The sequence below is a fragment of the Lycorma delicatula genome, chromosome 8 (assembly GCF_047948215.1).
Source record: "Lycorma delicatula isolate Av1 chromosome 8, ASM4794821v1, whole genome shotgun sequence".
In the NCBI taxonomy this organism is placed as follows: domain Eukaryota; kingdom Metazoa; phylum Arthropoda; class Insecta; order Hemiptera; family Fulgoridae; genus Lycorma; species Lycorma delicatula.
Window position 1 is genome coordinate 14,092,183 of NC_134462.1, and position 72,089 is coordinate 14,164,271.

The 72,089-nt window shown below is 29.5% G+C and overlaps 3 protein-coding genes across 12 annotated transcripts in view; 1 reads left to right on the forward strand and 2 right to left on the reverse strand.

Annotated features, from left to right (window-relative positions):
- Positions 1–3,636: 3,636 nt before the first annotated feature.
- Positions 3,637–49,644, reverse strand: LOC142328854 (mediator of RNA polymerase II transcription subunit 27-like). Of its 3 annotated transcripts, XM_075372960.1 has the most exons (8): positions 49,468–49,644; positions 43,894–44,079; positions 39,519–39,663; positions 38,209–38,333; positions 37,087–37,180; positions 31,132–31,338; positions 27,726–27,887; positions 3,637–4,219 (listed from the first exon to the last, which is right to left on the reverse strand). In XM_075372960.1, the coding sequence occupies exons 1-7, from the start codon at positions 49,473–49,475 to the stop codon at positions 27,753–27,755; spliced, it is 900 nt and encodes a 299-aa protein (XP_075229075.1). In that variant the 5' UTR covers positions 49,476–49,644; the 3' UTR covers positions 3,637–4,219; positions 27,726–27,752. The 3 variants fall into 3 exon arrangements, with proteins under 3 accessions (XP_075229075.1, XP_075229074.1, XP_075229076.1); XM_075372959.1 differs by lacking the exon at positions 3,637–4,219 and having other exon boundaries at positions 27,545–27,887; XM_075372961.1 differs by lacking the exons at positions 3,637–4,219; positions 49,468–49,644 and adding an exon at positions 49,041–49,369 and having other exon boundaries at positions 27,545–27,887.
- Positions 15,886–26,803, forward strand: LOC142328855 (uncharacterized). The gene is made up of 3 exons (XM_075372963.1): positions 15,886–16,181; positions 17,465–17,648; positions 26,631–26,803. Exons 1-3 carry the CDS (start codon positions 15,893–15,895, stop codon positions 26,644–26,646), a joined length of 489 nt encoding a protein of 162 aa, XP_075229078.1. The 5' UTR covers positions 15,886–15,892; the 3' UTR covers positions 26,647–26,803.
- Positions 49,645–61,483: 11,839 nt separating the features above from the next.
- The window catches only part of MEP-1 (zinc finger protein MEP-1), a 195,546-nt gene continuing 184,940 nt past the window's right edge, over positions 61,484–72,089 (reverse strand). For all 8 annotated transcript variants that reach the window (XM_075373124.1, XM_075373125.1, XM_075373128.1 and 5 more), the window contains 2 exons: positions 67,663–67,824; positions 61,484–63,559 (listed from right to left, as the gene is read on the reverse strand). In XM_075373124.1, coding sequence (XP_075229239.1) covers positions 63,554–63,559; positions 67,663–67,824 — 168 coding nt within the window. In that variant the 3' untranslated portion in view covers positions 61,484–63,553. The remainder of the gene's footprint in view (positions 63,560–67,662; positions 67,825–72,089) is intronic.

Sequence of the window (72,089 nt, forward strand, 5' to 3'; positions counted from 1 at the left end):
CACTGGCCATAAGTTAGTAATTTATGCATTTGAAGAGAAAATAAACTAGCCCCAATCCCTAATACTTCAGTTTAATTAGTTATAATTATTACTGCTTACTTACAATTTATTATTTAACAACTCAACTTTAATTGTGAGATAAGAAATTATTTATTTTAACTCATACAAAACTCAAAAAGGTAATGAAGAACAATAACCAAATGTTCTAAGAAGCTGATTTCTTATGACTAAAATTTCGCTTGGTGTAAAATCAGACATAAGCAAATAAATATATATATAGCATAACCTATCAGATAAATTGATAAAGCTTAGGCAATTAAAAATAATAGTATTGAGCAAAAGCAAACTTGATACTTGTATGCATACAATTTCAGCAATACATTGACAATTTTGTTTATGTATAAAAACCAAGTAGACAGGATGATGCAATTGAAATTACATATTTCATAAATAAATTATTTATGCTCAGATAGTAGGCTTAACTATTTTATTTTTACTTTTCCTTTGTCTTCAAATTCTCTGTTTCAGCCATAAAAATCATAAACCATGTTGATTAGAAAATTTCAACCCATTTTACCCAAAATATTTTATTATTAATAAGTTATATCAATATCAATGAATATATTTATTTGTAAAATATGTGGTAAATATAATTTTATTAAACATGTTATTTATTGTGTTGCAATTAACAATAATTACCAAAAATAATCTATGAATACAGCAAGATATTACGATTAAAATATCTCATTATTGTAATGTACACTATTTTAAACCATTTGTTAATAGGATAATTATTTTTAATATAATGAATCATTTGTCCTAAATTCTTTTTCATGTAATCTGATAAAACGGTTGGTGATATAATTCTCATTATTATAGTCCTGGATATTTTATTTTGTTAATTTTATATGCGTATTATGTACATAGTTCACTGGGCTGTCTAGTGGTTAACTCATCTCAAGTTAGTTACTTAACACATGATTTTTCAAAGTCGAAGGTTCTGAGGTTTAAATCCTAGCAAAAGCTACTTGCTTTTATAAAGATTTGAATACTAGACAGTGGATACTGGTGTACTGCGATGGTTGGGGTTAATTAACCACACATATCAGGAATGGTTCACCTGAGTCTGTACAAGTCTACACCTCAATTACATGTCATTCATATCATCCTCATCTCACTAGGTTGTGCGGGGGTTCCTTATTGTTCACTAGTTGAACAGATTGCAACATACACATTAGGGATAAAAATATATATTATGTGTGATATAATTTTTTATTACATTACATGATTTTATTGTTAGAATATTAATGACTAAATCAATTTTAGTCATTTTAATTATAATTATGTACTTTGCTATCAATATTTATTGAATGTTTAAAATAATTTTACTTTTAGATTAATAATTTTACAATCTATTTCTGTTAAAAATTGATAACAAAGAACAAATATTTGATTTGAAGTTAGTTGAATCAGCATTAATGTGTACTTATATACTTAGAAAAATATATTTACAAATATAAACATACACTTATGAATGAACAGATAAATTCTGAACATGATGAATTATTAAAATTAGTTCACCTGTTTAACAGCTAGCTTAACTGCAACTGATAAATTCAGTAGATCATGACAACTTTCAATTTTGACATGTAACAATGGTAATGTACTTTATAGAAATTGCTTTAATTTATTCCAGCAATGATCATAGATGATTTTTGTTAATAATTATAGAATGTAGAGTGTTATTAACAGTTCAAAATAGAAAAATGAAATTTAGCAAAAGCTCTTCTCTCAAAATGATCTGTTGTTTGGTATGAAATACTGCAACCAAAACTCAACTCAAAAATGTTAAATGGTAAAGGTTGGGTAGTGACACACTTTTTAAAAGATACTGAAAAACAAAAATTCTTATGTAAAAAAAATTCAGGCTGCAACAGTCCTAATGAAAATTGTGACCATTTAGTATTTGTCACAGCTGGTCTTAAAAGTGGCTGATGGTAAACCCAACTTTTATTGTACAGAAAAACAAATTTATTTTGAAGTAAAAGACTACAGAATTTTGTTTTTTTAACTGTTGAACAATTATTTAATATCCTTTTTCTGTAAATTTGCAGTTATTTATTATAGACCCTTTTGAAACTAGCTGTGAAACATATTAAATGCTGCTAAATTTTTTGGTTAGGGTTATCATAGCTCAAAGTATTTTATGTCAAAATTTTTATTTTTAATTTTTTAATACCTTTTAAATGATGTCACAACTCTATCCTTTCCATTTAAAGTTCTTGAGTTAATCTCATGGGTGCTTGGGGTGTGGTGGTCTCATACTAAAAAATAAACTTGTTTTGAGATTTCTAGCTCAGAATTTTATGCTCCTGCTCTTTAGGAACTGCTTCTGAATTTGCTAAATATCATTTTTCTATATTTAATGGCAAATTAATTAATTTCTAACAGCAATGAATCAGTCTTTGTAAAAACTTCATTTTCAAAATACAAGTTATTTTACTTCCTGCTGTTGTGGACAAATGGCTTGGGTTTTAAATCTGTCTTGATGAAAATTATTTTTTCATTTTTATTGGTAACATCAGGGTGCTCGAGAGTGCTGTTTTATATTATAAGTGCTCTTATAATATATCCGCGACCACTTGTCTAATTTTCATGATTCAAATGGGGTATGTGTTAATAAGTTTGAAGGCTAACTGTTACATGCATCAGGTATATCTTGATCAACCAGTTCTCAGTTACCCAAAAATTAAATTTTAACTTGATCGTTTAGTTTTTTCATGTTTGTTAGTTGCACTACAGTTCTAGTACAAATTTGGACTCTGATTACTTGTTAATTGCACCGAACACCATGCTGCAGTACTAACAGTGTCTTATGAGGATATATCAAAAATGAGTTTCACATGGTATTACTAAAGAACACAATGAAAATAACACAAATATGGTTTGATTGTGCAGTACAAAATGTTTTTAATTCGATCATTTACATCTTCTGTACATTTGCGTTTGCAGTTGTCCCAGAACCGACATATGGTTTTTTGCCTTCGATTTGTTAGTTACAACTGTGAATATGTGCAGTTGCACTGGTAAGGGGTTAAAGGTCAAATTTATCTTAAAACCGATATAATCATACTGCTTATTCTTAACACCAAACCTCAAAAATCTAATTTTATTTAAATTTAACCTATCCTTTGTCTGTTTTATACTATTTAGTTTGCCAGTCAACATCTAAAATTTGATGAAAGATGTTAACATTCTCATATTACTCCTGATGACTTTCTTTTTAGCAGTTTCCAAATGGACTATCTTACCTTTGCAATGTATTACCCAAGAGGATGAGGTAAACGATTCATTCTTCTTCCATTAAATACAGGGAATATTAACAACAAACAGGGAATATTAATAGAAAATAGTATTTATTTATTTTAATAAAGTTATTTCTCAAATAGTTTTTCCAATTACACAAGACTCATAGTTTAATAATTCAGAGTAAAATACAACATCAATGACTTAATTGAGTCAACTGAATTTTTTAACATAAACTATTCAAACAACAGAATAGAATAAAATTCATCCAAGTAAAACAATACTATGAATTTTACTTACATATTTTTAATGTTAGACAGAAAAAACTTACAACTTAAACATCATAACTAGATAATTTGTAGAGATACGTAGAAATATTGCATTTAAGGTTAGTGAAAAACATTACAAAAAGGCATGCTTTTAAATAGGCCACCAAAAGAACATTTTTTTTTTAACAACGGAAAGTTATTTGAAATAATTTTTAATTTATGCTGAACCATATTTTAACAATGTTTTGTAGCTTGCACTTTACTTTATCAGAAAACGTTGTATCAGATACAAATCAGATACTGGTGGAAAGTTAAACAAATTTAACTAAAAAATTTAAGTTAAAATTTAATTTAATTTAATGCAGTGAAAGATTCATCATAAGTAGGCCTAGTATTAATTTCAACTTTGTCACAATCATTCTCACCAGAATAAGTTACTTTTAGAGATTTAATAATTTTATCCTTATTTAAAAATGGGAACCCATATTATGGGTTATGGAACCCATAACTCATGTCAGTATCATTTTTTATGTATTTCTTTGCATCTTCCTTACCAACACAATTTTTTAACCCAGGACTAAATGAAAATTAATATTAATCACCATCATTATTAATTTAGGTATGAGCAATTCGTTGCGTTTCATCTGCAAAAGATCAATTTTTTTTCCATGAAATTAAAAAAGTAATCATAGTAAGATAAAAAAATTAAGATAATGGGTTATTAAAATTTAATAATAACTTCACTTTTCAGGGTTGTTTCTTAAGGAATCCACAGTTACATATGTAATAAAAAATACCATTAAGTATTAATAAACAGACTGTACTAACTGTTCAGGTTTTTCTTTATTACTTATGTCTAATAAAGTCTATTTATATATAACTAAATTTAAATATTAAAATTTAAATAACATACAATACAAATAAAGTAGGTGAAGAGCAATACAAAATTACACAATTCTAAAATCATCACCAACTTAAATTTGCTGCTAGTCATTCTAAGAAATAAATATATGTATATACTGCTTTTAATCTTGTATACTTAACTGGAACAAAATGAAGGAGCTTAATGGCCTTATCATTCTGTTTGTAAAACAAAATACCAAAATAAAACTTTTCTATCTTCTAAACATTATTTACAGGAAGAAACAAATATCTTTTACTGAACACAGTTAAAAACTTAAAAAACAACTTAAAAAATTAAAACATGAAAAGTTGGTCAATAAAATAGGGCATATTCTTGGTTTGTTATTGCTCACCTATTAATGACGTTATATGGATCAATTTAAATCTAAAATCTTTCTCACAGTTTAAAATACAAACACAGTACACAAGAATTATTCAAATTACCCACTGGTTTCTAAGTTTAAAGTGAACATCAGTACGTGCATACCTATTAGTATATATGTGGAATTAGTACACACTCTTACAAACAAAACTGCCAAAATGCTCTCTATATACATAACAAACAACAACAAATATAAACCATTAAATGAACTGATAAAAAACAAATTAATAAATTTTAATATCACATATAAATTTTTCTTATAAAGGAAAAATCTACTAATAATATTATCCAACATAGTGAAAAATGGAAATCCATAGACAGATAACCATAAAAAAAATAATACAGTTCAAAGAACATTAGTTAAAAATATTTTGTTTCTGTTTTTCACCAAAAATTAATAGTTTTGTTTCATTTTAACTCTTGAAAATTTTATAAATTTTTTTTTTTAGAATGATAGGCAAAATTAAAAATATGTAACTACTTATGTGAATCATAAAATCAATTACTTTTATTATGTTTTTTTTTTTCAGTGTGAAAGGACTGGTACACCCGAATGTTGTGAAAATTTAGTTTGTGAGCATCCATGGGATTCTGAAGAAACTGAATGCATGTTACTTACACTTTAACATGGTTACATTCTACAAATAAAAAATATTTTATAAGATGGATGCAAAATATAAAAAAGCTATTTTATAATGTAATACAACTCATTGAATAACTATGTTATAAAATAAATTGAGTAAAATGTTCATAAGTATTACCTATTTAAAATTTCTATTTCAACAAATCCTATTTTTACAAAGTGCAGTTAATTTATTACTCATAATGCACTGAATTTTTACTACCTAATAATCTATAGAGTGCATAGATTACATATGCATTTATAAAATTTTGTTTAAGATTTGAAATTAACATTAAGCAAATGTGATTCAAACCAGAATTTATATTGATAACTGATTTTTATATTACTCGCTAAACAGTATCAGCAGATGTTAGATATTATTAGCCTCATAAACACTATAGTTTAGTGTTATACAAAGCTTGTACACCAATAAAACATTTGCTAAACCAAAATTTACAAAGAAATGATCAGTTACCATCAAGATGTATATCTAAGCGATGAAACTACATAAGTTTAGTAATTAACATCTATAAATCACATATACAATATTAAGTAATTCTAGGTGTAGATTTTTAATCATCCCTCAGACAGTACAAACTAGAGACTAGCTACTATTAATACTTTTATAACGATAAAGATCTGGCTGACTACCCAGCACTTTGAAATCAGTGAACTCATGAATAGGATTAATAACTGGAGCGTTGGGAGGAAAGGTCTTTGATGAAGGTTGGTTTAAGTTAATGTTATGGTAATATAAATCCCTAAATCTGAGTCATTACTGTATATACATACAGTTGAACCTCTGCATAACAAAATCAAGGATCACAGGAAAACATTTGTTCAATAGAGGTTTTCATTAGGGGTAACAAGAATTCCTAGTCTAATTTTTTTTATAAACATTTTATGATGAATTAAAATTAAGTACAATTATTTTTCTTAATAGCACTATAGAAAAAAAAAATGTAAACGTATTTTTTTATGTCATGCGTTACATACCTAATACATTATACGTACTGTATAAAAAATACGTATCTAGGTATACATACTTACCACGCACTTAGAATGGATGTAGGCTATACTTAAAGGCTTATTGTACTCAGTTGTTGGTTAACACAACTTATTATTATTTCTAGTACATAACTTTTTCACAATGATACACAAAAAATGAATACACTAACTTTTTTAAATCTATTAAAAACCACTAACTCTAATGCATTCTTTAGTTTTTGATAGGTAATAGTTATAGCATATAATTTTTAATACAGTATTAATTTATTACTTGAAAAAGTGGGTAATTTTCTGTGTTTGAATAAGATACATTCAAAAAAAGTTTCATCTTTTTTTAAAATACTGTCAGGTATTTCATCCTTGACCTGTAGTCCAAGCCTAATTGTTTTAAATGACTGTAAAACCTCATTGTTGGTAGGTTTCTCTCCTGCTGGTCTTTGTAATTTTCATCATCATCTACTTCTTCTACCAGTTAAGAGGACTCACTAGCACTATGAAGTATGTAGTCATCATCTGGAAAATCAGAAACAGTAACTAATTCATCAGCAGTGATGAAATCTTTCAGTGTAACTTTATTACTTACATTTGCAGTTGTTTGGAGGAAATTCCAGTGACGTTTTAACTGTACTAGTGTCATATCATCTTCTTCATTCCATTCTGTCGTAGTGGTACTGAAACCAGCTTTACAAAAACAATGGAATATTGTTTCATTGCTAACATCATCAGTTCATACTTTTGATAATTCAGAAATGCACTCCTCAATGCCAACAATATTAACAGGGGCATTCTAGTTTTCTATAATGGTTACAACTTTTTTCAAGATTCTTTTTTGGTAGTGCAATTTAAGATATTTAATTATCCCCTGATCCATTTGTTGTATAACTGATATTAAATTTGGTGGGGAAAATACGACTTTTACATTATTTAATACAGCATTAATGTCTTGAGGATGTACTGTACAATTTTTCTTTTTTGTCTGATAATCTGTTTGTCTAGCTTTTTTTAGCTTATCTGTAAAAATGTCGGTAGTCATCCAAACCTTTATGTTAAATGTATAGTCTACCTCTAGACATTAACCACCTTGAAAACAACGCAGAGTTTTACTTTTGCCGATTGCCATCATTTTAAGTATTTCAGTCCCTGGCATGTTTGTAGCCACTAACAGTGTAATTCTTAATTTACTTTGTTTACCATCAAAACACAGATCATTTTTAAAAGTTAATGTTTGTTGGGTAAACATTTGAAAAATAGATCCGTCTCATCCGTGTTGAAAATGTATTTTTGCAGATATCCTTCTAAAATTGGTTTCAACACAGTCTGCTTCCAAGTTTCAGAGTCACTTACGCTGGCACTTGCACTTTCTTCAGGAATTACTTTATGAACAACACAATGTATTTTTTTAAACTTCTCTAACCACCCATTGCTGGCCTGGAAATCTTTGTGTCCTAATGCAGCTCCAGATTCCAGAGCTTTTTCTCTAATTAATGTCCCAGATAACAGAAGCTTTTTTCACGCACCACTGTCATCCATTTTAAAATGGCTTTGTCAATATTATATCTGCCACCTTTTCATTTTTTCTCACTAGATTTTCTTTATGGTGGTCTTGTTCTTGTAGTATCACATCCCGATTATTTAAATTTGTAGACAATGATCTCAGTGTGATTCCAAATTTTTGCATGACATCTTTTTTTTAACACCTTTGTCAATTTTGTGTATAATGCTAATTTTTTCCGAAAAATTAAGGCACTTCTGTTTTTACACTGTATACAGCCACTATAGAAATAGTACACTACTGTATAATGTGAGTAACGTAATCCAAAGACAAAGACCGACTGAACTAATCCCAGGAAAAATTATTGCTGAACTGTAACTGTAATAGAGGGAGTATGTGTTAATAAATGTTTAGGATTTCAGGAATTTCCACTACTTCAATGTATATGCATAAAGTAACTGCAGAACACATGTTTAAAGATTTTTTAGAATTTTATTGTTAATGGGTTACAAGAGGTTATGGGTTAATTTGTAAATATTACTACATGCTACTTCATACTGTAACATGTTAATATCCAGTATGTCACCATTTTCATATTGTCAGATTGTTTACCTTAATTTTCCAAACTGGGCAAAATAACTGACTACTGATATGAAACAATTAAAAATACCTAAAAACATCCATATAAATACTTTCATCTTTGTTATTTTGATGTCAAAAAGTAAAAATTTTACCTGAACTGCTGGAAAATGCAATTAATAAGTATTAATAACAAGGTAGAAAGAGAAAAGACAGTTTGCTGCTTAATAATGTAGTAGCAAAACACAATCAATGACGTGCAAGTAAATTTTGATTTTCTTAATACTAATTAACAAACTTAAAAGAAATAAAATATAAATGGCACATAAGTTTCTTAATTTCATTACATTATTTTAACAACAGATAAAAGTAAAAGTAATAAAAATACAACAAGTAAATCAAATGTTAGAAATTTATAATTAATCTAATTAACACTTTTTTAAAAATTTATCTGTAAAGAAACTATGATATTTATACACAAAAAATAAATGAAACTGGAATATTATCTACCACCAAAAACATCCTGTTTAAGTTTAAAACATAAATAAATACTTATAAAACAAAGGCACAAAATCTGGGATCACAAAAATCTAGAACATAAACAGACCATTCTTCAAATTTAAGTATAGTAAAAAAAAGACATCTTATCTTTATCAGACACAAGATTAAAGTGGAAAATAATTTTCCTAGCTTCATAACATTCCTCTGTTTCATTTAATGAAGTTCTTTCTAAGAGATCAAAAAGGAATTTAGAATCTCACACATCAGTCTGGAAACTCTTATCAACCAACTGTGAGTAAAAATATGATATGAACTTTTATCCAGCAATCATCCTGATATAAAATTATATTAACCATAGAGGAAGCAAAGACAGTGATGCCTAACAATGTTAATTTCAAATATTTTTATACCATTAGAAAAAGATAATATAATTAATTTTTATTTCATTTTTTTCCAGCAGGTAAGGAAAATGAATTATTACAACAATTCAAATAAAACTGGAGTCATTTACTAACAAAATAATATACTAAAATATCAATAATCCCTTATTAGTTCAACTCTGAATTCCTAACCAGCTGGTTTTATAGTATAGGTAGCAATTTATTTCTAGATGGAAAAAAATGATGCACCATTGCTGGTGGGACCTTAAAAAAAATGATGTAAAAGTTGTATTTGTTTGGTTTTTCACAAATAATTGATATGTAATACTGTATTACTGTAATAATACAAAGCAACTTGTATTTAAAAAAAAAAATAACAAAGGCCAAACTTCCATATTTAAAAAAGAATAAATTTAATAATATTATTGTTACCAGCACAAATTTTCTTTCATTTTATTTTATTCAGCAATTGTTTTAAATAATTCTTCTCGGACTGAGTTGATAAGAGTATTTTCATAAAACGTAATGAGTTAGTTATTTTAATAATTCATAACACAATAAAGATAATTTGTACAAATAGTTTGTTGCAGTGTATAGTGATTAATTTTCTACTAATGATGTACGACTTCATTAAAAAAAATTTTTAAATCTTTAATAACAATGCAAGCAGTAAATTACATAATATTTAGTATTTTGTAATCCTCAAATTACCTAAATTCTTTTCCAGCTAATTTGTGAAATTCACAAGCAAAATGAATAGTAAAATTATTAATTCATGACTTACACCAGTGATTCCCAGACTGTACACTGTACTCCCTGGGGCACCACTGCCTCTTCACAGGGGCACCACAAAATATTGTAAAAGCTTTATAATAAATTGAACCAAGACATTTATAATTATTGATTTTATGTTAACAAAGTAAAAAAAAAAATAATGAAAACACATGAGTTTTATTTATTTTTATCTCTTATGAGTAGACATACTTTTACTTAAGGTAGGGTACCACGGAAAACTTTTAATTGAAAAAGGGTGCTGTTACTCGGAAAAGTTTGGGAAACACTGACTTACACAGTAAGTAATTTTAAATTCATATTTGGTAAATCTTTAAAAAAATAAAAATATTGTACAGTCCAACAAATATAGGAATTCATTAATAAATTAAAGATTCCTTTGCAAATTTAATCTGAATTAATAGTAATAAAATTGGACCCTTCCTTAACAGTCTGCTTGCATCACACCACGCAATCTAACAATTAATAGTAACAGTTAATAAGACAATTAATATTAACAATACAACAGTCTTAATGACCAACTTACTATAATATGCAAAAGAATTCCAAATCGGTTTTCCTAGGGCAGGGGTCAGGGATTTTATTTTCCTTGGACCTACAGATATTAGTGAAGTCTGACACAATAAAATCATTGAATTCAAATAAGAGTCCTGGAATAAATGGTGTCTCAGCATTTTTACTTAAATTATCTGCAAGTATAAGTTTAACTTATTAATTTTAGTTCTGAAAAAAGGTGAATTTTTCCAATCATTGAAGGCAGCAGTTGCGATTCCATTATTAAAGAAAGGTGAAGCAACAGATATAAATAACTATAGGGCAATCTCATAACTTTCATGCTTTTCAAAAATTATAGAAAAATTTGTAAAGAAACATATACTATATTAATTTTTTTAAAAAACCAATATGGCTTTATTGAAAGAAAATCTACAGAAAATTCTGATAAATTTTTTTCCAACGTCTTTGATGGATTAAATTCATGTTCAACTGTTGCTGAAATTTTTGTGGACATCACAAAAGCATTAGATTGTGTTGATCATAATATAATGCTGCAAAAACTTGAGGATTCTGGTATTAGGGGTCTAGCACAGGACTGGTTTAGAAGCTACATATCAGGCAGCGCCGTGTGTAAGGGTGAAAAATTATTTGAGTTGATGTTCAGCTATTTCAGTTGGTATGCCACAAGGTTTAGTGCTCGGTTCAATTATGTTTATAATGTATATATAAATGATCTTTGTTCAGGAAATTTATTTGGACTTTTGTCATGTTTTGCTGATGATACAGTGTTGTATTATTCAGCTAGAAATATCGATGAACTTAGATTCAGAATGTTGAGTAATTTAAATCATCTAACACTATGGTTTGCGCCTAATAGGATGGCACTGAGTACAAAAACTAAATTTATTCATTTTAATTTTAGAAACAAACAGGAACCTTCTTACAATATTTATTTTAATGGTAAAATAAGTAATAATGTAATTTAAGTCTAAAATTGTCTTCAGAGAGGGGTTTCATTTGTATCTAACGCGTAAGTATACAAAAGCTTTCTATTATTAAATATCTGGGTGTTTAAGTTGATGGGAACTGTAGTTGGAAACAGCATATCAATTTGGTTAGGATGCATGTATACAAGGTTTTCTGTAAAATATATTTTTTAAAGTTTTTTGTGTTTTTTAAGTTTATTTGCTCTGTTTTGAAATTAGTATATTACACTTTGATAAATAGTAACATGCAATATGGGATAAGTGAGTAGGATGGCACCTATTGCTCAACAATAAAACAAACTGTTATAGCTAAAAAAAAAAAATAATTTGGTAGATCTGTAGAGAGAGGAGATCTGATATACTTTTCCCCTGTTTAAAGACCTGGGTATGCTTCCACTTAGGCATCTTTTCATTTTCCGCGTTATGCATACCTTCTTCATTAGGGAAAGGCAGACAATTGTAAATTGTGTATTCAGCCAGATTGCAATCAAGGAATATGGAAGTTGTGTCATAAGCAAATTTTGAGGCAAAAATCAATTGTCATAAGCAAAAACCTTATAAAAGATTTTTTACATATGCCGCATTGAGCATTTTCAGTAAACTGCCCCTGTACATTGCAAGTTTAACTAATTTGAAGGAGCTTAAAGTTTGACTTTTTCTATTTGATAATGAAGATTTCTTGTGGCAGGCTTGAGTTGAATTTATTCAGGAATGTGGGAAATATATTGTGTGATCAGGAACTGAATTTTGTAATAAATTATGGAGTAATACTCACGTTATTACTGATATCTTTTTGAATTTTTTTTTACCTGCCATCTACTTGCTCTCTGAATTGTTCTGAAGGTGCTTCAACACAATTTTCTTAATTAATGACATACCTAGCCACTTTTTTCACTAATATGTCCAACTAAAAGTTGTTTTTTGTATTTAATTGTAAATTTTTATTTATAAATACTAGTTATAGAATAATGAATAATAATTGTACATGTGAATTTTAGTTAAAAGAAGAATTTTAATTTTGAATACCACCTCCTAAAACCTAATTCAAAACAAAATCTTTTTTAATCAACCTATTTCATGAATAACTTAATCAATCAACTTGATCCCCTTCCCAAAACTTAAAGTTTATTGCTGTAAATGTATACCGCTCATTAAATTTACTATTATGTAGTTAATTTATACATTAATTGACTATTATCAGTAATATAATAACTCCTTTAACAAGTAATATAATCATAATATGATAATTGATGCTTTTTAATTTATACACTAACTTAAATGAATGCGTCTCAAGGATCAATTTGCTATCAACAAAATCTAATTATGTGGGTATAAGTATTTTTTTACTTTCCTGGATAGTTCTATTGCTGCAGCAGCATAGTATAAAGGGAAAGAATAGCGATCAGCCAAAACTTTGGGTATCAGAGTTTTTATATGTCAATGTTTCAAGACTCTCTTAGTTCAAAAAACATAAAAAAAAGTTATAGAGATTTCTGGAAGATGTACAAATGTGCATTTGTTGGCCTGTAATTAAATTAATATATCTTGATTGAATCAACATAAACTCTTGCAAAATGGATTTTCTGTGCAAGAGAATTGACAGTATTAAATTAATAAAAGGAAGGAATAGTTTGTGAAATTTTGAATTTCTGAATAGTGGTCAAAGAAATTAAGCTTTAATATGATAAAAGTTGTTTAAAATAAAATTTTACATCAATTGGATGGCCTATTCAATAGTATTTCTAAACAGTTTTTGACAGATATTTTGAAAACCAATTGATCAAAAACGTTAAAATTTGGTACATTGAATATTTTGCTCTATATATATATATATATATAGATAGATAGATATATGTGCCCTATGAGGGTTTATGTTATTTTAAATACAACCATATCATCAGAAGTGTTTCTCTTAAAATTTTTGAAAGTTTTAAAAAACATAAAAAGAATAAAAAATGTTCAACTATAAGACAGCATTTGCTATTATTAAACTGTTCTTAATATATTTTAACAACTCAAGAAAAATGCTCAGATGAGATAACTAGCCGCTGAAAGCATTACATCAATCAATTTAAAGAAATTTACATAATTTTTTTTAATGGTTTTATGTTATTTATATGCATGTTATCTTCTTTGTGCTGCACAAGCCCAGTGGTGAATTTCAATTTCCCATTAAAAAAAATTACGTTTTAAATCAATAATTTATAACATTTTTTTAATAATAATTAAAATAAAACTGATTTATAATAAACAGTGGAATGTTGTAAATAACATTGTTTTTTTAACTGCATATGATACAGTAAGAATAGCTTCAATTAATTTATTAAAAAAGAAAAAAGTAGTAAAGCAATGAAAACTGGCAAAAAATCATTCTCCAGTGTGAAAGTTAATTAAAAATACAGTATTTTTTTAACCTCTGGGACCACAGTTAGGTATTGCTTCAGAGGATGAGATGAATGAAAATTTTGTAGCATGTGAAAACACCATCCCTGACCGGGATTTGAACCCGGGACCTCTTTGGCCCTTATTCATTCTGCACAAATCTTTCGCCTTTTACTTAGGTAGCATTTAAGTTGATGTTTGATTTGGTTCCCATCCCATTACTGTATGCAAATATGGTCTAGTTATAGCCAACAATTCTGAAAAGTGTACATTCATATTAATTTCATTGATAAATGAACTAAAAAAAAAATCACATTTATTAATTTTTATTTATTGGAAGAAGAAATAACATTTGCATGTCACTTAATTTTTGTGCAGCGATGAAAAATATTTTACGTTTATCAGAATATTTTATTGCCACGAAAATTTATATTTGAAATAGAAAAATCAATACTGCATTGAATCACAATTACAACTGTTGCCTATAAAGGTATATAAATATTTATTAATTTATAAATATTTATTAATTTTTTTTTAAATTCACTTATTTAAGGGCAATGATATTTATGTCCTCCATATTTTAACAGAAATTCAATAGTAATGTTTATCTACTTCATTCCCACTGCGTTTCGTACTGGAGAACTATGTGCTCCCACCTCGAACCAGAACTCTAATGTAGAGGCTAAAATTTTTTTTTGTTCAGTTTAAATTGCTGGTTAAAGATTGATAAATCCGACAATCTTTAGGTTCCATCACGTCTTAAAACTGATAAAAAATAAAGCCAATGCTTCGAAGTCGACAAAAAGTTATAACGAATGTATGTGGAATACCGCAGTGTTGTTCACGTAACGATGACAAGTTAAAAATGACCCGTAACTGTGAATATGCGATGTATTTCAAGTATGCCTGCCAAACAATTAGATACCATCAAAAACTAACCTATATTAAAAGTGAATGGTAAGCAGCTACATCAAAAAAAGGTTAATCTAAGTTGCCTAACCTGATGTTTATGATATGGCGTCTAGTAACACCAAGTCGCGTTATATTTAATGTGCTGTATATTTACACTTCTGGATGACATTAAATTTCTTATCTCTTCTTCCGTAAAACCGTCAAATTTATCCATGCTTGCAGCTCATCACTCTTCTTCCTTCCATCCAGACAAGTAACTTTTCCCCCTCCCGTATGACTTCAAGGACACATGCATTGTTTTGATGACTTAAATGCTCAAATAAATTCCCTTGATGAAACTGTGTACAGTTGAAATTAAACAGATTATGTAATTCGTTTTCGTGATTGTTATGATAAGGCTATTTGCGAAAAAAACTTTTATGTGTTAAATCCCAACTTAGAACCATACATTTTAAATAGGTGATGGCGACACTATTTAACAGACATTTAACATTTAACTATTTAACAGACTTATTATAATATATACTGCAATTCATTAGTAATCGTAGGATTGGCATTTTTTATACTGTGTATCATAATCTATTATTCCTAGGAATTTTTTTTATTTATTGGCAGCACTGTTTATTTTTATTGAATCTGTTATTTAATAAGTTGGCTGTTACTTAATCTGGCTGTAGGAAAGTATTACAAATAGAGATTTCTTTCTCTTTAGAAATTTAATTGTATGAAGAAATAGGCACACACAATTATAAATAATTTGATTCATACTTAACATTTTTAATGGTTTCATAGAATATAATAATTGAATGTTACAGAAATAAGAATTTATTGTTGATACTATCATATAATGGGGAAAGTCAGAAGATTACAACAAAAATATCACATGTTAAAAAAGAAAGGTGGTGATAAAAAGGAAGATTTACCAAAGGGTTTAACTTATGAAGACATTGTATCTGGAAGTTATGATAAAATAAATTTACCATCTAAATCAGATTTAGAATCAAACATATTTTCAGGTGTCAACATTGATATTGGTAAATTGAAAACATCACTTATTGAAGATGATAAAGTTTCTGTACGATCTGTTGTAAAATCATTGAAATATGATTCAAGTGGTAAACTATTGAAGAAAAATGAAAAAAGAAAACTCAGACATGAACTTTTTATGAAAAGTAAGTGCTTTTTTTATTATAATTAAAGTATATAGTAAAACCTCTATAATGATATTTTACAAATAAAAAAAATGTATTCTTATACATGGGTATACTTATAAGGTTAGAGTCTATTGAAATATTTTGCATTATTTTATTTTATACTTAATCCAATAAAATAAAATGCACATAATTTCATAACAAAATGAAAATAAATAATTTCAGTGGTTCTAGCCAATTAGTAGAAAAATGTCAGGATAATCTGGTATCTAAAAAAACCTTTTAAAATAACTTACTATTGCAGTGGTGCTCATAAGGCAGCGTGCTAATTATACTGATAGAGAAATATTAAATAAATATTGTCTAAGTGTGATACCATTTCTTGAATTGTTTTTTTGCATTCATTACAGATCTTTAAATGCAATTTTTCTATCATCCTTAGTTTTAAATAAATTACACTTCAAAAAAAATTAAGGGAAAATATAGTTAAAATCTGTAAAAATTTATAATTTTGCATGGCCATAACCTGTGTTAGAATGACTTTGCATTACAAACCCCATGTGCAGCTCAAGAGTTTCTCAACTCTTGCACCGATGTTGAGAAAAGAAAGTTACAGTAAACAAGAAGAAAGAAGTTGACAACTGCGACAATGCTCAAGATAGACATTTTGAATATTTATTTTGACATGTAAATGAAAAAAAATATTTGTTTTACATATGGGTTGCTTAATTTTATGAACTCTGTATGATACATCAGAAGGCTCCAGATATCTTGCCCTGTTTACATGGGTAGTATAGTTTATTGTATGCTATAAATAGTATAGTTGAAAATTGTAATTTATATATATGAATATACATAGATAATGCTAGACTCTGCACACCTTTATATTTTTGTGGTGGATTTCAATTAACCACATGTCTCAGGAGTGGTCGACCTGAGTCTGTTCTAGACTACATGTTAACTAGTACGTTTACACTTACATTCCACTACATCTGCAGCTATGTCAAACCTGGTGAGCTGGTAGCAGTAATTGCTTTGTCTATACACATACAAACCTAGACCTAGCAATAGCTGGAAAATTAGTTGGGATATATATATATATACATATTATTTTACTGAAATTAATCTTCTTAAGATTAATAATATGAATCTTAAAAACATGACTGGTGATGCGGTATCCCATGAAAGTACTTTCACAAATAATTAAGGCAAAATATGTGTTTCAATATTCTATACTTGTGGTTTATTTTAGAATTTAAATGTATATATATCTCCCTAAATATAAACTGTTCTTTATTTAATAGAATTAGATATTGTTCAACAAATGAGACATGAAGCAAGGAGAAAAAAGAAAAAAAACAAATCTGGTAATAATATTCAAAATATATCAGATGAATTACCACAGTTAGTAAAAATTGAAAACAGAAAACCTAATAAACCAATAAAAAAGAAGGGAATTGAACAAGCTAAGAAGAGACAGAAAAACATGTAAGTAAAAATTTTTTCCACAATTTGTATTCAAATAGTACATGTACATATTGGCAAATTTTCATTTCTTGTGTGACAATTTTTATTTTCTAAATAAAATCGATAATTTAGTTTCAGTGTTGTTAGAAAAATATAGCTTTAATTATACTTTCATTACTTTCACGTCCAGAATTGCCATAGAATTATTACAACCAAATTCTATTTTTCTCCACTAAAAAAAATATTAAATCTATAGTGCATGACCATTAACCAATGGAGTTAACTAAATGAAGTTGTTTGAGAAAATATGATTTGTGTTTGCTTATGATTTCTAATAAGAAAAATGAGCGAGAATGCGCTTCATGGTAGAAAAAAACATGTTCAGAATTGCACATTCAAGTGACTATTGTCACCTTCAAATTACTCACCCCCTTAAGCACCAATACATTGGTTTAGTCAGTGGTTCTATTTCTAAAAACATGCCTTGAACTGTTTTTCTGGAATATACTTTTGAGTTCCAACACATCATGCAGGATACTGTCATCAGAAAATGTTTGCGGTGTAAAAAAATGTGACAAATCATAGGGGGTTATTTGAGTCATGTAATTTAGGTTCATGCTTTAAGTCACACTGATTCGGCTGGTTGAGTAATATTATAGTAATATGTTGTTTGGGCAAAAACTCTCCACCATGACCAATCTATACTGTGAAAAATGGTCACATGCCAACCCCCTCCCCCATCAGATGTTTTCCCCAAAAAACAATCAAATATTGTTTTTAATTCTTTCTGTTTGTGAGGGTTATTTATAATCGCTAATTAAATGTGTACTTTGGTTTGTGTTGTATTTAAGAAAGATCATCATTTTATCAAAGCATTTTTATAATATTTTTCAGTAGCATGGGATTTTGCTGGTTTTAATTTTTGAACAATAAAGACGCATCCATTGGCTTACAAAAGTTAAAGCCAGCAACTCAGGCTACTGAGGGCTTGACAAGACTACTATTTAGGCAAGTAACAATTAACAGTATATAAAATTATTCTACTCTGAATAAAATTTTGAGATATGGATATTTCCACACCTATTTGGCCAATTGCAACAAAAAGTAAATGGCATCAATGACCCATATTCAGAAGTCATCATACAATATTTTATAAAAATATATTAATCCAGTCTGAAGGCAATAAGCAAAATGATGAAGAAAAACAAAAAATTTCACTTTTTATTCCCCATCACTGATAAATCACCCAAATACATAACCACACTAATGTAATGCAATATTCTAATTATTAAAAGAATGTGATTGAGTCCAGAAACTACAAAAAAGAAAAAAAGGTTTTTGCCCTATTCCTTCATGAGAGTTTGAATAAGACGTAACACCACCAAGAAAGAATCTTAGGTACATAAGGAACATTAAATTATGTGACAAAAAATTTACCAACCCTTTGAGTAAAATTTTGAGAGAGCCCCAAGTCTGTTATAACACATGACCACATCAGTTCAAAGCCCTTCTCTTTAACATTGCCAACGGTTCAATTAGAAGCTTATCTCTAATTACATTTTATACATTATCCCATCTTGTCCTGCCAAATATTCTGTAAGTATTTCATTTCAACTTGCTCTTGTGCTTATCCAGCTGGGTCAAACTTCCAGTTCTTTATAATAAGATAGGACTTTCTTTCTTTTCCTGTTTAGTCTCCAGTAATTACCTTTCAGATAATACTTCAGAGGATGATATGTATGAGTGTAGTCTTGTACAGTCTCAGTTTCGGCCATTCCTGAGGTGGTTAATTGAAACCCTATCACCAAAGAACACCTGTTCCCACAATCTGGTATTCAAATCTGTGTAAAAATAACTGACTTTACTAGGAATTGAATGCTGGAACTTTCGACTTCCTAATCAGCTGATTTGGGAAAACGCATTCACCACTAGACCGGTGGGTTATAAGATAGGACTGAAAACTTTTATTTTAACTTCTTAACTTGCTTCCTTTTTCCCTGATCATTATGTTACTAAGCTTAAAGTAGGTCTGATTGGCTTTCCTGACTATTATTAATTTCACTGCCTCCTTTTCCATCAGATGAAGTTATAGTACCTAGGTACTCAAAAGGTGTTGAATTGTTCCAGCTGTATACAATCCCATTTAAAATTTACAGACTTAGCATTCTTTGATTAGTTATTATCATAATTTTCTTTTTTATTTAAACTGACTACTATTCCTCTGTCTTGTACAGTACTCAATTATTCTGTAATTCATCCTTAGCTGTTCGTAGAGGTGCAATATCGTCTGCATATACCAAAGACTGGTTGTACACTGCTAGAAGTTATCTGTTACCAATTACACTTCTCTTTGTTCTTCTTTTGCAGATAACGATTTGGTACATAGAATAATGAATAACAGTGTGTTTATTTTATTCCTTTTAATAACTTGCTCTCTTTACAGAAGCTTCATCCAATTCTTACATTATATAATTTAATTACAAAAACAATATAATATTGATAATTAGATAATGTTTAATGGTGTAGATATGATTTGTTTCTGGGTGACATGATTTGTTTCTGGGTCATTCCATGTCAAATCAACAAGTGTCACAACTTGACCATCACCAATTTCAACAAAATTCACATGATTGATCATATTAATAGTGATGCAAAAAAAATACATTTTTCAGTCGCTCAGTTTTTTGTGTAGGACCCCATAAAAAAGTGAAAAATTGCAAAAAGGAAGGTTCATGTAATTACAAAAAATTATTTTCTTAGCTTATATAAGAGCTAGAGAGCTCAGTTTGGTGCCATTTTAAAGCTCCAAGAATGGAGCCATGGTTTGGTGCCATTCCAAGAATGGGCTTTCATGTGATAATCACTTGGCAAGATTTTGTGACATTAATAGCTCAAGGTAACAAAAAAATTTATTTGCCCTTAAATATATCCAAGTGAATTTTTTTTAAATTTGAAAAAAACAAATTTTTTGCTTCCTAATTAATGTGTTGTACACGTAGTAAATATTTTGTAATGGGATTGCAGTGTGATCATGGTGAAATAAAATAACAAACTTGTATGTGCTCACCACTTAACTGCAATTCAAATACCTTCTAAAGATATTTGCAGAAGAATTACAGTGTACACTAATAAGTTCTAAATTCTTCCTGTTGGATTTACCCTGGGATCTACTTTTGAAATAACATCACTCCTATGTATGTTAAGAACATCCTCAAAGTCTGGGTAGTGGAAGGATGGTGAAAGTCCATTTGGATGTAAGAACTTCATTTTCACTGTTTGATTTTTCTCATTTGAGTCTAGAACACACCCCAACCACCAGTGACCATCATCTACAGCTCAAGAACCCAACAATTTCTGTGAATTCAAGATCATCCTCAATATTTGTTTTGCTTGCTACTGTTGACTTGTTAGAAAATTAAAACACCCTCACTTGCACCTGATTCTTGTTCAGTGGAACAAAAAAATGGAGTTTCTGTTTACCTTGTATAGTTCTTGCTGTCGTTCCTCTTTATGTTTTTAATTGCACTGGAAAAAACTGTAATGAAAATGTATTGACTCAATGTTTCCATTTGCCTAGTCCTATTAACTGTCAAGGAGTCATGATCTAGTCATTGTAGATCATTTGAAGACTTGCTCTAGCTACAAGTGTTTTAACAGTTTGTCCCACACAATCACGTTTTTGCACTTTTGCCATGAGATGTGGCAAAAAAATGCCAATCTGCTTTGATCCCAAAGTCTGATTCATGGTAACAGAGGTTGAGAAAATTCAATCTGTTTTGTACTGAGATCACTGTAGTAGTAGATCAGGCTTGGTTTTTTTTTTTGTAAAATGAGACTGTATGAAACCATTATGACAAGAGATGTATGCATCAATGTTTTTGTTATTGGATCTTGGAAATAGATCATGAAGGGGTGCATTATTCCAAGATTTATTACAAGATAATTCACCTTCTTTCACAGATTGCTTCAGAGGGGTGAGGTAACTGTACTGTTGATCAGCAAGAAATGAGTGTTGAAGAAGTTTCAGAAGTTTTCAAAAAGTATACTGATGAATTCTTCAATAGATTTGACTATTTTCTCGAGAGAAGTTCTTTTTTCAACTTGTATCCACTGTTTGTAGGTGATGTTTTCAATGCAGTTGAGCTCGAAAGCTTCCTCAATCCTTCCCTGGACTTCTTCAAATCCAGGACAATTTTTGCAATTTCCAAAGTAGCAAGCTTCAGTTGGATTAGCACACACTACATATGTCATAATATCTTTGTAAGATTTAATTGGTCTGTCACCTTCTATCAGTTCTTACATTATACAATGCATAACCTGAAGTTTTGTGTTTTGGGGTGTTGTACATATACAAACACTGTTGGTTCCACTTGCACTTGCAACAACACAGAACTTTGAAAATCGTATTTTCAGCAATGAATACCTCTGTTTACATAATGCAAAAGCTTCACGAAGATTACATCGAATTCATTTTTTCTGAACATGCTCTCATCTTCCATTTATCTTAGGAGAAATAAAATCTTTTCTGGGCATCATTTGAACTACTTCCTTACTCTAATACAAATCCATTACTTTTTCTTCTGGTTCAAAATCTAAAGTTCTACCAGGTTTAGGATCAGGACATGACATTACACCTTTTTCTTTAACCAGGCATTTAGCTTTCTTGCAATGTAGTCTGATACTCCAAATTCATCTTGAATGTCTTTAAAGTGCATCATTTAAGGAGCGTTGTCAATATTTGCATCCTGATGCTCTTATCATCTGTACCATTAAATTTTTCCTTCAATTGGTTGATAATTGCATGGTCAGAGGAGAGAGGAATAGCATCTTGTTAAGAATCTGAATCCATGTTCAATATTTTACTTTTGAACACTACTGCTGCTTTCTTAATCTTTTCCTGAGGGTATTTTCACTCGCTAGTTGTTTTTTTTCTGAATAGATGATTCATTTAAAACAATCAAACTTTTATTCAGAGCATTTACAGCTTCATCTTTTTCTGGTGAACACAAAGGATCTAATTGTTGAAATTCTGTATCAGAAGTAGATTCTTCAGCATTATTTTTAGCAGATGCTTCTAACTGTTTGTGGAAAGTATCACAGATTTTGTAACCTTGTTTAAGAAAAGTGAATGTACAAAGTTCTTGCTTACACTTCTCAGCTTTTCTTATAGGAATTATGACTTGATTTCAAATGGATAGCAACAGTATAATTTACTTAAAAGCTGTAGAAGTTGATGGTTCCAAACTGGTCAGTGTATTCTGGTCCAAGGCTGTGATGAATTAGTCATAAAACTCCAAACCTGTCTGAAAGGCAAGCTCAGTTAACAGAGTTAAATTTATTTCCAGATAATTGGGTCTGAATCACGTTTGATATTATGCATTATGCAAACGAAGACAAGCACACAACTTCCTATTACAGCACATATATGTGCCATACTGCAGTGAATGTTTAAAAAAAAAGAGATGAAGATTCAAACTGATGTGCCTTCCCCTTGTAAGATCCAAATATTTCATAATTAAAATTTTATTTGGCTATAACTCGAACCAATGAAAGTAAGTACCACTAATGATATATCGTTGAAAAGCTCTCAGTGAAGGCTTATTACTGCAGTTAAGAAAAAGTCCAAAATTTAATTTACATTTTTTGGACACTTTTGGTTCAGTCGATTGCAATCAAAACGGGAGGTGCACAACTACATGTTACAACAGTCCTAAATTCATAATTTCAACATCCTACGGCTAATTGTTTTTGAGTTATGTGAGATAAATATGTACAGAAATCGCGCCAAAACTAGTCAAAATAGATATTTTTGTTAAAAATCTGAAAACCGAAATTTTTTGCAATCGCAATACTTCCTTTACTTCATACAAGGAAGTAAAAATGAGATCAGATGCAGGTCCAATGTTCAGTTTTAACTTACTGATCCTGGACAAGATGTTAATCTGATCCAGTCAAAGGCCCAGTGGGTTAATCATATGCTTCCTCTACTCTTCCCTTTCTAATCATTCTTAGTAGGGGGTCAAAGAAGTAATCACGGCATCTTCTTCAGCCACTCAATCTGCTTCTCCTTTATTACAGCACAAAAAGATGATAATTATGAGAAGGCCTATCTGCAGATTCTTCCCTACTAGGGCTTCAAAAAAAAATCAAAATAACTATTAGACTCAGTTTATAGCTTCTTACTCCTACTAAAATCTAAACATCAAATTTAATTTCCTTTACAACCTTTATTATAAAAACCCATGTATTTAAGGCAAATACAACACAGGAACTGCTGCAGAGGTTTGCATAATTAATTAATTTCTTAATGTGGCAATTCTGAATGGTCACATGAATCTCTTGATCTGAATACAGCCTATTTATGATAGAATAAGCTTAAAAGGAGGACAGAATTCATTTAATGTAAACTTAAGATGTTTAGGATGCTAAAGATGTGATTTACAGAATTTTATTTCTTAAAAGCAAGAAAAGGAGACAAAAATAACAAGCAAGTAATATTGTTCTTTGAAGATTATTTAAGAATTTGCTAATGTGCAAGATAAAATATGTTTTACCTTTGTACTCAAAAAAATTAAAATTATTCATGATTTACACACAGAAATGTATTGCAGCACAATTTTTCATAATTATTTGCAATTCTTTCACTGGTGTTGTACATGGTGCAATAAATTTGAAAAGATTTGCAAGAAATCGATGTTTAAAAAAGTTGTTAATTTCTTCCTTAATAATATCAATCGAATATTGTGGCTTTTGTTACTGCTTTTGTCATTAACCACTAAAAAATCCCAGCAGCATAACATTAGGATTTTACCGTAAATTTTCACTATCAGTTTCCAGAATGGTTCCAGTTTCCTTACATGAGATCCATTAGACTGTAAAGGATGTAACTACCTTCTTACAAACAACCTTGAATTATTAGACAGAACAACCTTGAATTTTAGATTGGAAAGGTATCCATCATATTTTTTAAAAAAGTAAGAACTACCGCACTACCAATCTTAACATCCCATATATTGAAAATGTTTACGAGAATAGTTTAGAGATGAGAAAAATGTTTACTAAATGTTAGTTTCATAAAACGCATGGTTATAAGGAAGACAGATAATCTGTCTGTCAGATTAATTTTAAAAAGGTATGTTTAAAAATGAATAAAGCCACCTAGATATAAAATAAACCCGTCGGTTTATTTTATATCTTGAGAAGCCATCTGTTAAACATAAGAGGCATATTCATAACTCGTGAGAAAAGGTTTTTACTTACAGTTTTAGTTTACTACATATCTACTTAACTTTTCCACGTAATTGCCATTCAGTTCTAAGCACTTTTCATAACGCTGCACCTGTTGAAAATGGCAGTCTTGAGTTCCTTGTTGTTTTCAAACTGTTGTCCACCAAGCCACTTTTTCACATGCAAGAAGAGGAAGCAGTCGCTAGATGCACGATTGGGACTATATGGAAGGTAGTCAAAAAGCTCCCAATGAAAATCTTGAATCTTCTTGGTTAAGGCAGTGGTGTGAGGATGTGCGTTGTGAAGGAGGATTACGCCGGACAAGTTTCCGGCGTCGTTGATTTTGGATCACACTTCTCAGTTTGGTGAGTGTTTTGCAGTACACGTCAACTGTAATTGTTGATCCACGTTCCACGAAATCAACCAAAATGATGCCCTGTTTGTCCCAAAAAATGGTAGCCAATATTTTTTGACTCTAGTATGGGGATGGGTTAAACATTTTTGGTTTTGGGGAAATTGAATGGCATCACTGCATTGACTGTTGTTTCGATTCTGCTTGGTGTAGGATATCCACATCTCGTCCCCCGTAACAATGTGGGAAAACAAATCATACATCTTGTCGATAGCGGTCCAAAAACGCTCGTCCACTGCATATTCTTTGCTTTTTCTGTTGGTCGGTGAGCATTTTCGATACCCACCTTGCACACAATTTGTGATATCTGACCTTTTCTGAGAAAATTGTGTAGATAGTGCATCTAACATGCAGAAATTAATCAGCTAGAGCACATTAATCGTCGATCACATCACAGTTTTTGGTTCATTTGTTCAATAATTTCGTCAGTCTGAATACTGGGTCTGCCACTCCACTCTTCATCATGCAGATTTGTGCGGCCATTTTTAAAGTCTCAAAAACATAACCTTCCCTTCACTCTGTAGATCCACACACTAGGCACAACTCCCAATGAATTTCTGCAGCTGAAGATCCTTTTACACACAAAAATTGAATCGCAGCATGCACTTCACAACTGGTGGGAGAAATGATTGTTGCAGACATTACGATTTGCATTCACTGGCAGGCAAACGACTACAAAATCAAAACAACTTGCAGTGACTTCGTAAATAGCCAATAGATGGTCCTGCATGCGTGAAACTTGTTCAGACCCACTAATAATTAAATGTAAGCCGACAGGTCTTACTTTATGAATATGCCTTATAGAACTAAAGAAAACATAATTTTTAAGAAAATTATGCTGAATTATAAAACCAGAAATAATCTATACAAGAATCAGGAACAGTGATAAGAACAGAAAAGCAAGGTAGGTTCTTTAAGTTGTGATATAATATGTCTGCTGATGCTTTCTACTTATATATAAAAAAATTTCAGGAATTGAGAGGCAAATTTGAGAATAGGGTGATTTTCCAAGAAAAAATATGTTTTTTTTTTGTTTCTAAAACTAAAAATAAGTAATAAGAGATTCTAAATAGCACGGCTTCATTGGTAAAAAATTAATTCCACTTGAAAATAAATAAAATTTAAAAAAAAGTTAGAAAGGAAGAAAATGAGTTAAATGCTAGAGAAAGACAATACACCAAAATCTGCAGAATTGTGTGAAGAGCTTTAGTGAGAAAAGTTTGTAAAGGACTTATTTAGCAAAATTACAGCAGATGGACAAAGTAAGGTAGTGATCTAAAACAAATTGTTAGAAACAAGGCGCTTTCTTAAAAAAGATTTATCAAATATGACCTAATCATTAAAAATCTAATTTTTTTTTGCAGGTTTAGTATTCTTTAAGGAGCAAAACATGAACTGGAAATGCAGAAAGAAAAAGAACAAAGCTGTTTGAAATATGGATTTTCAGGAGGCTGTTGAAAATTAAGGGATTGAAAAATTATAAACTGAAATGGTCATAAACAAATGAGAGAGAGAGATTTGTGTCTTTTAAAGAAATAAACCAGACTGACAAGTCATATATATTAAAACAACCAGGTTTAATTATTGGATGTGTATAGAATGTAGTAATCGTGCTGACATTAAAAGATTGGTACAGAACAGAAAAGCATGAAATCAATTAAATGATTGATGATAAAATTATATACACAAGTATATACGTATGCAGATTGATAAATTATAGAAAAAACCTTATGATCATGTGATCAATCAAATCAACACATACATATATAAACAATTTATATCTAAATTGTTTTGGTGGTGTAACATTAATATCATTCATATTAATATTAAAATTTAATATAAAATTTTATCTGCACAGTGGTCAATATTTTTTTTTTTTTTTTTTTTTGTAAATCAAATAATTCATTAACATATTGACCACTGTGCAAATAAAATTTAATATTAAATGAATTTTACACTACCAAAACAATATAGATATAAATTGTTTTTATAACTTCTGAATTTTGAATCTGTCGAAAAAGTTACTGTTTTATAAAAGTTTTTAAGTTATGGATGAATATGCCAATTCTGCTGTCATAAACAATTTATTTTATTGTAATTATAGAATTAAATACCAACTGAAGATGCAGGATCCTGTGAAAATCAATTCTTGGAATTAATATGGTAAGTTTTATTTACTGTGTTTTGGTGGTTTAAATGCATTTAATAAAAATATATCCTTTTATAATACAGCAAAAAAAGAATTTTAATGCAAAACAAATTACTGGACTTATTTCAGTTAATGTAATGTCTGTTTATTAAAATTGGTATTCTCATATGATTCTAAAATATCTTGAACTATTATAAAAAAATAAAAGTACAGCAGTTAATAAAATAGCTAAGAATATAAAATACAAATTAAAAAGAAAAACAATATTTTTTTTTACAATACACATTTCTTACTGATAAAATTAACTTACACTTTTCTTTTAATTAAAAGATAACAATTATGGTTTACACTCCTCGTGATAAGGTTCTAACGTACGCAAATCACGCCATGTTGGCGGTAAAGCGCTATACAAGTGGTTATTGCATCGTTTACAAGGACCATTGAATAAATTGATATAACTATGGAACCACGTCTGTAAAATAAAATTAAAAAAAAACTAAATTATCAGTGAAAATGTTACAGAATCATAACTTAACCTTATTTTAAATAATTCAACATTTTTGAAAATTAATAGTATATCAGGAAATGTTAAATCAGAACACGCCGCTCCCAAGTAGGTTCAAAATTCCCAATCTCCAGATGAAGTCTAGGTGAGATAGGCACCTACTGCCCAAAGAAAGCTTTGAGCGTTCCTTTAAGAGGGATTTTCTTATCTTATACTACTGCTACTTTGATGATGGCTCATTGTTCCCTCATCCCAACCCATAGTGGAAGACACCCACTTTGTGGCAATTCTGGTCGCCACACCACACCCTCTGTTCCGTGCCCTGAAGTGCTTTACCAGATGTCGTCTTTAGACCCTCTAACTGATTACATCTCACAGTCATCAGCCAGGCCTCAGTTGGGATACCAACAATGCAAATGCCTCTGCCGACAGTTACATCAGTAAAATTTATTATCTCAGCCAGTGCCTTTGCTTTAGTCTTCTGTCAAACACCTTCATACTTCTTTTCCTACAATATCATCCTCTGAACTAGCTAACTGAATCTGGAGAAGCGCAAATCCTGCACTTAGTCCAATTCTAAAACAGACACTTGTGACTGTAAATGTCTCAACCATCAATTAAGTAACAAGTCAATACAATGCTAAACTCGTACCGTTCAAAAAATGTTATACATAACAATGAAAATAGATATAGAACATTTTTTATAATAAATTAGTATAATATATACACTTTTTTGGCTTATACTATGCATTCTTATAGCTAAACTATTGAGTGGTCTGAAGGTGATGGTGAGGGGGGTCATTTACTTCTTAATTTCAAATGAAAAATGCCACAAAATAAGCCTAATTTGTGCTAGCTGCTAGCAGGTTCTTCTCTTTAAACCTCGAACCAATCAATTCTAAATTTTCTTTGTTAGATGTAAGTCTCGAACCAAATTGTTTAGTTCAGACTGTAAGTAAAGTTATGGTGCACACCTATCTCTGGGTTCATACTCCTCAAAGTTATCTTTATTTAGATTACTTGTGGAACCAACCGTCTATTTCAGGTAAATTTTCTGGTGGAACTGGCACTGGTACTGGTAGGTCTGGACCATGAGGAATCGAGCGTAAAGCAGATGGCATATTTGGATAAACAATTCTTTTTATATTCTTCAAATTGAAACTGCAAACATCAGTCGAACAAAAGTAACAATCATTGGTATGATTTTGTGGCTCTTGCCACATCACTGGAACTCCAAATCTGAAAGCTTCTTGTTCATCCTTTGACCTTCAGCACATGTGTAGCAAATGTAGTGGGGTGCATCTTGATCTCCTATTTTCACTCTAAAATACTAAATATGAAACTTGTTATATTTATTTTTTACCTTTCCACCATTAACTCACCACAAATATAACAAAAAGAATCTGCAGAATTTTTTGCAGCCTCTTGAAACCATTCTGAAAATGGAAAGTTTGCTTTTTGGCCTGAAAATATATTTTCTACAGCCAAAAATGAATTTGATCACAGAAACTTAATTTACCAAGCTGATGGTTGAAACAGCCGCCAATAAACATGTTACATCTTGTTAAGTCTTGTCACAACCTGTCAGCCAAACTCTTCCACAATCTCATCATCTTAACCCCCAACCACCTTTTCAGACTACCCAACTGTTTAGATATAAGTATGCATACTACAAGCCAAGAAAGTAATTTATTATTTAAAAAAATGTTTTATGACAGTGTCTGAAAAGTTTTGTCCCTCAAGATGAAGATGTTAGCACTTGTCAATAAAAGTTTAGAAATGTATTTGCACTTGCATTGTAAGGTACTCATTAAAATGTTAACCATTTTGGATGCTCAGTTGTTTGATAAGCATCTGAGTAAGTTACTGTATGTATTTTTGTAAAACTGGAAAAAATCAAATATCATACTGTGATTAACTATTTGCATTTGAAAGGCAATATACTTATGCAAATTAAAACTGAATTAGATGCTGCTTACAGGGACTCTGTCCCATCATTTGCCACCGTGAAAAGATGGGCCGCTGAATTTAAACATGGTCGTACCAGCTTGGTTGATGACTAGCATTTGGGACGGCCAAAAACTGCAACCACCACAGACATCAATGAAAAAGTTCACCAAATGGTACTGGACAACGGACGAATTAAGGTTAGAGAGATATCAGAGGCTATGGGCATATCAGAAAGAATGTGTTTGTCATATATTAACTGAAGAATTGGATATACATAAAGTATCCATGCGATGTGTTCCACATTTGCTCACTGTGGACCAAAAGTGCATTCAAATGAACATTTCTAAAGCTCTGCTGGAGCAGTTTAAGCAAAATGAATCAGATTTTTTTCATCAATTCATAATTATAGATGAAACATGGATCCACCAATACACTCCTCACATGAAACAACAGTCAAAACAGTGGACTGCAAAGGGTTAACCTGCTCTGAAAAAGGCGAAGACGGTTTCATAGGCCAGGATGATGATGGAGACTGTTTTTTGGGATAGTAATGGAATTTTTTTTATTGATTATCTTCAAAAAGGTAAAACAATAACGGGACAGTATTACGCACCATTACTTGACAAGCTGAAAGCAGAAATTGCAAAAAAATGACCATATTTGAAGAAGAAGAAAGTGCTTTTCCATCAGGACAATGTGCCTGCTCAAACTTCGATGGGCATGGCTAAAATTTACGAATTGCACTTAGAATTGGTTGACCACTCACATATCTGGCCCCAAGCAACTTTTTCTTGTTTCCTAACCTTAATGTTTCGCTTGTAGGAAATAGATTTTCATCGAACAAGGAGGTTATCACATACATAAACACCTATTTTGCGGAGAAAGACACCAGCTACTATTTGGAAGAGTTAAAGAGGTTAGAACATCGCTGGAAAAAGTGTATAGACTTGAAAGGAGACTTTGTTGAAAAAGAAAACTATACCTGACAGAAAAAAATACGTCTTTCTATGTTAGGCTCAAAACTTTTCTGACAACCTTCGTATAACCTTCTGATAACCTTCTTCACATTTTTGCATTTTTCAACTTTTTACAAATTTTGAAATTTGGGAAAAATCCAGATGTGATGGAAAAAAGTGAAATTTGTTTTCAGATTCAGTGCTAAAAAATACATAGGAACCAATTATCAAAAGTTAAAAAATATTCCACAACCCAAATTTTGCAGGCTTGTGTATAATTAAAAAAAAGAATATTATAAGCTCACCATAAAAGAACGAACAGCCAATTCAGGTAAAGTGGGTGAATAGAAATGTAACATTGCTGCATGTGCATGTTCGGTAACCTTCCTAAATACTTTATGCCTAGACTCTGTCCACAGTTCAAGAGATTCACCATAACCTTTAACTACAACCCACTCAATCATTAAACCTTTAAAGGCTACTACAGCCTGTAATACTCGTCCTAAAGTAACCTGTAAACAAAAATATATCAAATAATAGAATCTTTTTTTTTGTATCAACTTAAAAAAAAATGTAGTCATCTCATCAAACATCCTTAGGCTGTTCAATGATAAATTGTCATCAAACTATTTATAATAATATACTTCATGAAACAAAAGCATTTTTACTTCAAATTAAAATCTACAAAAACCAATGCACATTGACAACAGTGGAAAATCTCTTATAAGGGAGCAAGACTAATTACAGTTAAAAGTCTCATGATTATAGGTAATTTGAAGTGTTCAACTGCAATCATAACTAGTGAAGAAGAAACTAACAGCTACATGCCAGTGTTTGTATTAAGTTGGTTATGTTATCTTAACACATTCACAATTACATTTTACTACAGTAATTATTGTTGATGGTGATTTCTAAAAAATTGATTTCAGTAATGTTTACAGAGAATAACAGTACATGTTTTTGATTTATTGTATAAAACTCCAGCTAACATAAAAAAAGAAAAAGGATGTTACACATACTGGAGAAAGGCAAGCACAAAAGTTTTTTAAAAAATGAAAATTTATCCAAGTACAATTTTTAAATACTAGAAACTTTGGTACCCGTGATTTAACCATTTATCAACACACAACAGACCAACAAAGTATAAATTAGTTTATGACACTGTAAAATTACATTAATAAGTTTAAATTAGCTTGATGCATCCAAATTCATAATAATTAGTAATAATAGGCTAAATACATATAAAATAATTGGCAACAAAGAAACGGCACTCGTCAGGAAAGCAAAATTCACTCAAAAGATTTTTTCAATCATCACAGGACTGAATTTTCAAAGAACTGTATATACTGTACTAAACTTCAGACAATTTTGTAATTAAGTTTATTTTTTCAGTTAATTTCCTGGTTTGTTAATGTAATGTGTAAAATTAAACGTAGTTTGACGTGTAATAGGATTTTTCTTAACACCTCCCTATTATCTGACATTTTTGCTAATCCACGATGTTCTGCCAGCCCATAAATGGGCTGGCAGATTACAGAGTAACAGCACAGTGACATGATATTCTGCAGATGCCAAGGCATCTGTACGCAGTCTGGCATATAATTATAAATATACCGGTAAATGTGTAGTCTTGAACAGAGTCAGGGTGACCACCACTCCTGAGACTTGTGGTTAATTGAAACCCAACCACCAAATAACACCGGTATCCATAATCTATCATTCAAATCTATATAAAAGCAACTGTCTTTACAAGGACTCAAACCTTAGAACTCTCGACTTTGAAAATCAGCTGATTATCTTTTGCAATGATGAGTTTAACGACTAGATTAACCCAGCTGGTTAAATGAATGAACTGACTTACTAAAATTGCTAGAACGTATCTACAAATTATGTGGGCTTCTAAAGAAACACATTCAGAAAGGTTACTTACCACAAATGGTCCACACGCACATATATATATCACAAAATGGCATATGGTCCTCATGAAAGTGGTTAAGAAAAATATTTGTATTACTACAATTTATTTACTAATTTTTTTAATTTAACCATGAAATTATTTATTAATGAATTAATAATTAATTGATAGAGGACTGACAATGAATCTAAATGATTTACTTTACATATACATGCCTCTGATCATCAATTAAAACTTCAAAACTACTTTCCTTCATACCAGATCACATTTTGGATTATTGTGAAACTAACGTAACTACAGCAAACTAGCTTTTTTTTATGTAATTGCATTTTTTACACACTTTTTGAAGAAAAGTATAGTATTACTTTCAGTTGCATGGTAGGAGTGTAGATGAAAATGACCTTTTTTTTTAATTTGAGGTAAAAGGAGTACAAAAATACCAATCCCTTAAATTGGGGTTCCATATATATATATAAAATCCTATGTATAAAATGTATATATAGGCCTATGAATAAAATTTTATGGCTTGAAAATCTCCAAAACTATAGAATTGATTTCATTGAAATTTAGATATGCTGTAGTAGTGTATCTGAAAGGTTTTACACTCAATTTAAGGCAAAAAAGGATTTTCATTATCTATCACCAATGAATTAAATCATGCAATGCACTCAAAACTACAATTCCACTTAAATATAAATCAAATATGCTAGACTACAGCACATGTAATTTATTAAAAGTACATTTTAGTAAACCTTTTTCTGAAATATTTTTTATTATCTTTAATTTAAATATTAAGCTAATTATTTTGCGTTCTTTTGTTTATGTTACTGTTATAAATTTAAAAATAATGTTTACTATACATTTTAAAATAATTAGCTTAATATTTGATGTAAACTTATAAATGGAGCTATAGTTTTCATGAAAGCATTAGTTTAACTGCACAATTTAATAGTACCAGAACACCCTTTTTTTGGCTCTAACTCTGGTTCCTGTGAACCGATTCATCTGAAAATCAATAAGTCTATATTACAATTAGGTTTACATGATCTCTATCAAGTTTTCTCAAAACTGGTTAAGATTTGCATTTGGCAGACAGGATGGAAAAAATTTATATGTATATAAACATGACTGGGTGCAGTAGTGAAAAATCCATTAAAACTTCTTTGTTGTTATTCATGTGATTGATGTAATGTCAACATATTAAATTTGATCAATTAATACATTATTTAAATAACTATAATTTATGTATTCTTTGTTGTTTAAATACCTTTTGATACAACATTGATAGAATATGGGTAAACAATTATAATGCTTATTAAATATAGCACTATAGGTAACAAATTAGTATTATACTGGGTGTTTCAGTCTTATTTTATACGCATATTGCTCCCATCAAAATAATCAAAATAGTTCATATAAATATATATCTTTCTTTCTTTCTTTTTCCTGTTTAGCCTCCGGTAACTACCGTTTAGATAATTCTTCAGAGGATGAATGAGGATGATATATATGAGTGTAAATGAAGTGTAGTCTTGTACATTCTCAGTTCGACCATACCTGAGATGTGTGGTTAATTGAAACCCAACCACCAAAGAACACCGGTATCCACGATCTAGTATTCAAATCCATGTAAAAATATCTGGCTTTACTAGGACTTGAACGCTGTAACTCTCGACTTCCAAATCAGCTGATTTGGGAAGACGCATTAACCACTAGACCAACCCGGTGGGTTATATAAATATATATCTGGAAATTCTATGTTTTCAAGTTACGGTTAGCAAAAGACTTTAGCCAGATTTCTGCACTAAAAGTCAAATAATGCTACACTACAACACTACAAACAAAATTATTAAAAAAAAACTTACTAGCATTGTCAGCGATCTTAAATTAAAATTTTAAAAAGAGTCCCAGAACTATACCTTCAGTAGTTTCACAGAAAACTGTTGTAAAATTAAAAAATTTGAGTTGAAAAGCAAATTAAATTTGGCATAAATTTACTCTGTTAAATTGCCAATAAACTAAATAAAATTTTTAAGACAAAATTTTAAAGAATTTAATCTTGAGAGATTTTGATTTAATTAAAATCAATAAAAACAGAATAAATTTTTTTTAAATGTATTTAAAACCAAACAGCAAAAATTAATTTAATAAAAATCTTGCACTTTTTAACATGATTGTTATGATGTATTTTTCATATATAAAGCAAGCTTCTCTGTTGCACCTCACTTTTAGCAGCAAAGATTTACATTAGTTTATTAACTTCTCCGACATTGTGAGACGTCTGTTTTCATCACTAATGCTAATTTGAACAAAAATGTTCTCTTAGTATAATAGAATTCCTATGAAGATGATTTTTTTTCAATAATTTTCATCTTTGATAAATATATTTTCTTATTTTAATTTAATTTCTAAATTAGAATAATACATAATTTTAAAAATATTTCACATATTTTAAATAAATGAAAAACCCAGTTTAAATTATACAGTATAAAAAAAATTTGCATCCTTAGAAAAATATTTTGTATTATACAATATTAATAATACATAAATATTAACATTTATCTATTATGCATAGATTGCAAATTTTGTTTTCAGTAAAATAAGATCCTTTATTTAATTACTTATTAGACAATTCCTTTATTAAAAAATATTATTTCAGCACAATTTACATATTATTGGAAAATATGTGAAAACTTTCCTTCTGCAAACCCTGTGAAATATGATATCAATACATGATGACCGTAGTTAAACAGAAAGTCACAGAGAATAAATAATATTATAAATATCATTTTTTCAGTTATGGCTGAAGGAGAAAGAATTACAATTATTACTTTAAGAGTTAGTTATTGCGTCTAATTTGGATTAACCTTGACCTTCAATGTTTTCTTCCTTTATTGGAAAACATAAAGAACAAATTACTTTGTTATAAAACCTAATTTTATTTGGTTCCTATTTTTGTCCTTATGAAACAATTCTGTTTTTATAAAAATTAATTTTTAATGTTATTATTATTACTATGACCCAAGTGTCTGAGATTATGGCAATTAAATTAATTGTTTTTGTCTGTTCTGTTTTTAATGTAAATTTGCTACATAATGTTTGTTAGTTTATTATTTATTCTTTAGATAGATTTTCTTTATTTATTTTGTTTTTCACACTTGAAAATTTATGTATATGTATACACTCGTGTATATTTATTTTGTTTAAACTTGTTTTTTTATAAAAGTATATCACTTACACATCTGAGCATAAGTTTACAAATAAAATAAATATTTTCTAAAACAATTCAGATAATTAGAGCAGTAAACTCCAAAATCAAACATAAAACCTGTATTTACTTATTAAAATAGTCGTCAATTTGAGAGATTAATAAAGAAATTGAGTTAATAGATGGAAATAATAAATTAAGAGTCGCCATAGCATGTTCGACAGTGGGTTATTTAGTGGCGAACCACTAAACACAGTGGGCCACTGTCAAACAACCTGACGCCATTTTTTATAGTATTTACGGCTATTTCAGGCAAAACATATCCCCAAATAATTATTATAATATAAAAATTTCACTGGTACAAAGGGTCAGCAGCATTTTACGACTGAAATGGTGGCAGAAACATCCTGAAACCTTGAGTAGCAATTCTAAACTTAGAAACTGTAATGGTAATTATATTAGCATTATTTTCTCTTTTTTTACGTAATTAATTCACTTGATTTTAAGTTTAAGGCAAGGGCATGGAAATATCTTATGAATATATTGTAGTTTGAGAAAAAATGTCAAAACCTAACAGGGATTCAAAAATGAAACCTGGTTAAAAATCAGGACATTAATATAACATAGCTTTACTGTTTGAATTGTTTGACCCTTTTTGTAACCCTTCGTTAAAAAAGAAGAATCCCAGAACAGGCCTACAGGTAGTCTCACCATCTACTGAGTTATTAAGGAGATTGGCAGCTCTCTTTTAAGAAGAAGCATAAGTGTAATTTTTTTCTAAATTTTGCAGACAGAATTAGTGTAAAAGATGACAATTCCATTACATCTAATCAAGAAAAAGTATCAATAATTACTTGTTCTAGACATACTTTGATAAAATTTCTATATTTGAATAATAATTTTTGCAACAGACAAATAACAAATTTTGTTTCTGGTCCTGGTAAACACACAAGTTATATTATATATATATATATATATATATCATATTTCTTAGGCGAACAATTTTACTTGAGAATGTTTCTAGATGGTTTGTCTTAAAGATAGATTTTAATTTATAAGGAGCAGAATACGTCTTCATCCTTTAACAATAATCTAAATATTGATATAAAATCAAAATATGTTATTTTAATCAATTACCTGTGATACCACATTTGTAGCAAAAGGTCTTGATACAGATACATTCATATCTGGATACAAACGATCAATAGTTGCTATTACTGTATCAACTGCTCTGTAAACAGAACAAAAATAAGAATGAAAATAAGCCATAATTATTAATAAGGGTATTTAAGGATGATCTGTGTCTTAACACAAATAATTTAATAAAACAATAAAATAAAAGTTTAGTAAAAACTGATAATATAGTAAATAAAAAAATATGTTCATAAATAAAGCACAAGCAATAACTGTCTGGAAAAAAAGTAAAACTAAGCTTAGGTCAACCAAAAGCTAATACAGAAACGTAGTTAAATTGATCATCTGTTTTAATGAAATAATATAAAATTATTTAGTGTTAGCAGCACACTATTCCATACTGCTGGGCATTGCTGTTTCATAGTGCTTGTGATTCAATAAATACTGTTTAATCTTTGTAATTACTAATTTCTATATAGTTAATCAAAATCAATCACTTAATTTTTTTGTTTACATCATGCATCCTAAATTACTGTAAAGCAAACGACTCATTAATAACAATGAATTAAATTAATAAGGTTTTTCTAGTTTAACTACTCAAACAATATAAAAGGTTTACGTTTATTTAATATTAAATCAGCGGATTCATTAAAATTCAATGTGACATAATAACACTTATATCCATATATTAAACATAAACAATTCAATGAAAATTAAAAATACTGTTGACATGTGACATCAAATTGATTGAAGTTAGTATTATTTAAGTCGATTTTTTTTTTTTTTTGAAAAATTCATCTCTTCAAAAAAACGTTAGTGGTTAAAGTTAAAGATCATCTATCTTAATGCAGAGATCAAACATTTGGAGCACAAAAAATAAAGCAATAACTAATCATAATACAGGTGCACTGCTTATATCAATAGTAAGCAGTGTGGCAAGGGGAATAACCATGCTTGATGGGACAGGTAAGATGAGGAAGGAATGTTACCTTGAATCACAGATTGATTTCAAAAGTACTTAAGTCACAAAATAATAACAGTTCAAATTCAAATTTCATAGTTCATAAACAATACTGTAACCTAATAATAAATAGAACAGTAATATCGCAAATGTATACTACTTACTGAGGAGACACATTATGGCTGCTTGTCAGAGTCTTTTTCCGTTTTGCTGTGCTTGAATTAGTGTATGATCTTTTAAGAGAATTCTGACTTAGAAGCGCAACAGCTAAATTACTATATTCATGTACCTAAAAAAGTAATAAAAAAGTGAAATTTAAACAATATCCATGCTCTTCAACTGAAGTTTATTCAATAAAAATACACGGAATCCTTATAGAACAAAAGATAAACATATATTATTTACATATACATCAATTCAACAGCAATATCCTTCCTCTACAAGGAACAACATATAAGTTACTGAAACTATAAACAACTCAATTTTAATTTGGCTGTATTAATTAGTTCAACAAAAAATGAAAGGTAATTTACAGAAAAATATGACTTCTTAAAACTATTTTAGGTACTTACGTATTAACGCCACCGCAGCTACAGCTGCTGTTTAGGTTATGTTGACTTCGTGTACTGACAAATCAGACGTATATCAAAATAACCTAACTAAATATAACCTACGCTCGCTTCGCTCGCTAACCTCTTACGTATTAATGCCACTGCAGCTACACAGCTTTATTTAAAAACAAAGTAATCAATCGGATTTCAGTGCTGTAACATTAAGGTTATACTATTAATAAGTTGTATATATTATGCATATTTAATTTTAATTATAAGAGATTAGCAAGCGAAGGTTATATTTAGTTAGGTTATTTTGATATACGTACAATTTGTCAGTACACGAAGTCAACATAACCTAAACAGCAGCTGTAGCTGCGGTGGCGTTAATACGTAAGTACCCTATTTTATAATGAGAAACTTAACACAGAAATGTTTTAAATGTCATGAACAATGAATTAAATTAGTCCATCATTTGCTTCATGAAGGCGAAGCTTCATGAGCTTCATGAAGCTCATTTACTCTAGTGGAAAAAAATTAATCAACTCTTTCACTCCCATCAGTTCACAAGACCAAGCAACAATAAAAGAGGTAACGGGGATTTTATTTCTGTATTATACATGTTTCCAATTGAAATTTCAGATGAAATTTTCAAAATAAGTCTTTACAATAAAGCATAATTCTTGGAAATTGCCATAGCTGACAAACACAAATGAATGGCAACTGAAATGACACATTTACTTCAATCATGACATTTACTAAACCTTCAGATCACAGTAGCAACTTATAAACAGTGTAACATAAAATCTGCCCATACTCGCATCATATATCTTCAACAGTATCCTTTTTTAAAACACCCATTTTACTATATTATGTTCTGGTTTGAATTCATATTACAATAAATTCATAGTTACACAAATTACCTTATCAGTCCATTTGTAACTTAAAACAACTTGATTATACAACTGTTGTCTTTCTTGTGCACTTTCTTGACTTAATAATGATGTGTTACCAAGATTAAAAGGTCCAGGAGGAGGTGTCAGTGAATTTACAGCTTGCTCAACATCCCTGAAAAAAAAATTAATAAATTAACCTTCAAAACCTATATTTTTTTAACATATCAATAAATCATAAAACTTTTTAAAACCAATGCCTTGATATCAAAATCCAGACTGAATATTGCTTTTTTAATTTCTAGTGCTTTTTTTAATTAACTAAAAACTTCCTTCATTTCTTCTTTTTCTTGTTTGAAAAAATAATATAATGTAATATATTTTCTTAAATTAGATATATAATAAAACTGTAATTTTGCTGAATGAGTCCAAAGAATAATTAATAAAAACAAGAGATAAATATTAAAAATTAAAAAACACGACCCAAAAAACATGGTTGACAAAACAGTGCTCTTTAATATAGGATAACTAAAGAGTGCGTGGATGACAATTTTGTATTAGTATTTGTATATAGAACATATTTTTTTTTAAATTTATTTAAACATATATATTTATATAGCCTATAACATTCCTGGTAACGTAAGAATTCCAACATACGGGAGCATATGTCTAAATTGGTTCAGCCATTGAGCTGCCATGGTGGAACAATCATACATATATACACACATGCTAAATACAAGGGATGATTTTTTTAAACCTCAGATTGCGCATCTAAGTAAACAAGAAATAGGTGGGAGCCAGGTCTGCGTGTCATGGGATTGCACCACCCCCTGCCGCAACCTCTGCCATTGCTGGCTCCATTGCATCAGTCTCAGTTGAGCTATGGACAATTGAACACGGCTGCTATAAATGAGCTCCCGCCAAGTGCAAGTCGCAAAGTGTGATACATTTTCTGCAAGCAGAAGGATGTAGCACTGCTGAAATCCGTTGTAGAATGAGCTTAGTGTTTGGTAAAAACTTTATAAATGATGGTAGTCTTAGGAATGATGTAGGAAATTTAATGGGTAAACAGACATCCATGAAGGTGGGCAAGGACACAAGTCCGTCAACGCCTGGTTGAGCGTGTTGATGATTTTTTCTATGACAAACAGAGATTTATGATAAGTGATCTTTCTGCAGATCTCCCAGAAATTTCAAGGTCTTCTCTGTACACATACACAATTGCGACTAAAAAGGCTAATATACCGGAAACTGTGTACACGCTGGGTCCCAAAAATGTTGAGTATTGATCACAAAATGCTGCAAATGGCATCAGCCTTAATGTTTCTCATGCATTAAGGCATTAAGTCTTCAGAAAAGACTTTTTAAAGTCTATCATTACTGGTAATGAGGACTTGGATCCAGTAAGACAACCCAGAAACTAAAGAACAGTCTAAGCAGTGAATGCACACTTCTTCTCCAAACAAGCCAAAAAAGTTCAAACAGATACTGAGCAACAGAAAAACAATGGCTACAGTTTTTTGGGAACATAAAGTTATCTTGTTGGTGGAGTTTATGGAGCAGGTGGCAACAATAACAAAGGAAGTTTATTGTGAATCTTTACATTGCCACCACAGAGTGATCCAGAATAAATGATGAGGCATGCTCCCATCTGACATGGTTTTGATCCACGACCGCACTGTGCCAACGTGACGCAAGACCTTCTCAAACAATTCAAGTGGGAAGTTTTTGACCATCAACCGTTTAGTCCAGACCTAGCACCTAGTAATCTTCACCTCTTTCAAGAATTGAAGCCATGGTTGGGCAGACAACACTTTGCCACCAGAAGAACTTCAGGAGGCTGTCAAGAAGTTCCTTACCTCACGGCGGCAAACTTCTTTGAAGAGAGCATCGGAAAGCTGGTGTCACGAAATGACAAATACTTCAATCGTTTTGGCGATTATGTAGAAAAATAAGTTAGATGCTACTCAACTTTTAGTAATAAAATAATTTTGTTATATCAAAGTGTCTATTTTTACAGCACATCGGAGGTTGAAAAAAAACAGCCCTCACACATTTCACTCTTTTTTGGGCAGTCATTGTACAGGGAGTGACAGAAATAACTACCCAGTTTGAAAGGCTAATAAAAAAATACGTAATAGATTTTAGTCAAACGTTTATTATACCATAATAAGAATTGTCATTGCCATTTATTGTATATCTAAATGATTAAAGTTTCAGTTACTTAAAAATAATATCATTTAAATGGCGACCGTCATTGTCTATACACGACTGAAGCCTCACTCGGAAATTGTGCATTACTCTCGTCGTCATCTCTTGTGGAATTTCCGTGATTTCGTGTCGGATAGCAGCTTTGAGTTCGTCGGTTGTTCTCGGTTTGTTTTTGTAGACTTTACTCTTTAAGTAGCCCCATAGAAAGAGGTCACAAGCAGCAAGATCGGGTAAACGAGCTGGCCACGGCATGTTACCTCGCAGTGAGATTAAACGCCCTGGAAACATTTGTCTTAGGACTTCCATAGATTGTCTTGCTGTGTGAACGGTTGCACCATCCTGTTGATACCATACAACACGATTTCCAATTTCATTCAGTTTTGGCTTCAGGATGTTGTTTAGCATGTGTACATAACGTTGAGACGTAACTGTAACTGTTCGCCCTTCCTCCTCAAAAAAATACGGGCTTATGATGCCAAAGTCTGCTACAGCACACCAAACTGTAACATGTTGGCTATGGAGGGGTCGCTCATGCAGTTGTCTAGGATTATTTTCTGCCCGATAATGAAAATTTTGCTTATTGACATAACCTGATAAATGAAAATGTGCTTCGTCAGATGAGAGTACGACTGCATTGTTTGGAACATTTTCAAGGATAGCGTGACAAGATGCAATACGACTGGCCCAATCACGTTCACTAAGTTCCATTATTTTATACGGGTGGAAGTGCAGGTCTTGGTGTAAAATTCTTCTCACTGTTCGATCAGATATTCCCAAGCTGTCAGCGTGCCTATGGGCCGGACGCCTTGGAGATCGTGTAACTGCTTGCTGGAGTAGTTGAACGTTCTGTAGAGTTCGAACGCTGCGAGGTCTACCTGGCGGTGGTTTTTTCATAGCTGAACTCGTAACTAAAATTTCTAACCCATGTTAGAATGGTTTTCCTGTCAGGGATTGCACCGTGTCGACTTATCCCGAAGTTTGTACGGAATAAATCGCTGCTTACAGATTACAGAATCACAATTTTTAAAATAAGTTTCGATGACGAACGCACGATGTTCACCGCTCCACGCCATGTTAGCGACTGAAAATTGCAACACCAGACATGCACTATGGAACCAGTCCGGACCCGCCTACTACCACTAGCGCTGAGCTACGACAGTGGCAAGTTCAAGAGTTATTTCTGCCGCTCCCTGTATAACTGCCCAAAATGACAGAAATGGACTTTCTTATTACATGTCCATTTCTGTGTATATCAGTTACTTTTTGTTCTGGTTTGGATCCATTGTGGTTTTGTATTATACTAGCCAACACGCTTCTTGAATTTTGAAAATTGGAAGATCGGTTGCAAAGATATAACATTTCAAAATAACCGTTATCAGTTAGATTTGATGAAATCTGATTTGGACTTATCTGCCTTCCATTATAAGATCCAAATATTTAATTAATTAATATTTCATTCGGCTATAACTCTGGAACCAGTGAAAATAAGTACTGCTTATGATACATCACTAAAAAGATCTCGATGAGGGCTTATTACTGCAGTTAAGAAAAAGTCCAAAATCCAATTTTTTTTTGGATTTTAGTCTGTTAATAACTAATATTTTAGAAATTGTGTAACTGTCTACTTTATTAAAAAAGTGGAGGATTGTATCTCACTTTCAAATGAAATAAGTTTAAATGAAGTGCAGCAAAAACTGTGTATATGTAATTTAATAAGCGAACAATAAGTCATGTTATGTCTACATCAGAGTTTTAAGAAAGAGGAAGTGAACATTAAATAATAATATCTGTTAATTTGTGATCTTGAATAACAATGTAACTTGACCAGCATAGCAGGGAAAAAACATGCAATTCATTGCCAGTTTTCTTTGTTTCTTTTATTTTCTGCTGTAAAATCAATTAAAGATAAATAATTTCATTACAATTTTTGAGAACCAGAGATGACCACATTTTTGAAAAAAAAAAATTTTCACCAAAAAGCTTTTTAATAAATTCAAATTTCAAAAAGGCGAAATCAAATCACATGTTAAATATATTTATGGGATTAAACATGTTTTGGTCAAGTTTTTTAAGTTTAAAAACACAAAATCAGGATATACTTTGCTATCTTTAATTATTTGCTACATAACATACATTAATACAAGACAAAATAAAAAAAATGATTAAAAATAAATTACAAACTCTATCTATCTACCTCAAATGTTGGGTAACTGCACTAAGTAATTCTTGCAATTCAAGAAGAAACTTGGTTTCTCTCCCTTCTTCACCATGATCTGCTCTTAATCCGTTGGCCAAACTGCTAAACACCTGGCCAACACTGCAACGAAGCACTTTGATCGAACTTAAGGCCGTATAAAACGGTTCCATTTTTATGTGAGTACTGTAATTAGAATGTAAAATATACAAACTATTTAATGTTATATAATAGAGTATACAACATATAAACGTACATATATGCTATTAAAAAAAAAAAATACTGCAAAATATTAATTTATTTTTTGAGTAATCATTATGTTTTTATTCATTGATTATCAATAACAATAGAAAAAAATTACTACTTTCTACTAAAAAACTTTAATAGTAGGACTTAATATTAAAAAACAGTTCATTAATTGATAATAAATTTTATTTTTATATTTTTTTTAAATAAAGCAAAATTAATAAAATTATATAACTATTTAATATTATTTCATCTGTAACCACTCAAAATTCTTAACCTAACCTGGCTATTTAAAAGTTATCTAATAAGAACTACTACTACTACTACCCTTCCATTATTATTACTAATTTCTCCATACTCCATTTCTTCTCTCCCAGTTAATTTTTTTTTATTCAGTTTTAAAACAAACCATTACAAAATTTTTCAATCTGTTTACCATATACAACTCTCCTATAATTAGAGCAATGTTTCCAGAACAATGGAATCTTTCATGCTTCTCACTACACAGTCTAATATTTTTATAATGGCAACCAAAGCAAATCCAAGTTAGAAGCAACATTAGTTAGAATCTCTTCTCTGAAATTAATGATAGTGAGATCATTAGGTAGAGAGCAGTTCATTACACAGTTAGTCCTTAGTGAGTAGATATTCACATAAATATGTAGGTTGTCTTTATGTTTTATATATTAAAAAAATTTTACTTGAAAATATTTCAACAAAATGCAAAGCTTTTTGCTACTATTATTACACCAATGTATATTCCAGCATGTATATGTCAATGTATATGTCTTAAGGCATCTTCATCAAGTCAGAACAAGCAAGCTCTTATGAAACTAAATAGGTTCAGAACATTGTTTGATACCACTAAATATATATTATTATATAATATCATATATATTATACATAAAAAAACATATATGTATATTTTTTTTTTGTTTTAAAAGCGATTCAAGCCATTTACTATCACCTGCTTAACTATCAAACGTGTCTTTTCTGAAAAATTTATTTTAAATAACTTCTTTTTTTTAAATATTATACTTACTAGTTAAATAATATTAATTATAATTAATACTTAAACTTAAATTTTTCTGATTAAATCTATATTATGAATATAAGTAATTACAACTTGATTTTTCTTTAATAATTTTCAGAAATAATGTAAGGTAGATAATAATTGCAAAATATCTTTATAAACTGTTAAACAATAAATGAATGTTCGCATCAATTTACTTATCTACCCAGATGAATAAATAGTTTACATACACACACGTACGTGCAAACAATCACACACAAAATCAAGGTGCTTACAACATCCCAAACAACATACTCTTTTTCAAAAAATATTAAAGAGAAATAACATTAAGAATACAAAAATTCTGAACTTTTTGTATATCAAAAACAAGATTTTGCTATGTAAATTGCAATATGTAAAAGAAGCTGTGGGCACTGAAATTTAAACAAATTTCTTGATGTCAGCTTATTTTAAACCTAATATATTTAAAACTAAATTATCTAAAATGTTAAAACTGCAGTAAACATTATGTTTTTTGCTGGATTTTTTTTTTATTTGCATATAACATATCTGTCATATAACAAAACAAAAAATGTACCATACGTTTTCATATGCTAGATTACTCTGTGTAAATTTTGAATTTTGTGTTCTGTCCACTTTTAGTTGTGCCATCAAAAATCAGAATTTTTTTTTAAATTTCACATTCAAGGCCAATTTGTTTATTTGAAGGAAGGTAAAAATAATGGGTTTTCATACTCCCATATCCTATATTCCAAAACAGAGATATTGGACCTCCATAAACCCTAAAAATAATCTATTTTATCACAAACAGAAAATAAAACAAATTAACAAATATCAGTTCATACAAGTTTGTCCCTTATGAATTAATTTAAACTTGAAAAAACTCAATTTTAAGTTTTAACTTTATTCTTACATCCAAAATAAAACAAGCCAGTTTGCATAGCATCTCACTTTCTGGACTGTAAGTTTCTAATAGAGAAGTTTTCAAAATAAACCAACATATTTTAATAACTACAAATGTTATTAAAAGAAACGTTAATCTTTGCAATAAATATTTTTAATGGTCGGCAGTGGCCATTTTATTATATTTTTGTCTTGAATATGGTTGGCAATACAAATTAAATTTAATTAAGTACATTTCAGAGTTCTAGATAAACATAAGAGAAATTATGAAAAAATGAAATTTTTTAATATATGATATAGGAACTACCTATAATGCGATATTTTATGGAATCCCTACTCAAAAAGGTATTCAATACATATGAATCGGTGATTGTTCAAACACCACAAGTGTCATATTTTTTTGGGGTGAAATTCACTTATTTCCCAATTTAGAATTCTACTTAAATACACAATTTATTATAAATGTCGATTTTATTTCTCTTTAAAGATGTAAGATATTAAAAATGTGATTATAACACACAGTCATATAAATTATTGAACAAATGGTGTTTATTCAGTCAATAATTAAAAAAGTCAATTGATAATGGTGACATAATTTGAGGTTGTTGAAATATCTATATTTCTTATTTTTTGGGGCAGTGGGCTTATTGTTTTTAACATCAACAAATCAAACTTTTATAGATATCACAATGGCTTAAATGCCCAGGTTGCTTTGGTTAAACTCCATTATATATCCAGCATACGTACTACATCTGCTACAAAAACTCTTCTCAGTTTTGTAAGTCTCCATTAGAGACATTAACCATCTAGTAACAAATCACTGTTCACATTAGTCGACAGTATGTTATTATTACATTTTATTACTGTAATTCAAGCTTAAGATAAGATTTTAGGTTTAGGTTAAGATTAGGTAATTAAAAATTTTTTATACTGAACTTCATACAATATCAACCTTACCTAATGCTCACCTTGCTAACTAACCTTGTCTAATTAACCTTAAATATTAAATTCCATCAAACTAATATTTTTGTTTAATTTTAATGTTCTAATTGTATATATAATATTAGGAAAACAAACTTCATTATATGCCCAGTAGGGCCCTATACTACGGCTATATAAACTACTAATGCTATCTATCAAGTCCTGAAGAACTTATACTTTGTCAGCAATGTCTAAACATAGTACAATACTGCTGGACAAATAACTGAGTTTACATTACTTCTTTCCTGTTTGAATATACTAATAATGAAATTTGGCTGTACTGTAAAAAATATAACATTATTCAGTGACAACAGCCTTGAATGTAAAAATAATATAATTGTTTGTGTTTGTAATGAACTAGCTGAATTAGGATGATTAGAAGAAATTGTATAGTACTTCCATACATATGGACATTAATTTTTGGCATGTGATAGGGGGTTATTTAAAATAAAACTGATCACATTTTCACAGTACAAGATTATATTGAAGTAATACATAATTTATCAGACAAATTTACAATAAAAACTGTTAGTTATAAAGACTAGATTTTTAAAAAATTGGTGCCCAAAAATTTTTTAAGAACTTGCTTATCAGATTGTTCTTATGGTAAGAACAAAAAAAAAGTATGATTTCAAATATCAAACTTTTTGAATTAAAGCATTACAGTTTGTTTTTAGGGAAAAGTTCAATGTAAAGAGTTGATTGATGGTTTATAAAGTTTCTACTTCAGCATAAAGAAAGGTGGTTTTTCTACAACTTTTGCATTTTCACAAGACTTTTCATATACTGATAAAATTCCAGTAAATTATAAAAAATATAAGAATAGGTTTAAAGAAACTAATAAATTATATTCCATCTAATGTAAAAGAATACTGTACCAAAAATGAAGATGAGCCAACAACCAATACAGGGGACGTGCAAGAAATAGAAAAAGATTAACTAAATTTCAAAATCAATACTGTTTACTATATTTATAAATAATCAATTAAATAAATTTATATATTTTATTCCATTCTCTTAAGTCTGAAAAAATTGATGATTGTAAAACCTGTGCAAGTTCACGCTCACATTTTTCCTAAACTTGATGTAATTTATAGAAAATTAATAGATAAAAAATTAGAGACAGAGCAGAGTCAGACCCTGTTATGATTCCCCAGAAAGATGAATAAATCAGATTTTAACTAAAAGCAAAAATTTTTCAGAAAAATATCTTTTGATTTCTACAAATTTAAAAAAAATGACAGGATATTTACAATCCATGATCCCCACACACACACACACACACACATATATATATATATATATATATATATATTACAATAATTTTAAAACTTTGTAAAATGATATATGTATTTATAAACTACACAGCTACAAAAATGAGAAAAGCTCTACACAGCCCTGTGCAATTAAAAAGAAAACTTAGGATTATAATATACATGGTTGCTTAAGAATTTTCGACTCATTCAATCGCATGTTAAATAACATTAGAATTTTACTAATACAACTATAGCATCAGACGTAAATTCAACCTGATAGCAAAGTCTAGTCTGTTAAAATAAATACAGGAATAACCTCAGACAATACATTTTAAATCGCCTTCAACAGTTATATTTAATAATTGATTATTTTTAATGAACAAACAATTTTAATTGCATGGTTCTGCTCCTATTAAAAACACAAGGCAACTGGTTGTTGCACCTTTAAACTAATCTTTACGTTTAAATAATTTTTGAAAAGGGATTTTAAAAAACGAACTATCTTAATTTCAACTGTTAAATGAAACTATAGTTTCAGCTCTGTTAAAAGTTGCACACTGGAATCCCAAACAAAACATTAGAGTAACTTCGAAAATCACTTTTATACAACGACGGTTTTATTACCATACATCAATTCTTGTACGAAATTTAACTTTCTCCAACTAGTTACTATTTTTAAACATAACAGTCTTTTTAAAAAGTAATAAGATTCGTAAATATTAATTTACCGTTAAAACTTCACCTAACCTCAATCCTGGAAAATACTTTAAAGTAAAAAATGTTATATATCACTCCATGATATAAAAAATAAATATTAAAATGCAAATACGAATCAATTTACCACAACCTGTTATCGGTGGTCATTTTATTAAAAAAACTATTCTATAAATACTATATAACACACGTTATTGATATTCATAATACTACATAACAAATCTTCCATTTTCTTCTCTCTCCAGAAATACGAACAAAATAAAATACCACTACGAATGTATTCCATATTCTGATGAATATTAACCGATTTATTTATGTTGTAATTACAACTTCATTCAATTTAAGCAAAATTTGGTTATAGTCGATAAGTTAACATTCTCTTTTAAAACGAAATAAGTAATATATGTATTGTTTAAAACTGTATAAAGTGCGATAACCTACCGTTTCATCTCTCACGGGCTCCAAATTCAAATTCTCTATCTTTAAAAACAAATCAATCGAAGCAAATCTTTCAATTCATTAAATTATAATGCTGACAAATTTAATATTATTTACACCTTTTTCTTATTTACTGTGAATGTACGAACGTTTATTAAACGTCACGTTTCCCCTCCCTTCACTTGAAATTTTAACATATGACGTATCTTATCAGTCACCGTCGTATGACCGCCGCTAATTGTTGTATTTGTTTATTTTTCTCAAACAGAGCTAACAAGTAGCACACCAGTGACTAAGTATTAATAATTTTTCCATCATGTCTATAAACTTATTCTTGAGAGAAAGGTAAACAAAAAACCTTTTTTACAAACTAAATTCCTGTCGGGCACTGTTTAAAGTATGAAATTGATACCCATATTGAAACCAAAGAAATGATACATGCCATAAAATAGTTTATTTTCAGTAAAAGCAAACTAAATAAATTTAATCATTGTTCCATAAATCTACTACTGACCAAAATAAATGAATCTATTTGTAGTTACGCATTAACATGGCAAACTAAGATTTGTTTAGGTCCTGGAATTTTACTCTGTAATATCTTTTAGCACAGTTAAGAAAGAAAGTAATTAATGTATGCTGGGTTATATAACCATACAATTACAGGCAATCATAAGATTGATGAGAGATTCATATATCTTTAAAATAAAATGTAGCACTTAAAAGTAAGAAGCAAATTTTTTAGGGAAAGTGAGAGTGACTTTTCCAGAGGCATAAACAAGTTTTAAGTATAAATAAATATTTTAAAGAGATAATCTCTAAGATACAAACAGTTTGAACATTCCATTGTAAAAAAATTCTTTTACTTTCTGTTGGCATTTTTTACAGTGAAGTGCCAATGACCATTAATTGTACAACCTTCCATCAACTTTAAAATATTGTGTATCAAATTAAGAAAAATTATAAAGAATTTTTACATTAAAAGTAGCAAGCATAGCATAAACTGATATGATATTACATATTAGCATATCCACTAAATACAGTGACAACCTCACTGAATTCATCACAGAAACTGGCTATATATGAACATCAATTCTTTCACAGTAAGCACCTGTACCTTAAGTATTTTCATTCAACACTGACAACAAAGTCTGGGGTAGATAGTGTAAAGCATGAAATTAATGAACATTTTCTCTAGAGAAAAATGTGTCATATATACTGCAACCACTCAGTAAATAAAACAATTTATAATACCTAATTTGGTTTTTACAATAAATTCAGGATACTTATTTCCAAATCCATTACTTAAATGGAAGATTACATAATGGTCCGGGTGAAAATTTGTTCATATATCCACCATTGTTAATTTTGTAAAATTAATCAAAAGAATGTTATTTTTTAATGAAATACTGTTTTAGTTCATAGTGAACATAAATACTATAAATAAATAAACACTACTTTTTATGTAATAAAACTTATGGAGTTTTATATGTTGTACAACTCAAATATCAAAAAGTTTGATATTTGAAATCATACTTTCTTTTAAGCCATAAAATGTTCGACAAAAGCCTATAAATAAATATATATGGAAATAACAATTTATGTGTACAATATTTTAGTATTCCTCATACGAATAAACATAAATAAAACTCTTTTCACCCCCACCTGCACAACATGACCAAAACTAATACTATACTTTTTATAAAAAAATTGGAAAAAATATTTTAGAACTCTTGACAATTGGTCGCACAGTTTAATTAGTAGATGTTAACTGATAGCAAAAATTGTTTCGTAAACATTACTCTAGCAGTACAATAGTATTTGCTGCGTAATAATACGAGTATGCTCTCCTACAAATTGGCATAGGCAGTTCATATTATTACTGTGGTGCCATTTTGTTATAAGTAAATCATAAACATAAGATATGTAGTTATGTTTATAATAATCAATTTATAAACTAATACTGAAATTAATAAAGGTGTCAGGTTCAAATCCAGATCAGGCATGACATTTTTTCGTAACTATAAATTTCTGTTCCATATTCCCAAGCAGAGCAGAACGTAACACTTATGTGCTGAATTAATCATCCACAGAAAAAAGTATGATCTCTCTTGCGTAACTATAACTTGTAAATGATTATTTTTTAAAAATATATAAAACTGACTTAAATTTTATTATCTACCATAAATAAAGGGAATGCTATAACTTGTTCCTTTGTTAAGTTATGTTGTCATCAACTGCTGCCTGTTTAGTGAACTGTAACTATAATTCCAAATATCAAAGTAGTTCTGTAATATTCTCAGTTATAAACTGACTTCTGTAGTGGAGTGGTAATGTATTTTTCTTTCATACATAAAGCTCCGAGTTCAAGTCTTTGTAGGCTTGGGATTCTTTCACATGCTACAAAATCCTCAAAAAAAAAAATGGCAATTTTAACTAAGCATTGAGGTGTGAAAGTAATTAATGTATTCTGTTGTAACTTTTATTATTGCTACAAAAACACATACTTGTTTACATTATTTAACGACAAGCGAGACAAAAGTTCTTTCTTAATGTGTAACTATCATGTTGTTTTGTAACATACATATTTGAAAATAGCATAGCAAACTTAAAGATTAACTGAATTCACTTGATAAGCTCAGGTTGGATTATTTGTAAAAAAGAAACCTGTAAATACCTGCAGGGAGAGTTGCTACTAAAAAAAAATCCAATACCAAACATATTTCTAGTGGGTGTTGCAAACTCTTAGGAGATAGATATGAAGCATACAGAAATAGGTTTGTAGTAAGAATGTATGACCTACAGACTAAGAGTATGAAACAAGATAAAGCTTCTTCATGCAGTGGACAAATATCCTGTCCACAATACCTCTGGAGATCAAGGCAGCACCACATTATTAACAATTTTGTGTGACTACCTTAAATAACTACATAAGCATAACAAAATACCTTTCCTCTAGATACTAAAAAGCCTCCCAGTAACACAGTCAGGAATAATTCCATAGTTTTGCGGTATCTTCTGTTGCCACCTTCAAAGTGTTAAATGCGATTAAGAATACCAGTCCAATCAAATGTACAATATTCAACCCAATAAAACACTTTTATTCTATTAACAAACACTGGGTGTATAGTGAACGTTATCTATCTTAAAGAAAGCATCTTTAACTGGTACTTACGTGACATAAATAAGGAAAACTAAAAAATATAGTCATCAATTTTTCTACAGTAAAACGATATCTTAGTTGAATAATAATATACATACCTGAAAGTTATAGTCTTTATTTGCTTGTTAACTAACAGTGAATTCAGTTAGAATATTAATTACAAATTGAATGAATAAAATGGTGGGACTATGTTATTTTATTTTTATGTATGTTTGTGATACAGTAATACCAAAGTGTTTTTAAATTTTAATGAAACTTTTGCTGTAATGTTCCTTCACATTACATGGAACAATGTTTATCAAATAATTTTCCATTTCAAAATGGCATTTGTTTTTTTACACACTGCAAGCACAGGTATGCACAAGTGGCAAGTTTTTGTCACTATGCCACTGCAGCTAACTGTGAATGTGGTCTTATTCCACTCCTGATGTCATCATTTTCAGTTTACACTCAGCTATCACTACATGAATATTTCACTCTATTTTTCTCTTTCTATGAATTAAGACTTAAACCATGATGCAACACTAGTGTCTATATCAGAGATTGTTTTCCTCCTACTGAACAGCATCGTACCTTACACTAATAAATATTTAATCTTATATTTATTTTCATTAACTTTTTTCAGATACTTGTTGGAAAAAATGTTTTAATTGTAAAAAAAAATGAAAAACCATTTGGAAATACCTGCGCAAGAATCTGTTTTTGAATATAATGCTGCATAATACAGGAAGATTATGTTCTGGCATTACATAAATCTTCTAAAAAAAATGTTGATCAACAATTCCAATTTATGTTTGTAATTTACCTGGAATGAAAAGATATCTACAGGGACATATATATACATCCATTAGGTGGTATTCTGAATTCTCTGGAATGTGTAATAATAATCATCATATTAACAGACTAGCACAATGTCTTTGTCTCCTCTCAAACAATAGCCAGCAGCAGCCTTGCTTACATGTGAACTTAACAATGTACTCATTTAAATTTTAATTTTAAAAAAAATCAGAAAGATCTATTAGAATTTGTTATTAACCCTTAAAGGGCCAAACCTTTCTTGGAGATAGTTGAAAAAAAATAGCATGCTTATATTATTGGTAAAATGTTTTTTTTTAATTGTAGGAAAACAACGCACTACTATTAACTAGAAATGGTTTTATGGTCATATCTTATTCAAGCATTTTTCTACAGATTAAAGAAAAGAAATAAAAAAAAAACAATGAGTTGACTCAAAATCAAATAGCAATTTTACTATGGGAATCATGATTTTTAGAATTGTTCTGTTTTGTGTTAATGTGAAAATTTTATGATTTTTTGCAAGAAATTGATAAATTTTAATCACATTTGTAAAATTAAGTTTTTTAGAACTGCCAGTACACAAATCATTATCAGGTTGAACATTCCTAAATTCCGGATCAATTTCACTTGTTTGAAACACACTGCACATTTTGCAAATTATAGCAACTCGCCAATAAATATTGCCGTGAAAAAATAAAACAAAACACTAAGATGAAATAAGTATATTATGATCTGAACATCACAAACAACTAAAAACGATGTTCTTGGCTTGTCTGTAGATGAGCACCAATACAGTAAATACACCAATAAATACAAAATTGTAAAAAAAAAAAAATAAATGAAAGAAAGCATTACTTTTCATTTCGAATGAACAATGATTCCACATCCAGCTCAAAGTAATAAAAACCAAACAACATTTACGTATTATACAATTAAAGGTTCTCTAAAAATAAAAAAAAATCAACAATCGTTAAGTTCAATATCCGAATATTAATTGTGATGTCACACATGACTTTAAACAATAACCTCTATCAAGCAGACTGCCATGTACGAAACATAATTTTAAGTGAGAAAATTTTTCCAAATTGTCTTTGACTATAAAATGAGATTGACAAAAAATTGTCAAGTGGTCTTCAAAGGGTTAATGTACTGAGGACCTTGTATATCATGACAAATTATGGAAACATTGACCATGTTTTAAGTGGTAGAAGAAAACAGCAACGTAAGTGTGAAATTGCCACACTAATATCCAAATTAATCTGAGAATGCATCATATAAATATCATCATTATAAAAGTGTTGCAAACACTTAAATGATTAAATGATTTTGGGCAAGTACCTTTATAATAATCAAACACCATACTATCCTGAGTTGGAATTAGCTGATTTTTATAGTTTTCATAATTGAAAAGGAACTATAAAAGTAAGAGATGTCAATGATATTTTCAGTGGTGTGTTGAAGCAATTGAAAGTGATTCCCAGTAAGATTCCAGAAATTCTTCCAACTGTTATAAACATTGGCAAAAGCATTTACTCAGTGTAAATTATTAAAGAACATTTTTGTAGTGAGGGATGGGCAAGACTGTGAAGGGCTGCTATCTACATTGAAGATGAGAATAATATTAAAAAAAAACACAAACAGAAACTTTTCATAATCGATTCTTGAAAAGTACAGTCCATATAACAAATCATAAAGCTTTTGAAAACTACCAAGTTCACAATATTATTTTAAATGGATTCTGTACTGCTTTACTTAACTACACTATTTGGGTGTTTTATAAAAAAATAAATCGCATTTCAATTGATAAAGGACTTTTGTTAACACATACAGAGTGGAACAGAGCTTCTTTTAAACTGCTAGTATTCAGCAGCGAGTGGGGTATTGACCTTTGGCAGACAGCTCAGATTATGCAGTTTCACTTGCTATGGAGTGTAGAACATCCTGTGTTTGCTATTAAGCATTTTTTAGAAACAATGATTATGTAGCCATGGTTAAACATCTTTTCTGTCAAAATTTTAATTCAAACGTCGAGGCACAGTTACAGATCAAAACACCATACTCCGATGGGTTGAGGTGTTTAGAAGTACTGGATCTGTGATGAAGAAAAAACTCCTGACGTACCCTCTACCCTACAACTTCCTTGGAGTTGTAGTTGTCCCTGTTTATTTGTACTTTTTTCTTTAACATTTTTATATCTGCAAAACTGTTTGTTTATATTAGTTTATCACATTTTACATAAATAAAAAAACACAGTAAATGTATAATTATAAAACAATATTGTTCACATTAACCAAAATAAATTATAGCATTAAGATGTCATTTTTATTTCAAGGACTCATTGTGGATATATCTGCAATGCTGTAGTCTCATCTAAGCCTGTAAGAGCTTAATGCAGATATATTCACCTATATTTTTTATGCTACAAACTCGACAAAAAAATTATCACAGACTTCAAAATGTTTTAGTTTAAATTTTATGTACTACTAAGCGAGAAAATATCACAAAAACAAAAGTCAGAAATCATGTGGGCACCACCACATGGCTTCCTTTACGCCTATTAAATTACATATATGCATTTTTTAAAATGAAAAGTACATAAAATTTTATTTCATTAATAACTTCTGATATTTTTTTAATTGTTATTATTGAATTACTAATCGTAATTTTTTTTTAGATATTAATAATTAATAAATCGATATAAGAGATGAAGTCTGATTTGAACTGATGTACAAGTCTTCCCTTTGATTCAAATACTTAATTAAAATTCTATTTGGCTATAACTATGGAACCAATGAAAATAAGTACCATTTATCATATATCGTTGAAAAGCTCTCAATGAGGGCTTATTGCTGTAGTTAAGAAAAAGTCCAAAATCTAAATTTTTTGGATTTTAGGCTTTTTTGGACACTTTTGGTTCAGTTGATTGCAATCAAAAGGGGAGGTGCACAACTAGATGTTACAACAGTCCTGAATCCAAAATTTTGACATCCTAGTTATTCCTTTTTGTGTTATGTGAGATATGTATGTACATACAGATGTCACACCAAAACTTGTCAAAATGGATATTTCCATTGAAATCTGAAAACCAAAATTTTTCATTATCACATACTTCCTTTACTTTGTACAAGGAAGTAAAACATTTGTTGCACCTGCAAAAAAAAATTCTCCATAGGTTAAAATAAATTTAAATAATATTATTCAAAATGTTCAAATTTTTTAAACCAAAAACTTGTTAATATCATTATTTCTTCAAAAACCACATTTCTATCTTAATTGTTAAACAGAACAAAGTGTTTTTCAAACAAATAAAAAATGGTTGGAATTTCTGGAAGACAGAAAATAAATTTATCGGTAGTTTGTGAGACTCATAAAAATGTTTGGCTCTCAAAAGTAAGTATTGAACATGTGAAAGTCTTTAATTAATAAAATGGATGGATTATTTAACTTCAAGGTTTCAGGTAAACTCTATTCTCATCATTACTGATAATTTAAAAAAAAGAAGTTTATAACAAAGTCCAAACATTAGAATGACAGGAAACTAAATTATTATTATTTTCTACAGGTATAATATCTTTCATATTAGAAACAAATAAAGATATAACAATTGCACAGCACTCCCCATCATAACCTAACAGCACATATCTAGCGATCACTTACCAAAACCAATGAACACCCTTACCCTTACCAATGAACAGCACCTATTATATTGCTGACCAACCAAAAAGTAGAGTCAACAAGACAGAAGAATTGAGGAGGTTACAAAAAACTCACCTTAAGGAATTTTTTTAAAAGTAAAAATAGATTGCAACAATTTAAATTAAGAATAGAATTCTTTCTATAAAAAATGAAGGTAATGTAATTTTATATAAAATTGAAACTATGTATTTCTTTTCTTCTTAGGGTATATGTTCGTGATGGCATGTTTTCAATAGAAGCCCACTTCATTGACCGAGATTAAAGAAAATGAGCATTCACCTACCTCTTTATTTTAGCAGATATTTTAATATATTCAGAGATAGTAAAATCTGCATTTGAAAAGCTTCATCTAATGTTTAAATGTTGTGAAATCACACTAATCTTCTAAATCAAACTATTTTTTGCAAATATTGTTATATTTTAATTAAAAAAATGTTCCTAAGAAAAATATGTTAATTAGGCAAAACCTCGAAATACTGAGGGTAACCTTGCTGTACAGCCTCACTCCCTTGATCTTCTAAGTTGAAAATTTAGTGGCATCAATGCCCCATATATAGAAGTACTCTGACCAAATTCAGTTTGGTAGTTCTGGAGATATAAGGTGATTCAGAGGCCAACACTGAGCACATGTACATATGAACATTAACAACCAGAAAACTTTATCTGGTTGTTTGGGTTCACTAGATGTCAAAACATCAAGATCCAGTGAAAACTACATATGTCCAAATTGGACAGATTACAATACTTTCCCTTCTAGAGATGTAGTGCTATCTAGACAGGAAAGTAATACTGAAACATGAAGAATATTGAAATTTACATTCTTTAGCTACTTTTACACCTGAATGAATCTCTTCATTCTAAAGCATTTCTTGGATTTTTTTTAAGAGATTAGCCATTTTTTTATCACTATGTTGCTAAAATTGTGTATATATGATTTGTACTCATTATGCCAGTAATTTATTCAACAAAAGTCAATAATTATGATGAATTACAAAAGGTAATAATTTTAAATCAAGTTTTTCTCATTAACACTAAAGAATGGTTACAAAAATCTTTAACTTAAATGTTGATATATAAATACTACAAAAAAGATTCGCTAAGCAGGTCAGGAAACATACGATTAATATTTTTAAAATCTTTAAAATACTGAGTGAAGTGAATAAATCAGGTACTTATGAGTACTTATTAAGTAAAGTAAGGTCTGAAATGAAAAAGTAAGTACTGATTTTGATGAGAATAAACATTTACTATTACTGACACGTTATCACTTATGGATTAAGAGAGTACTGGTAACAATCAGTAATTACTTGTTGCAACATAAGTAAACACTGATTGAATGACATTATTGTAAGCACGTATTCGTTATCGAACAAGTTGAATCATTCCTGTTACAATTTTTTATATTTTAAACAATTGTTAAATATTCATATGTTACGGATCTTGGTAGCGTTTCATGTGTAACATCTAGCCATGGAAGCGTGCAGTGATGATATTTTTGAGCGTGATGATGATGAAACTCAGTTTGAGGAGCCTATATTCTGGAATAAAAAATGAACACAGTAGTTAGTCTTCTTAAAAACAATAGAGTGGTTTTAAGCAGATCAATAACGCCGAAAATAGTATCAGCTAAAGAAAAAGCATGGAATTTTTTAATATTGTTAGAATATGAGAAAAAACTAGACAAAAAGAAAATACAGAGAAACTTAGGAAAATCGTTAATAATATAAAAAAAACAAAGCTGAAAAAAAAAACTGCTACAGGCAACAGAAAAATCAGTTTGTGCGACAGGGAAAATGAATTTATTGAAATGATGAAGTTCCAAGATAACCCACTAACCCTTAAAGTTCCTGGTAAAGTATGTGTTGGTATATCAAAAGATGTAGACTTTGATGTATCTGCTGGATCAAGTAGCAACAATTCTTCCACTTCTGGACAGGACTCTTCAAAAAATATCAGAAAGAGAAAAACTCAAAACTTTGAGACTGAAGAAAGTTTGAAGTTAACTACGCCAGAGTAGCAGAGAATGATGCTACTAAAACAACTTAAGTTGGTAGAACTGCAGATGAAAAAAGAACGTATAATGACATTTTTGAAAGAGTCTGAGAAAAAGCAAGAGCCATCAGTAAAACAGGAACTCTGTCAATCTTACTTTATAGTTTATCGGCTGAATGAAGCTTGTAATTTTTCAATAAATAAATAGACTAATAAAACTCTTGTATACCTTCCTTTAAAATTATAAATAATATAAATAGATAAAAAATAATCAAAATCATGTTAAAAAAAGAATGCGTGTGATCTTTGTAGCTGAGCATTTGTTACAGCACAATCAAAAAATGATGTGCTTGCAAACCTCACTCACAAGTAGTGTGCACGTTCAAAGTTGTAAGGTAAGGTAAGGTCATGCATAGTCCCCAACGATTGACCTAACCCACCTGGGTTAATATCAAGTTGTGGTTACACAACTTGAATTTTGTATGTGTGTATTTGTTCACCACAAAAATTATGAATTGGTATTTAATATTTTTTTTTTAATTGTAGTCATTTATTTTATAATTTTTTCCTTTTTTTAGGGGGTAGGGATTTAAGGAATAAAATAAGGCTTATTAGTTATCTTTACATTTTAATTATCAGCTGCATGTGTGAGTATGTCAGCAATTTCTTTTCGTTTTTCCTACCCTCTCCGTCTCGAGTTATTTCCCCATCTTCTTCTTCGTAATCTAATGCTTCCTGTGTAAATCCATTTTCTATAAATTCCATCTTATAATTATCATTTAAATGCTTTGCGAAATTATGAAGCACTACACAAGCAACAACTTTGGGAACATTTTCCAACTTAATTCACACAAGATATCAAAGTATAGGGAATCTTTTTTTTTACTGACCGAACATTCTTTCTATAACTCGTTCTTTGTAATGATGACTGTTATATACTTTTTCTTCTCTACTTGTTGTGGAAGATAATGGTGTGAGCACCCATGGCGAAATCCCATATCCACTGTCATTCAAGACACACACTGATCCTATATGGGCAGATAGAACTTTACGGACTGAGCTTCTTCTCCATATACTACTGTCATGCTTACTTCCAGGCTATGATGCATCTACAATTGTGAATCTTTCTGTAGCATCACAGATTGCCTGCACATTAAATGCTTGCATAACCTTTCCTATTTATATAGGAATCTCCTAATTTTAATGGTTTTGTAATTTGTACGCGAGTGCAGTCCAAGGCACCTATAACAGTAGGAATTTTAAAGCGCAATAACCATTTTTCTTGCGCTTCATTAACTTCTTCCATAGTTTCAGAAAATGAATTCACTCCGCAGCCTGTTCATTAACTTTATTTAGGACGTAATTAAACATTTTTCCAAGAGTCGTCCTGTTAACCCCGAAGTCTTCAGAAATACTTGACTGATAGCCAGGATCACTGAGACATCGCAAGAATATTTCCATCTTCCAATCCGATTTAAAAGCACCACCTCTTATTTCCTTACTTTCATCTAAAAATGCCTGTGCTAAAACCGCTACAGATTGTTTTTCAAAGCGAACTAACTGTTTGTATTTACTTGGACTAATTTCTCGTCACTTTTTGTACACTTTACACTCACGCATTTTCATAAAAGCTGCCATATCTGTATAAAAAAGTTTAGTCAGCACAGGACCAACCTGAATTATGAGCAAGTAAATACTGAAAAATATTGATATTCTGTTTTATTCTCACAATTTCAAGTAAGTACTGAATACCGCAAGTATCCACTGGTAATTATAAGTGAATACTGGAGTTGCAAGTAAGTACTGGCGGAAGTCCAATACAATCAACACTATCAGTAAATACTTATTATTTTTTATTCTCATTTTCTTCAGTAATTACTTGAAAAACAATAAGAAAAAGGTTTTACTTACTTTTATTCACTATAGCCACTGTATTGCGGAATATAATACAATAAAAGCGAAATGGTTAGTATTAAACAAAAGTTAGAATAGATAAATTTTAGGATTAAAGAGAGGTAATGTAAATATATTATAAGGATAAGTAAATAAAAATTAATATCTAAATTTTCTTTTAGTGATTTTCTCTAAAGTAAATTCAGGTGAGAGGGGGTCACTGGAGAAAGACGTATCATAAGGAGTTGTCAGGAGTCCACTACAGTAATCAATACAAATATGGTAACAGAATTCTCTGAAAAAATATGGAAATAATTCTGCCAAATTTGTAATAAATGTAAATTAAATTTAGACCAATCAAGGAAGTAAATTACATAAAATGGATTATATTAAACACAACTACTGTTAGTAGGTACCTAAAAGAATAGAGAGTAGTAATGAATGGATATAAATATAAAAGATTTATAAATAATATTTTATAATGGAATAAAATATTTATTGACGATCATTGGGTATGTAAAATAATAATAATAATAATCATAATATTAATAATTAATTAATTAATAATGCCTAAATATCATAATAATAATAATCATAATAATAATAAATTTTCACATGGAGACAAAATTGATCTTAAAATTTAAATTAAATTTCAAGATATGTCTTAAAATTAATGATTTATATATCTGACCAACATACTATTATTTTTTTTTGTTCATATATAATTGTATAAATAAAAATACATAAAAAATGGAACTAAGAATTTTTATACAATAATTTACAACTGAACACAAAATACAGTGAGAAAAAAAGATAAAAAATTTTTTACAGTTGGGTCATGAGCTAACAGATAGTTTCTCCATTAAGTTTATTCTCAGTTTTTTCTAATTTTAAAAAACAAACAAAAACTCAAAAATTTAAAAATAATCTTAATATGCAACACAATAGTTTATCCAAAAATAAATAAATTATTCTAAGACAATTAAAAAGAAATTAAAGGGCTTGTACGCAATAAAAAATTGTTATAGTACATAAATAAAACAATTATTTATAAATCACTGAATTTTTCTCCAGCTAATAATAATGTAAATATATAATATATATAAATATTAGCAATAATTACTATAATATTTAATAATAATAGCAGACAGATTTTCCTAGGCACTGAAAAAAAAAAAACAAAAACAAAAGAAAAATCTCTAACTATTCACAAAAAATACGTGATAATAAAAATTATAACAATGAATAATACAATCCATCATTATAACAGTGACAGAAAAATGATCTCAATTGATTTTTTTTCTTACAATATAATATAATAATAATCACCAAATTCCCAAATCTATTTATGTATTACAAATTCCAATATGTTTTTCATCATCATTCTGTGTATACACAACTAAATGAACGTTTCATTTATATATTATCATTATATCATATTATACTTATTTTTATCTACAAAGAAATTATTTAAATTGTAATCAGTGTTGCCAATGCTGATGACAAATATATATATATATTTTTATAATTATAATTGAATATATCAGTCCTCCATATTACAACAGATCAAACAACTATCAATCATCACTCTTTCATCCGAATCACATAACTAATTACGTAATTAAAAAAATAACTTAAGTTTTGGTCTTACTAAAAGAGAAAATGTTTATCATTAATTTATTATCTCGTATAATGATATAATTACACACAATATATTTATATATATTTTAATAACGTAATTCACGTCTTCGCAATGTTGTTTCTTCTTTACGCACCCTCATCATCACAAACATTTTATTAACTGTTTTTCTTTATTAATAATAAATAATTATCATTAAAAATATCATTGGTTATTACCCAGTCTCATTTTTTCTTTCAAATGAGAATGACAATGAATTATTTAATTGCATTAATTAAGTCGATATTTTATATACTTGTAAACTATTAATTACTTTTAACATAATTATTTATATATTATATAATGTTTATAGTAGGAAAATCTACTTCCATTATTTATACATCACTTAAAAAAACAATAAACAAAAAAATTTCATTATATAAATTATATTTTCATCTTTTATAAGAAAAAAAAATAACTGTATACAATAAATAATATTTAAAATAAAATATGTATAAAAACTCCTTTTTTTAAAGAAACAAAAGTACATTACATTAGTAATAATATTAAAATTAAACAACACCAGACGGAATACATTTGTTTATTTTATTTTTTGTTTCTTTTATATATGCACATGTATTAACCGATATATAAACAGACGATGTAAGTGAATAGTGAATTATAAATATGTCTGCACACAGAAAATAAAAATACTGCATGACATTTTTTAATGCCGTTTTACTGGGAAAGAAGTTAAGATGTACACATTTAACAGACGGGCAGAACGATAAAATATATCTTTTGAGTACAACCCCCATCACCATCAAGCAGCAGCACCAGCAGACATTTATTTATTATTAACTCACATTATGATAACAGCCTTTTTTATTCTTTAAATAATCTGTAATATCTTATTGTTGCTGAACTGACTGTTACACCTGCAACAAGGAAAAAGTTATAAAATATAATGTAGAATGTACATCAATAAAATATATTAAATTGCAATCACTATTGTGCAGGTATATATATATATATATATATTTGTAAGGGCAAATGAAGAAATGAATTTGTAAGGGCTACGGTATGACAAACAACAACAAAGGCAGCGCCATACAAACACTCTTTACACAATTCTGAAAAAAGGTGGTAAAGAATGACATAAAATTTCACAAATATTCTACATGAACAAACCTACAATCAAAAGAAAACAATAATACAGAATTGCACAAATATACTACAAACATAATAATCTTTAAATGGGTAGCAAACCAAACACAGGTAATACCACCACAAAATTAGTTAACATATAAAATGGACATTTACATATATGCATAAAAAATATAAGCAGAAAACAAGAAAAGAGACTGCAACTCTGTCAAATGAACAAATTGGACAACAGATTGTAAACTACTCTGATGGGTTTAGACTATTTTTTCTCATCACCCAGCCCTTTCTTTTACTCCTTGGTCCCTTCTTTGCTCATTTTTGGCACTGTGGATGCCGGTCTGACCTTGTTAGGTTCTCCATGCTATGCTTAGCAGACCAGGACTTAAAAAGCCAATATAGCCCTATTATCTAGTAGAGGGGATGCCAGCTCACAGACTTTGAAATTCTACTTCCAGTTTAGTATACAAACAATATGCCTAATGGCTGAAATCCCTGTCAGATAGAGCTGAGCTTATTAAATCCCCACAAAAATTTAAGAGTGAAGGGTTCCCCAACTAAAAAATGGAAAACAAAACAAAACAAAATGAAAAGCTCCTATTTGTAAATATATTGCAGTAACTATGAAAAGGATGCAGTAATAAACCAAGCATTTGCCAACAGTGAGAGGATTGTGTTATTTACACGTGAGGCAAGATTTTTTTTTTTAATTATTTGAAAGCTGTGTTGTACATGATGTGACTGACTACTGATTAAATAATTTTCAGTAGTTGCTGAATAAATGTATGTGCAGTGAAATTTTAACTATTAGACTAGAAATTTATTGAAAAATATTAAAAGTATAGTTCTTAATTTATTAGTTTAAATTTTAATTCAATACTGTAAAGGAAAGTTTCTAATTATGATTAATATGTATTGAGTGAACAGTGTGAAATGAAAAGAAATGATATTTTATGTAAGAGTTTTTCTTAATACTTTTAATTTATTTACATTATTACCACCTTTATACAGATATATCTGTCACTTACTCTAATTCCAAATGCCACACATATCTTTATTTTTCACATCAGACCCGTGGAGTCCTTGTCTATTCATTGCTTTGCATATTCAACTATGATTTTAGTGGTCTTCCACATCTCTTTTCTGTTAAATAGCAGATTCCATAAACTAATGGGCTGCTGATAATTCCTCGTTAGCCTTATATGCCCATACACCTTACCTTAACCATTTTTTCTTAATTCCATAATCTCCCACCTTCACTCTTTTTCTGTCAACCTCATTTTTCCCAGTGTGGTCATAATGAAATTCTCTCCTGTTTTATTCCTTCTAAATATCATGAAGAAAATTTTACATAAACAATAAATGAACTTATCTGAGGATGTTTTTTAAAATGTATATAAAGGGTGATAAAATTCTATTTTATAGTTTATAATTGTATTTATCAAGCATATATATACACATACACACACACATACAGTCTCACAAAAATCTTGAAACAATTTTGGAGATGTTTGGAGAACAGTTTTGGAGATGTATGGGTCTAGAAATGTTTTTTTTTTCAAGTTATACCTTGTAAAAATTTTTGTCCTGTTTTCTGCTCAAAAAAGGGCAAAATGAAGACATACTGAAATCCTTGCAACTGAAATTATGGGGTAAATTTGATGGAAATTATTCAATAAATTTTATGGTTCATAGTTCTTAATCTGAAAAATTAAATAAATCAAGTCTTTTTAAAAAATATTGTGACACAAAAAATGGAATTGTAAAACATAATTTGTTAGGTTTGATGTACAATAATTTTGTTACAACTGCTAGCCACAAATAAAATTTTACAGTAAAATTTGTGGAGAAATTAATTATGAGAAAGTATATAAATCTCAACCTAATATTAAATGTTTAAGAAGAAATCTGACTTTTATTAAAAACAAAACAAACCAAACTGTGGCAGGAAAATACAAAAATCATTTCACTATTGCAAAATGTTTAGAAATATGTTTTATTTTCTTAAGTTAACAGAATTATTAATAGCTGACCGATAACTCAAATTTGTGTATTGTATTTGAATAGTTTTGTTTGCTTTCAAAATAAAAGAAAATTAGAGTGCTTAAATATCACCTTGTAAAGATAAAGATCCCTTTTCAGTTTTTAAATGAATATGTAAATATAATTTTTGCACACAGGTATTGTCTGGAAATATGCTAGCTGGACACATAAACATCAACAAAGATTCCCTAACAGAAGATTCCAAATGATTCTTTTCCATCATGTTTGTTCTGTTGAATGCCAATAACAATGTTATGTAGATGAAGAACAGAACAAAATTCGGCTAGCTCAACAAAGTCCAGGGCTCAAGAATAGATGAATTTCAAACAAACTGCACCAGTTTGCCGTGTGACACAGTATGGTGAATATTTTTTAAAAATCTCAACCTGCACAACTCGCTGATCTAAAATTTACTACCTGGAGGCTTTCTGATGCACCAAAAATTAAATCACTAAATCGGTCTTTACATTAAAACAACCTCACAAAATAGGTTATATTTTATTGACCAATAAGGAAATTTTTTTCAACAGATGGTGTTAATAATCAGCAAAATAATCATCAATGAAGTTTCAAAAATCCAAATGATTGTTTGAATTTTCAACACAGATTTTACATCAGAATTTGCTTAGTATTATTGATGAACATATTATTGGACCATTTTATTTTTGAAGACTGTTTTCAGGAAATGTATATTTAAATATCTTAGTAAATAATTTTCCACCTCTTTTAGATGTTTCTACACTAACAAGCCAAGAAATATATTTCAACATGACAGGGTCCTCTTAATTTTTGTTAAGTTAGGAAATTTGAATGTAGAATTTATGAACAACTGGATTGTGCAAGGCAGCTCAGTTAAAATCCAAGGTCAATTGATGAAAGAATCAATAAATTATATATGCAGAGGTCCTGGTCCTATGAAATTGTCAGTATATGAACAAAAAGTAATCTAAAAAGAATTAGGAACAAGAATTTTCAACACAGTTGAAATTATTCAAGCAGTCCCAATGCTTTAAAAGCCATCGAAGGAATTTTAAATAAAGTGGTTAATGTATAATAATGGAGGGTATTTTGAAAAATTATTGTAATATTAAGCTAGTTACACATTTTTATTTATTTATTTCTAATAATAGATTTTGTTTCTAGATATTTTGAATTATTTTTGTTTTGGTTTAAAATTATAATATAAAATCTTAGTGTTATGTTTGTGTCTTTATTTTTAATAATAGTTAAAATTCCTCAAACTCTTCATCATGTTTAGTTGATGTTATTAGATAGATTTCCAGAATTAAATTCGCTACAAATTTTGCTGCAAAACTATTTATTTACTGACAAGTGTTATGTGACACAAATTTTTTATTTACTAATCTTTAATAAGAATTATAAATCCCTAACTTTTCTCTTCTAACTGAAACAAACTGTATCTTTTTCTCTTCCAACTGAATCTTATGTCTTCTTTTTTAAAATAGTTTTTAATACATTGCTGAATGCTGAATGCATTTTTTAGTCTAACTTATTACTAATATTAAAGGTAAATTTTAAGTGAAAGCATTTATCAAATACTTTAAGAGACAGATAATCTTTTTTTTTGGGGTGTCAGACTTTTACGAGGAATTATAAAACAGATGAATATAAACAGCAGTAAAATAAAAATACAAAGCGTGAAAAGGAATTAAATGGGGGAATAACCAAGAATATCAGCGAATCATGGACAGGGGCCATAAAAGTTTTTAATAAAAGTGAAATTTTATTATTCTTTTGCTAACTTCAATTATGTAGAATTTTGGTTTTACTAATCGATTTAGATTAATAAATAAAATTAAATTTAAATACATACCTTTCCTTTATTACTGTTATTGCTGCCACTACTTCCTCCACTACTACCACTGGACGACGATGTTCTTGTAGTAGGTCCAGATTTTGTTTTCGAGCTGCGAGGAGGTTGTGGAATGATAGTAATCTCATCATTGATCTTCAAAGGTTTCAATAATGAATCCCCCTAAATAAAGAAAAAGAAAAAAATAGTAGAGTGAAAAAAAAGTAATATAGAAAAATAAAACAGAATGGAAAATCAAACCTAAAAAAAGTATATTTCTTGCAAACCACCCATGTAATAAATGCTATTTTTTTTTTTTTTTTTTTTGCTTGATGATATTATCACACAAACCACAAACTTTAAGCTTGCCTGTCAGATATGAATATGGAATTTTATAGCGTATAAAAAATGCCATGCCTGACTGGGATTCAAACCTGCGACCTCCAATGAAAGGTCGAGACACTACCACTCTCCCACAGAGATCGACTTGTACACTAAATCTCATTCATTTTCTCTATTATAAATTACTTACTACTGAAGAGTATTTTGTAACCTCTGTTGGTTTTTTTAATTATGATGGTTGATCACGAAAAAAGTCATAATTCATGAAATAGATTAGCCACAATTACTTGATAAAATGTTACATACAATAAAACAAAATAGATAATGGTGATTAATTAACAAGTAAAATGAAACAGTGACAATAGGCCTACAGAAATTATGTTCATGGAGTTGTATTTTTTTAAAAAGTAACATCCGTTTTGAATTTGCCAGCTATATATGCAATATGAGCAGATGACGGTTGAATAGCTCAGTTATTTCTATCAATAGTCAGTTGTTAGCATCAAAAGTTTAGCCATTATGTTGTTTATATTACTCTGTCAAATGTGAAGTATTGATGACAAAATATAATTCAGCAGCTGAAATTCACAGTCAAATTTGTGACGTTTAGAACCTGCATATAACGAGTATTGTTAAAGTAAGAGTTGTGTGTCATCTGTTTCAAGAAGGTTGAATGAACATATATGTTGAAGAACATAGCACCACCTGGTCCCTTTAGTGATGATTGGATTGAAAAAGTAGACAACAAAAATTGAGAAAACAGGCGCACTTCACTGTTACAATTGTCTTTGATTTATAAAGTTTCAACTAAACAATTTGGCAATAAAAAATTGTGTTCCAGATGGGTGCAAAGTATGTTAACAATAAAAAACATTTTGCTACAATATATGATTTTGAAAATGAAGGTGATGAATTGTTTGATCATATTACTACCAAATATAAAACCTGGTTTTAATATTTGAATATTGAGACAAAGCAGCGGTTAATGTGATTGTGGCACTGATATCCTACATAAGTTCACACAAGAATGTTTGTTAAAGAAGCTTATAACTACTGTTTTTTTGAGACAAAAAGGGTATCTTGCTAGTCAAATTTAGTGATTGCAGGACTACCGAGAATGCCAATATGTATTAAGAAATGTTAAAAATCTTAGTAAGGGCCATAAAAAACAAACGAAGTGTAATAATATCCAACAGGATTTTGTTTTTTTTTTCATGACAATGCCTAGGGGCCACACATGGTAAATCAGACAGTAAGGGTACTGGAAATATTTTGTTGGAAAATCTTTAACCACCCACCCAATAGCCCTGACTTCTTCTCCTTAACAAGTAGCATGCATTCCAAAGGTTTGGTGATGACAATGAATTGAAAAATGAAGTTACTGTTGCTTAAGTTACTGGCAGCAGCATTTCTTCAAGAGGGATTGAAGAAGCTAGTGAAACAAAAAAGAAAAATTTATTGACAGAAGTTATACAGAAAAGTAGTAAATAAATGTAGTTTTTATCCGTACATACCAAAGTTTGTTCACATTTTTCATCCCCCCCCTCCCACCAAAACGGATCTTACTTTAAAAACATGCTTCAACATTAATTTAATCCTCTGTTCATTATTTAAAAGACCTAAAAAGTGAGCAAATTAAAACTAAATTTATTTATTAGTGTTACAACACACATGGTACAAATTTCTACATTAAAAAAGCTGCTATTTTAAAAATCTATTTGTTCAAGTTCTTTGTTTTCTTCATATTTTTATTTTTTCATTACACAATATGGAATTTTAATCAGGGTTTCCTTTCAATCCTATCTTTTCTGTGCAGAATTAGGTTGACCTAAAATAAATTATTTTTTAACATTCTGATTTCTTTCATTCTTCAGAATGTCTACTTTTTACACTCTTCAAGGAAAATTCAGCTGAACATTTTTTTTAAGTACAGTACATCTCTAAAAATTAAATGACCTGGATTGGCAAAGTTGTTTCTTTAACCCACTGCATGTCAACTTGATGGCTCCGATACATCCATCTACTTATGTTAGCGGCCAGCGTATTGGTACTTATACATTAGACAGATGTTTTTCTATCATCTCTCCAGAGAGCAGCCTGTCTCAGATATTTTTCATTATACTAGTGACCATTCATTATAGTTTACAGAATGCGTTTATTATCCTGGTTACTAAATCAGACTCCAGTTTGTCCATATCATTCTTGAATGATTTTTGTTTACAATCGCCTCCTATTGTGCCGGTTTATACATAGTAGTTTCACTGTTTTTAATAAATAATTAAGTTTTTTATGTTTAACCATCTTGCATGTAATGTTTTTGTAAATACATTTTAATATTTAGTGAATTTATTTGTGTAAAATATTGTTATAATGGATCAGCATCCTGGTCCCTCAAGCACTCGCTCTTCATCTGACCGAGTTTCAGATAAAGAAATATCACAAATCCTCAATGATTTGGTGGAGTGATGATGATCTGGATAAATTATTTGGTTTTTTCACAATTGGAAAGCAATTTATATTTCACATTCTTTGTATGAATGTCATACTACTCGGATTAGCTTCTAATTATAATTCTTTGAACTGTGGTAGTGAATGAAGAAGTGATACAGAAAATTTAAGAATAATACATTTTTCAGCTGTCCCAAGTTTTCAGTCTGCTACCAACAATAGAACGAATTGATTTCTTAAATTTATTTTTCTGAGACAAATTTTTAGACCTAACTGTGCAAGAAACCAAACTCTATGCTGAATCCATGTTTTTTTCTGCAGGTGTAACTACTGAACATTCAAGAATTACTACTGTATGGAAACTGGTAACCCAGAAGAACTAAAAACATTTTTGGGCACTATTTTTCATATGGGGAATGTTAAAATTAATAGTGATTATTGGAAACAGTCACCACATTTCAGTATACCTATATTTAGTAAGTCGATGAGCAGAAACTGGTTTTATTTATTGTTGCGATGCCTCCAAGTTTCATATAACGATGGCAATATTAAGACAGTTTATATAAAATTGGACCTGTCATTGACCACTTCAACAACACAATGAAAAGCATATTACCCAGGCAAACAATTATGTATTGATGAAAGCATAATGCTTTGGCGTGGTCATCTTATTTTATATAGACAATATATTAAAAATAATGTCGTGAATACAAAGTGAAATTATATTTGCTGTCAGAACCTACTGGAATGGCATAAACTTCTTGTGTATGCTGGTGCAAATTATACTGCTTTAGCAGGAAAATAACATGCAGAAAAAGTTGTAACAAATTTAATGGAAGAAAATTAAATAGAGGACATTCCCTTTATTTAGATTATTATTATAATAATAGCATATGTTTGGATAAAATCTACTGCAATTAGGTACGTATTGTACAGGTACATTACAAATGAATAGAACTGGCCTTCCAAAGACTGTAATTGAATCAAAATTATGCAAAGCACAAATCAATTATAAATATTCTACCACAAGAATTTGTGTAGGGAAAAGGTGGGATATATAAGATTTTCTAATGATCTCTTCTGAACACAAATTTGTTTTGTTCAAAGTACATACTAATCAAGGTAATATTTTGAAACCACTTGCAACAAAAGAATATAATAATTACATGGGTGGGGTAGACTTTCAAGAACAAATAATGTACTACTGGTGTGAATGAAAAAGTTTGAGGTGATATAAAAAAATGTTAGTCTTACATATATTTCAAATAGTTACTAAATTCATTTTACCTTCACTGCAGATACACCATAGGACGAAACCTTAATTTTTATGATTTTAGAATGGCTATTATAACAAGTTTATTTGAGATTCCTGAACGTCAAAAAGTCCCGATACTAAAGAATCTAACAGACCATGAAAAGAAGAAAATTGAAAAAAGAAATAGAAAGGGAGAAATTTCATGTAGGAGATGTCGATATTGTTCACAGCATGGGAAACAGATTTTAAGTATTTATTACTGTCCTCAGTGTCCAAATAAGCCTGCTCTATGGGCATTATGTTTTAATAAATACCATGTTGATTAGAAAATAAACACTGTGAATAATTTTTTTCAATATTATTACTTGTTACATATCTTTTTACTTAGATATTTGTATGTACA

Coding starts and splice junctions, on each gene's coding strand:
- LOC142328855 (XM_075372963.1), top strand. CDS start 15,893: ATGTTAAAAAAGAAAGGTGGTGATAAAAAGGAAGATTTACCAAAGGGT. Junction 16,182..17,464: donor ACATGAACTTTTTATGAAAA/GTAAGTGCTTTT, acceptor TTTATTTAATAG/AATTAGATATTGTTCAACAA.
- LOC142328854 (XM_075372960.1), bottom strand. Junction 38,334..39,518: donor GTTACAAATGGACTGATAAG/GTAATTTGTGTA, acceptor TTACTTTTTTAG/GTACATGAATATAGTAATTT. Junction 31,339..37,086: donor CTACAAATGTGGTATCACAG/GTAATTGATTAA, acceptor TTTTGTTTACAG/GTTACTTTAGGACGAGTATT.